This window comes from Protopterus annectens, chromosome 2.part1, assembly GCF_019279795.1.
Source record: "Protopterus annectens isolate FY-2018-M chromosome 2.part1, PAN1.0, whole genome shotgun sequence".
Classification (NCBI taxonomy): Eukaryota; Metazoa; Chordata; order Ceratodontiformes; family Protopteridae; genus Protopterus; species Protopterus annectens.
In genome coordinates this window covers 286,098,828-286,170,916 of record NC_056729.1, presented here as the reverse complement: position 1 = coordinate 286,170,916, position 72,089 = coordinate 286,098,828, and positions in this window count along the sequence as shown.

The following is a 72,089-nucleotide window of genomic DNA, read 5'->3' as shown; positions in this document are numbered from 1 at the left end:
CACTATCTGGTTAAGTGACTTGCTCAATGTCAGACAGCAGATAAATAATGGCGGAGATATTCAAACCCTGCACCCTTGCCACGAGAAGTAGCTAAATCACAAGTCAGAGCTTTAGTCTTCTGCGCTAACTGCCAGAGCAGCAGTTTTAAACTACCTGCTGACATCCTTTACAGTCCGATCTTGTAGTAAAGAATGTCTATGACTACATAACGGATGCCAAAAAAAAGACAGTTCTGATCATCACTCTAAATAATGCAAGCTGTATGACCTGTCAAATGTCAATCCTTTTGCAGTAGCTGGAGAGTGTAAAGAAGATAAAATAAAATATATATTTTAAAATGCAACATGCTTAAACTGTATTACACAATCCAGGCCTACTAATGAATTAATTCATTTTTTAGTGTAATAAATAAAACAAAACAATCAAACACAATATAAATTGTGCAGCAGCATTTGTTAAACAACCCACAAGTCATACGAAAATCAGAAATATTACTGCAAACAGCATACTATTTTTTGGGGGAGGGGTTAAAGGCTTGCAATGTACCTACATCTAATTTTTGATATCACTATATCTTCTCTGTCATCAAGACTATCTATCTCATCTGATATCACTCAATGCAGGTCTGACCTACTGGAATGGCTAATAATGTTGTACTGTTGTAGCATACAACTCGAGTGAATACAGCTGGATCATGGACAAATGGGGCCCTATACAGAGTAATGAATCATGCCCCTGCCAGCTATACCAATATCCCATTACTATTCTTTCTCTCCCAATTTACCATAAACACTGTTCAAACCTGTCAGTGTACATATTATTTTATTCCTTACTTTGACAATTATCACAGACATTTGGAATTCATTTAAAACTTTTATTTCAAATTTTAAAGAAAAAACACAGTTATTTTCTAAACCAAACAAAAACACTTTCCCACTGAAACATGCTTAGCATGAAGAACAGTAAATCTCTCTTCCCATGAAACACACATTAAACATATTCCTGTCATACCATTGCTACCTGCTAACTGAGACCTCAGTCAACATTTTTGGAAGGCGTTTTTGCAAAAGCTTCAACACCCATACTAAGGATGTCAGCAAAAAGGAGGCTTTGGTGAGTCTGACAAAGAACTGAACAGAGGAGGGACCACCCAGATGCTCACTGTCTATGCTGGACATGAGCAGAGAATAGCAGCATGGCACAGGAATTTTGCAATGAGTGACATCTGCAACCAAATTGTAATGTAGCAACACAGATGGACTCTGATTTAAAGGACTGGCATTCAGATCCACCACCACTATGATGACTTGCATTAGAGATATGCAGAGAATCTTTATGGAGAGTCATAGAGGTCTGACACTAGCCAGCAGATGCCTACAGTAAGTCACATAATCTAAACTTTAACATTTAGATTATCATGTTTGTATGTACTAAGCATATGTGTTTCTGTGTGTCTGTGTATTAAGTGTATCCCATGGGGTATCTGTATTTATAAGAGTAATTTACATGGAGGAAATTTAGTTTTACTCAATAAATTTAACATTTGTGTGTTGACACAATCTGAGCTTATCCTCAACTCTACTAGGCTAGTGTACACATTACGCATGATTGTTGATTATGTCTGTATAGTAATATGGATGTTACACATATTTGACATTTCACCTGGGGGTTTCTGTTTGCATTATAATCTGTGTTGGTCACATTTCTGTGAATCATTTCTGCTCATCATCTCAGCTGTTGGCTACTGAGATTTGCCTGGAAAAATCAACTGGATACAGAAGCTGATTTAAGTATACTGTCTCCACACTTTGCTTATTTAAGAGTAGATATTTGTAGATATTTGTTTCATTGAATATTGTGTGGTCTGTCTCTCTGCAGTTAGTCTCCCCCTCCCTGTTCCTGTTGAGGTGTTAATCTTGATGGCTTTGGAATTGCCTGCCCCTGCTGTAAATCTGTTTTTGGACACTCCTCCTGGGTCCATCTCATTTCCTCACCCAGCTGAGTACAGTGAGATCATATTTTGATATCAGACACTCCTACCAGTCCCATCTCCTCTGCTGTGTACAGAGAGAGCACTTGGGAAGGGCATCCCCTATAGTATCTTAATCTGCTCTGTTCTGCTCTGTTCCCTCCCTCTCCACTAAAAAAATATATATATATTTATACTTTCTTGAGCTGCTCTTACTTAACTGACTTCTACCTTATTATCTTAATGTGCTGTTCTGTGTGCATTAAAGTGTTCAGGTGCTCTTATTCTGCACTTGGTACCACAATTTTGATTTTTCATAACTTACTGCTCTCTGCACTTGTTTTTGTTGTTATTAACTTATCTGCATTTATTTAAACTGTATTTGCCTTAATATTGCTACACACTCAAGTGAGCTAACTTGTATTACATTTAAAGTGTTTTTGCTACTGTTTTAACTGCTTTTCTGCAAAAAAAAAAAAAAAATAATAAAAGTTCTAAGCTTGTTTCCTGCCTTTCCTGTAACTAGTCCAGTCCAGATACAAATTTGTTGTATCCAAGACTGTTTTGTAAGTTTCTGAGCCCCCCCCAGACCTTTCTATGTTGGAGGGAAGCCTTCTAGCTTATCAGTGGGAGTGGTAAGCATTAGGTTGCCTTTCTACTACAACAGGGGTAGTTTCTGGCCCAGAAATTGTAGCCTATTGGCTGTTTGGGCAGTTTTTCTATCACTTTCAACTTTCTGGTTTAAAAGCCCAGGTTTGCATTTGTTTAAGCTCCACAGATCTAGCTTTGGCATCCTGCAGACTACAAGAGATACTCTAAGAGCCTCCATTTTTATTTTTTTTTTCATAATTTACTGCTCTCTGTCTTGTTTTTGTATTTTTTAATTTATCTGCATTTATTTAAACTGTATTTGTTTTAATATTGTTACACACTCAAGTCTGCTAGCTTGTACTGCATTAAAAGTGTTTTTTTCTACTGTTTTAACTGCTTTTCTGCAAAATGAACAAAAGTTCTAAGCTTGTTTCCCACCTTTCCGGTAAGTAGTCTAGTCCAGATATAGACTTGTTGTATTCAAGAATGTTTTGTAAGTTTCTGAGCCCCCCAGACCTTTCTGTGTTGGAGGCAAGCCCTTTTGCTTATCAGTGGGAGTGGTAAGTACTATGTAGCCTATCAACCACAAGATGAGTGGTTTCTGGCCCAGAAATTATAGTTTACTGGTCATTTGGGCAGTTTTTCTGCCTCTTTCAACTTTCTGGTTTAAAAGACCGTGTTTATGTGGATTTGCACTTGTTTAAGCTCCGTGGATCTAGTTTTGGCATCCTGCAGACTACAAGAGCAACAAAAAGGAGAAAAGAGATACTCTAAGTGACTCCATTTTGATTTTTCATGCTTTACTGTTCTCTGCACTTGTTTTTTGTCTTTTTTTAATTTATCTGCATTTATTTAAACTGTAATTGCCTTAATATTGCTACACGCTCAAGTGTGCTAGCTTGTACTGCATTTAAAGTGTTTTTCTACTGTTCTAATGGCTTTTCTGCAAAAAAAAAATAAAAGTACTAAGCTTGTTTCCCACCTTTTCTGTAACTAGTCTAGTCCAGATGCAGATTTGCTGTATCCAGGACTGTTTTGTAAGTTTCTGAGCCCTCAGACCTTTCTGTGTTGGAGGGAAGCCTTCTAGCTTATCAGTGGGAGTGGTACTAGGTAGTCTGTCTACGACAAGAGGAGTGGTTTCTGGTCCAGAAATTGTAGTTTACTGGAATTCTTTTCCATGCCTTTCAGCTTTCTGGATTAAAAGCCTGTGTTTGTGCACTGTGCAGCAATGCTCAGCTGAGGTAAACTACTACCAGTGCCAGAAAGTTTGCTCTTCAATTTTCCCCTAAGAACGAGCTTGTTCTTTTACTTCTTGCACTTCAGTTAGCATAATTGGCTAGCACTTTAACAGGTTTTTGTAGCATTTATTGTAGCACACTTAGGTGCTATCAGCACTAGCTGTTCCTACACAGTAACAGCACCAGTACTATTAGTTAGGACCACCCCTCCTGGTATGATTGTAGGGCAATTTCCTGTGCTTTCTCCTGCTAACCTGGTGTACTTGGGCATTCTGAGACAGTGTGGCAACTGTCTAATGTACACAGATAACCCCCCTCCTCTTACCTCCCAACACTCATACCTGTGAGAGATGCACTTATATCACCAAAATGGAAGCAGTGCATGCTCCAACCAAGACCGGACTAGCTGGTCAAGAGGAGAAGGTCAAAACCTGCAGCTCACTACATAGAACACACAGCCCTCCAAAACACCAACCATCACAACTCACACATAGAAACACAAACCATCCATCCACCTTTGCAGAGACTCTCAATAAAAATTTACCCAAACAACAGAGACCCCTGAGACAGAAACGCACTCGACCACCACAACAAAACACCAACCCCAGAACACATAGCTCACCACCACAGTGTGCCCCTCAACTCAAGCCCTTAAGGCAAAACATTTTGCCCAATCTACTAATCACAGGGGACTTAATTGTGTGGCACACTGATGTCCCACTCACTAGGCTGAACAAGGAGAAGATGACAGTCAGTTGTCTACCAGGTGCCAGGATCCACCACATAACACATGCACTCAGGTCACTCCACAACAAATACAAATATGACTCAGTCATTGTCTATGTGGGTGTGAATTGACCTGAGACATACCTCCCTGGACTATATGAAAAGAGATGTGATGGAACTCTTGGATTATGTGGCCCAGGCAGGTATGACCCTAGCCCTGGACAGTATTCTACTGTCGCCCAGAATTATACCACAGTACGAGCAGAAAATTATTGACTTTAACAATTCGCTAAGTTTCTGGTGTCATTCTAAAGGGATCCAGTATCTGTCTGCCTGGGGTGACATGATTGACAGACCTCGATGCTTTGCCAGAAACAGCCTGCCTGCATCTGTCACCCCTGGGATTCCGGGTACTGGGTAAGGCTCTTGCTACCCCTATAGTGCCTTTTTTAGGCAGTGTTCCAAAGACCAAAATTCCACCATAACAGCTACAAACAGATGCAATCTGAGGGTTATGCTACTCAATGCTAGAAGTCTAAATCTCAAGATGCACTCACTCAAAGCTCTCCTCAAAATGGAGAATGTCAACATCTGTGCTGTAATGGAGACCTGGTTTAAAGAGGCAGAAAGCACCCCTGCTCTCCCAGGCTATAACTCATTCAATACCTTTTGGCCCCAGAATGCAACCAGAAGCTCCAAAGGTGGTCGTGTCTCCATATTCTTAAAGGATATGTACACCTCTAGACTGGTAGCCCAGCATAATGCATCCGAGATACTTCAAGTACAACTAACACCGGGTAAGATGGCGATACATGTCTTAGCCTGCTACAGAATCCCAAACATGTCCCTGGACTCACATGCCAACTTCCTAAGCACTCTGGAATCTATCAAGGTCCAACCCAATACTCTCATACTGGGTGATTTCAATTACCCTTCCATCAACTGAGAAAACTATTTAAGTACCAATATACAGGCTCAACGCTTTCTGGAATTTATCAGTTCCAATGTCCTGGACCAGCTCATTCTGACCCCCACTACAGGAAGCAACATCCTCGACCTGGTTATCACCAACATGGGAGACCATTGCTTCAAACCTATAGTCAGCTCCTCCCCGGATAAATCTGACCACAAACTGATTACCATGGAAATCTCCATCTCACCTACACCCCCCCGCTAAGGTGACCACCCTAAAAAACTTCTCCAAAGCCGACTTTGGGCTCCTAAAAGCAGAGTTGGCTAACTTCTTGGCAACCATGCCAATGGAAAATGGCTGTATGATTGTCAAATCATAGAATTGTACAAGCATGTACACAAATGTATGGACCTTGCCATACCAACTAGAACTAAGACACACGCCTCCAAAAAAAGGAAGCCAATCTGGTGGACCCCAGCCATCAATAAACTCTACAACAGAAGGAAGAAACTGTTTCAGAAAAAAATGAAGTCACAAGACTGGAAAACCTCCCTTATCGGTCTCAGCAAAAAGCTGAGATCCCTTATCAAATCGTCTAAATCAGCTATGAAGGCAGAATTGTGGCTGACACCAAAAACAACCACAAACCTTCTAGAGCTATATCAAAAACCTCAAAGGCAATACCCATATTTGCTCTGAGTTATTGCACAATGGCACCTGCTATACTGAGCCAACAGATATAGCCAACATACTGGCCAACAGATTCAGTGCCAACTTTACCCCGCTCTCCCCCACAGGGCCCTATCACAATACCAGATGAAAGCCTGGTACCCACCATTTCTGCGGCACCAGTAAAAGTTGCATTGTCCAAAGCCAAGAATACAGCATCCATGGGACCTGATAATATCCCTGGATGTGTCCTACATGAGCTACAAAATGAACTGGCACCTCATCTGTGTGCCCTGTTCAATCATAGCCTTACCTCAGGCTATGTCCCTAATGAATGGCGCACTGCTACATTCATCCCGCTCCATAAAGGGGGAGTAACTACAGAGTGTGGGAACTATCGCCCCATTAACCTGACAAGCCTGGCATGCAAAGCTATGAAGCGCATCATCATGGACCTGCTTAAAGATATAGGCAATCTCCAAACTCTTGACCCCACACAGTTTGGCTTTCTCAAGGGGAGATCCTGCCTGCTGAACCTGGTTGACTTCTTTGAGGCAGTCACCAAGGCTGTGGATGAGGGTAAAGTAGTGCATACAGCCTACCTCGAGCTGGCCAAGGCCTTTGAAACCATTCCCCACTCAGGTATCATCGGTAAACTCACAAAACTAGGCATCAATCCTTACATCACTAGGTGGGTTGCAAATTGGCTCACAGACAGGACCCACAGAGTGAAAATTGCAGATTCCAAGTCAGACTGTCGATCAGTCATGAGTGGATTCCCACAGGGCTTGGTCCTGGGCCCTCTGATGCTTGGCATCTACTTCTCAGAAGTCCAGGCCAACACAGAAGGACTCTGGCTGACCAAGTTCATTGACGACTGCAAGCTAGGAGTCATTATCAACTCCCCAAGTGATGCAGACATCCTACAAAAGGGCCTCTCTGAGACCAATGACTGGTGTCGGAACCATGGCCTGAAGCTTAATGCCAAAAAATGCGTTATCATTCCCTTTGGAAAAAACTCAGTTCCCAAGAATTACCACATTGATGGGAGCCCATTGAACACTGAAGGGGCCATAAGAGATCTGGGCACCCAGGTTGACAGCCACCTCACCTTCAGCCACTACATTGCCACTGTGGTCAGAAAGTCCTTCTACGTGGCACATCTTATAACCAAAGGTTTTGCATCCAGGAAGAAAGAGGTCATCATCCCTCTCTACTCATCCCTCATTAGACCAATCATTGAATATAATGCCCTGTTTGGCATGTACCTGACCAGACACCTACAACAGCTGGAAAGGCCACAAAAGTACCTCACAAAAAGAATGAATGGTGCACAGCAACGTTATCCCACTCTACAAGGGGTGAGCCACCACGGACCCTGGGAACTACAGCCCCATTAGCCTGATGAGCCTAGTTTGCAAGGCCATGGAATGTATCATCATGGAACTTATAAACAAAGACATTGGTAATCTCCAAACTCTGGACACCACCCAGTTCGGGTTTGTAAAAGGCACATCATGTCTCCTAAACCTGACAGACTTCTTTGAAGCAGTCACCAAAGCCGTAGACAAGGGTAAGGTGGTTCACACAGCCTATCTAGATCTTGCCAAGGCTTTCGACACCACCCCCCACTCTGGAATTACAGATAAACTCACTAAACTAGGTATAAATCCCTATGTCACAAGATGGGTTGCCAAATGGCTCACTGACAGAACCCACACTGTGAAAGTAGCAGACTCCAAATCCGACTTCAGACCAGTGACAAGTGGAGTACCACAGGGTTCAGTCCTGGGTCCTCTCCTGTTTGGTATCTACTTCTCTGAAGTATAGGCTAACACAGAAGGTCTTTGGCTAATGAAGTTCACAGATGACTGCAAACTAGGAGCCATAATCGAAACTCCTAACGATGTGGACCTCTTACAAAAGTGCCTCACTGAAATAGATGCCTGGTGTCAAAGCCATGGCCTCAAGCTCAATGCCAAAAAGTGCATTGTCATCCCCTTTGGTAAAAACTCTATACCCATGAACTACAACATAGGCGGTAGTATACTTAACGCCGAATGTGTGATAAGAGACCTTGGGACTTGGTGGACAGTAGTCTCTCCTTTGATAATCACATCACCACAGTAGTCAGGAAATCCTTCTATGTGGCACACCTCATCAAAAAAGGTTTCTCATCCAGAAAAAAAGAGGTCATTGTTCCCCTCTACTCATCACTCATTAGGCCCATTATAGAGTACAACGCCCCTTTTGGTATGTACCTCACAAGACATCTACAACAACTGGAAAGGCCGCAGAAATACCTCACAAAGAGGATTACCGGCCTCAAACAGATGCCCTATGCAGACCGACTCAAAAAACTCCAGCTTTACCATCCATCGCATATCGCCTACTCAGAGGTGATCTCTGCCTAACATACAAAGCTATGTCAAACTCAGAGCTGTTGGACATGCTCCACTTAAAGAAATCCCAATCCCTCAGAGCTATACGCTCTAGGGACCTAAACCTTGTCACCACAATAAACAGAACATGCCGGAGGGATAGATTCCTGTCCCAGAGACTTCCCATACTCTGGAATAAACTACCTATCTATATCAAATAAAGGTCCTCATTAGCACTCTTCAAGACAAATCTTGATGACTGGATGGGAAATAGGAAATTCTCCCCGGGGATCACCTCTGTGGCTCTGCCCGACAGTGGCACAGGAAAATAATTTTCTTGGGTGGCAAAAGCCGGGGTACCTTTTTGGCTGGGCTTGTATAGACCCCAGGGCCGATAGCCTAGTACCTACCTATGAACCTATGAACACATGTCCTACATGGACAGACTCAAGAAACATCAACTGTTCTCAATCTCTTGTCATGTATTTAGAGGTGATCTCTGCTTGACTTACAAAGCCATGTACGACCCATCCCTACTTGAAATGATACACCTAAAAAAATCCCAATCCCCCCATGCCACATGCTCCAGAGATCACAGCCTCATTACCACAATTAACAGAACATGCTGGGGAGACAGGTTCATCTCACAAAGACTGACCATACTCTGGAATAAGCTTCCCATTCATCTCAAGCAGAGCACCTCACTGGCCCTGTTTAAGAGAAATCTTGATAAGTGGATGGGTAACAGAAATTTCACTCCAGGGATCATTCCAGTTGCACTACTGGATAAGGGCACTGTGAACTAACATCTGGTGGCACAGGGACTGGGCAATTTTTTGGGGGCTAGGCTTGTAAATGCTCCAGGGCCATTAGCCTAGTACACACGTATGAACCTGTGAACCTATATAAGTACTACTGCTATTCCATAAAGTCTGCTTTTAGAACATTCTATAAGCTGTTATATCCCTTAGCTTAAGTGGTTAAGCAATATGGTCAAGTAACTGTTGTCCCTCTATGTGTGGGTTCAAATCCCCTGTGAGTTCTGTTTTTGTAAAAATATTGGCAGTGATTCATGTAATATTGCACATCACATATGGACGATCTGTACTTGTTTGGTAACTTATACAGTGCAGATTTTTATACATATAGCATGGCCATGGCGCATTGATGCCTATAGCACTTAAGCCGTGGATGACTACACATTCATCCGTCATCCATAAATATTCTAGCAACATCATACAGTATAGCTCTGTATGTGTGAATGCTGAGTAACATATACATTAGTAAGCTCTAAATTATAAAATTCACAGCAGTCTTTTCTAATCCATTTCTTCTTTCATCAGCTTAATGACTGTAAGAAAAATGCACTTCATCATGGCTGAAGTATGTGTGAGTCTTGTAAATGCAATGCAAGTATAAGTGCAGATCTGTAATCATTATACTGTCTTATGGATGTAGGGTTAGCACTCTTTTGCACTAATTCCTTTAATGGCTATTTATAAAAGTACATTGTAATATTTGTTTTGCAAACTGTGACAGTTAAACTCAGTGTACTGACACATGATAGTTTTATAAAGCATATAAATGCGTATTCCACTGATATTCCATAGACAGTTACAACACTAAATAAAGTGTGATATCCATTAGCTCAAATGGTTAAGCAATAGGCCAATGTAATTATTTTTTTGCCTGTGCATGGATTGAAATCTCAATGTAGCCTATTTTGGATTGTGTTTTGGCAGTTATAAACTTCCTATAGAACAACACATACTGGGAATCTCTGCTTGTTTGGTAAGTCATACATTAGAGATTTTATATATCTAGCATGGCTGTGATGTTAAAGCCTATAGCAGTTAGGTTAAGGATGACTACACATAACTCCATTATCTGCAGAGTTTCTAGAAATATCATACTTCTGTTAATAATGATGCATGTATAAATGCTGGGTAACACATACATATAGACCTTTACTTCTTTTTAATGACTGTCCTTCTACCTAAATTACATGTGCAGGTTTAAATCCCAAACCTGAACAGTAATTCCTTTAATGGCTATTTATGTTTTACGTGCAGACAAATGTTTTCTTGCAAACTATGAAAGTTGGAAATCTGAGCTGTTATAGCTGTGGATTATTGCTATGAGAAATGAGATGACATGACGTGTGGTCACAGTTGCATAGTTTTATTGTTGAAATCCCACCAAAGACATTACATACATCATTGACCAGATTAAATACTTTTACACATGCATGCCTGACTAACATGACATGTGCTATGAACAGTGGTGCGTTTGTTCCATTGAGGTACCGTACATCATATATATGTGTACACAATGTTATTGATTATGACCTTACACCACAATAAGTTCAACATTTATAGGTCTTTGTTCGCACAATGTTATCTTAGACTGGCACAGCTGTTAGTGTGTATAACACTTCCCTGCACTTATTGATGTAAGTTGTTTAACTTCCATAATTTCATGTAATCATAGCCAAAACTGATCAACTAGGCAGGTAGGGATCTGATATGAAGTATGAATATAGGTGATAGCTGTTGGTTTGAATCTAGTGCCTCCTGGTTGTCTACAATAATCCTTATGTATACACAGTAGTGAGAGTGACACATCAATTACTGAATATGCAAAATGGAATAACATATGTCAGTGCTTGCTAACATATAATCACTATTTTTCACTGTTCTGTATTGTACATAGTAGTCATTATGTACTGAACTTAAGCAATCCTTTTGTTGTGTAATACATCATCTTTTCCTGTTTGTAGCTGATAAAAATTGTGCATGGGCATACAGCATATGCACAGGTCTGAGGAACAGCTGAGTAAAGAAAGGTGTGTTATCTCTTTCCACCTTTATTTTTCCCAAAATAGTTTTAACATTTTTAAATCTTCAGGTTTAGACATGTAGTCTTATGACATTCAAGCATGCTAATGTTTATGTCAGACTTTCCAAAATGCATTTACAAGATAATGTAGTACCAAAGCTGTGTACATTTATAAGTCTTTGTCCACATGGATAGGGATATCTGTATGATATACCACATGAATAACATTAATCTGTGCATAATTTTAAGTTGAACGTTTTTCTTAGGAGTTATCGACAGGAGTATTTTTTTAATTAAATTCAGGTTATGTGATGTTTGTTGACACAACTTAAATGAAATTGGTATATTGAGTTTGATGTGAATATTTTGCATATACGTTGCTTTTACTGTTAGTGCTGTTTGATTAGCAGGATGTAGCAAACTTGTAAGTCTGGTAGTGGAGCTCAGTGAATTACATCTCTTGTACAGTCTGCCTGATATGTTACTAAATGGATGCTATCTCAACAGTCGTAATGCTGTTGGCAGGCCTTCACTGGCATGTACTTCTTGAGTTCCACTTCCCTTGCGATGACTGCACAATGATGGTTTGTTAAATGCAAAATTACATACCATTTCCTGTCATTGGTGTGCCACATTCCAGTCACAGTTTTGCTGTATATCTGTGGTGTTGCACAGTATAGTCATGGTCATCATGTGTTTTTTAACTGGGCAGATACAAATGTAAATATAATACAGACATAGGCAGTGACAGTGATACATTTGCTGGGGAACAGTTATGCATGTCTATGTTTCATACACATAATTTCAAGTTATTACATGCTGTTACAATGTTTCTGATTGTGCAGTTGTTCAAAAGATTTCAAATTCCATTCCAGTTATATGATGTTGTGATGTCACCCATTAACCATGTTGCATTGCTCATATCGTTTGCTTATACATTTTAAGTGTCCCATTGCTTGCTAATCATGCAATATATTTTAAACACATATATTTTAATTGTGTGATGTAAATATGACACATCATTTGTACATAATAATGTTATAGTAGAAAATTAAATGTCATATTGACCCCTTAACATAATGTGTGCAACGCACACTGAGTAATAAATAGAAGGCAATACTCACAAAGATGTGCTCTAAGAGTCTATGAGTGACCTTGGTGTAAGGCCTATCTGGCAACATGATTAAACCAGGGGCCATATACCCAAAGTTTTAGAATCCCATGTTAGTGTTGTATGTCAGACTGGCATAGCATAGTTGTCTTGAGATTTACAAATATATATATATATATATATATATATATATATATATATATATATATATATATATATGTGTATATATATATATATATATATATATATATATATATATATATATATATATATATATATATATATATATATATATATATATATATATATATATATATATATATATATATATATATATATATATATATACAATGGATATAAAAAGTACACACCCCTGTTAGAATGCCAGGTTTTTGTGATAATAAAAAAGTGAGACCACAATAAAATAATTTCAAAACTTTTCCCCCCTTTAATGTGACCTATAACCTGTACAATTCAATTGAAATACAAACAAATCTGTTAGGAGAAAAAATATAAAAAATAAAAAAACATACAATACACTGGTTGCATAAGTGTGCACACCCTTAAGCTAATACTTTCTTGTGTGCACACCCTTAAACTAATACTTTGTTGAAGCACTTTTTGATTTAATTACTGCATTCAGTCTTCTTGGGTACACACCTGCCATCAATTAAAGAGACTCTGATTAACTCCAAATAAAGTTCAGCTGTCCAAGTAGGATTTTCCTGACATTTACTCAGTTGCCTGCTACAGCAAAAGCCATGGTTCGCAGAGATCTTACAAAGTATCAATGAGATCTTATTGTTGAAAGGTATCAGTCAGGAGAAGGGTACAAACAAAATTCCACAGAATTGGATATACCATAGAACACAGTGAAGACAGCCATCAAAAAATGGAGAAAATATGGGGCAACAATGACATTGCACAGAACTGGATGTCCCTCCAAAATTGATGAAAAGACAAGATGAAAACTGGTCAGGGAGACTGCCAAGAGACCTACAGCAACACTGAAGGAGCTGCAGGAATTTCTGGCAAGTACTGGTTGTGTACTACATGTGACAACAATCTCCCATATTTTCCATATGTCTGGACTATGAGGTAGGGTTGCAAGATGGAAGTCTTTTCTTACACAGAAAAAACATCCAGGCCTGGCTAAAATTTGCAAAGCAATACATCAAATCACCCTAAAGCATGTGGAAAAATGTGTTATGGTCTGATGAGACCAAGGCTGAACTTTTTGGCCACAATTCCAAAAGGTACGTTTAGCGCAAAAACAACACTTTGTATCACCAAAAGAACACCATCCCCACTGTGAAGCATGATGGCGGCAGTATCATGCTTTGGAGTGTCTTTTCTTCAGCTGGAACTGGGGCTTTAGTCAAGGTGGAGGGAATTATGAACAGTTCCAAATACCAGTCACTTTTTCACCAAAACCTTCAGGCGTCTACTAGAAAGCTGAAGATGAAGAGGAATTTCACCTTTCAGCATGACAATGTCCCCAAGCATACATCCAAATCAACAAAAGAATGGCTTCACTAGAAGAAAATTAAAGTTTTGGAATGGCCCAGCCAGAGCCCAGAACTAAATCTAATAGAAAATATGTGGGGTGACGTGAAGAGGGCTGGGCACAAGAGATGCCCTCGCAATCTGACAGATTTGGAGCACTTTTGAAAGGAAGAGTGGGCAAATATTATTAAGTCAAGATGTGCCATGCTGATATACTCCTACCCAAGAAGACTGAATGCTGTAATTAAATCAAAAGGTGCTTCAACACAGTATTAGTTTAAGAGTGTGCACACACACAGCAAAGCATTAGTTTAAGGGTGTGCACATTTAGGCAACCAGCTTGTTGTACGTTTTTTATTTTTTATATCTTTTCCCCTAACAGATTTGTTTGTTTTTCAATTGAATTGTACGGGTTATAGGTCACATTAAAGGTGGGAAAAGTTTTGAAATTATTTATTGTGGTCTTGTTTTTTTATATCACAAAAACCTGACATTTTAACAGGGGTGTGTAAACTTTTTATATCCGCTATATTTATACATGTATATGTGCTCTTTGTTTTGCATGCATACTGAAAGCTGATATGTTAGTAAATACAGAAATAATAACAGAAGCATGTCTGATAACCTGGGTACTGCATGCCATCTATGTAGTGGAGTAACATAATGACAGCATATGATGGGCACACTGACCCATTCATGGCCTGTTATTTATATTATCAATATATGACTATTATGACATTTAGAATCCTCCATAATCATGACAGTGCACTTGCTATTGTTACACCTCTGTGTCTTTTGTTATATAACATAGAAATAAACTTTATAGGCCAGCTATTTTGACTACTATGGTGTCACAACAAATGCACTGTGCTGTGATATAACTTGAGCAAACATTTCACATGTCCTGTCTCAAATATTTTGATGTTGTTTATTGCATATTATATACTCACTTTACAGTTATGTCGGTGTACATCGGATTGTGATTTATCATTGCTTGACATATGACTGAGATGTACATTACACACCATTCTGTAAATTAGTATGATCTTGATTTATGCCTTACATCACATATGGTGTTAGAGTTGGATAAGAACATACAATAATGTAATCATATACATAATAGTTGCAACATGTAGAGTGTTGTATACCATTTTATTTATTCATAGATTTTAGGTTAATTACTATTATGTATATATATATATATATATATATATAGATATATATATATATATATATATATATAGATATAGATATATATATATAAAATGTTTTTTTCCTATGTTGAACTTTGACAGAGCATGAGACCCATGCTGGCTCACCAAATTGACAAAGATAACAACATTCCAGACCACTGCCAACTGAGTTGAACTCTGAGGACCAGGATGAGGACCACATTGGGGATAACAATGATGATGACACACCAGGACCTGCACATGTCATTGTTCCTTCAGCTCAGTGTAAAAGACGTCCACCACCACACCAGGCAGACAATTTTCAGGATCAGTTCTGGGATATAGTGACAAACATATTCCAGCTGCAGATGGGTAACTTATTTCAGGACATGGCATGGGCCATGTTCACCTTCTTCTGGTAGATCACTAAAGAGCTCTTTTGGGATGTTCGATCCCATCAGGGTGGTCTCATAGGACTGTAAATATTCTTTGTGTGATCCACTTTTGTAATGCTGCCACCACTGTGTTGTCCATATTCAAATATGTACAGTCTAGGCACAATTGTACAGACATCCCATATTGCTGTCATGCTTTTCTGACATACGTCATAATGTACACTGCCCATATCATGTCATATGTGGCTTTATTTTGCTACTGTAGTATGACACACATTACCAAATGACACATGTTGACCATTAGTATTGATATTATCATGTGTCATCACTACATACATTGCTCCATATGGCCAGGGGTTCAGTCCTGAAATCTGTGTATGCATGTACTCATATGCATGTAGTGCAGCATAATATTGTTATGTTCAATAGACTCTGGCCCTGCATGTGACAAATATGGCCATTGCAGTTGGCATAATGTGAGTGGGACTTGATTGTTCAGCTTGTGTTGTTTCTGTATATACTTAGTATGGATGACAGCAACTCAAATACTACATTATCCCTATTCTTCTCACATAACAGCTGAGGTTCATCAAGTGTGTTTATTTGCACATGTTATCCATGTGTACGCATTGCACCCATTTGTGTATTGATGCTGCTGTCTTATGTCTGTTAAACAACATGACACATCTTTGATCTTCTAACTTCTGTACCATTCTTGGGTTATGTTGTCCCACTAGTACAGTCACCTTGTGTGCAGCATGTACTGGCACATATTGTGCCATGTTGTTTAAGAGTACTGTGACTGGTACATATGAGCATGTATTCTTTTTTTTTTTTTCAAAATATTTTATTAAGTTTTCCATGAAAAGTAAAAGACAACAAACTGAGCATGTATTCTTGACATACTGCATTGGCATTCACTGGTCACTTAATAAATACACAAAGGTGAAGCTTCGTTTAGTGTCATCCATGATGGCCTTGTTTGTCCATATCTTGCTTATGTCACTAGCTGGTCTTTCTGATAATATCTTGTATTAGAAAGTGTATACACAGATCTGCATACATGTCTATTTGTATGCATTTGTAGTGCATATGCACTGATTTACATGGATGTACATGTGTATGGCCATAATATGATTGACACACAACTGCACTTGTAATATTTGACTGGTTACATGCACTTATTACACTTTTCTGTACTGTACTGTACTTATGTACATAAGACTGTCCTTTGATCAGTCTTTCACATGCACAGTAACATTTATATTATTAACGGTAATTGTGCCACCTGTTGTATTATGTTTGCATTGCAGTATATATGTGTATGTGACACTGAAACCTACTTTTGTGTACCTATGCCATTTGCTGTTAAACTGTTGCAAATTACTGTGTTGTGTTGTTTGTGTCAGTTTACAGCCATTCCCAATGCATTGTGCCCATGTGTCAGACATTCCCCTGGATTCAGCAAGCTCTGCAAGGAGTGCAGGAATAGTGCAAGAGCTGCTGCACGCAATATGGCGGGCGAGCGATCCAGTAACAAGCTCCCAGGATGTGCACGAGCGCTCCTACACTATTCCTGCATGGACATTACTGCTATATGCTAATTACCTCATTTGCTGCTGAAAACCATGCAAATGAGGTGAATTAGCAATCCAGGAAGTAGGCAGGCATCTGTGCAGGAATAGTGTAACCTGCAGAAATGTATTTGGTTACTAACCCAATACATTTCTGCAAATTACAAAACTGAGGCATGACAGCTCCAAATAAAGCATGTATTCAATGTAGTAGGCATTCCAATGGCCAAATATATGGCCATTGGCACAATAAATAGTTGCAAAATTATAAAAAATAACTTTTTTTTGGCCGATTTCAGCCGTTTAAGCATAGGGCAGAGTTGCTCAAACGGGATCGGCCTGAAAATAAGAAAAAAAGTTGGAAATAAGCTTTTAAACCCAAATCAGCATTTTGCCATAATAGTCAATGGCATGCATAAAACAACAATACCAGGGAATAGTGGTTGCTAAGGGGGAAGGCTGAGTGTGAGTGTGGTAACTATGAATTACCATTCTGTTTTATGCAAATGAGGGGACTGATACTGAATCACAGATTTCCTCTCAGTGTTAGCTTTCACCCAACAGTTTAGGTGCAGCAACACCATTGTATAAGTATAAGAGGTAGATGACCTCATAAGGGGGACTGTCATGCATGCTGTAAGCTTATTGGAGCTCTGTGGCCCATGTTTGCCCTTAGCTAAGCACAGCTAAGGAAGGGGGTATGTCTGAGGCTGCCTAGCAGTGTTTACATTGCCTAAATGGGTGTGCGCACCGCACACCAGATTTTAAACAAAAAAAAAAACAGGAAATAGCAGCTCTGTTCACATCTGAGCACTGGGTATGTGCGCCACACCTCGGGGCTTAAATGGGAAGGCAATGGGAAAGGAAAACAGCAGTAGGAAGGCAATCAAGGAGAACTAGCATAGCTAGCAGGTGAAATGTCTCAGAATCAGCCAATTACACATGGAACAGCATAGCGCACTGCTATAAACTATGCAAACACCTTCCAGTCTGGGTTTTTCCACAAACTTTACACCACCGGTGTACACAGATGGGGAAATTTTAGCTGACAAAACTAACAAAATGTTAGGGGCTGCTGTTGCTCTCATACATCAATATGTGCAAGAGGCTGAGGGTGGTGAGGATGTGAATGCTGACGACCAACCGACAGTGGGGAGAAGGGGAAGAGTGAACAGATCCAGGGTAACCTACCAGGGGTTACATGAGCTGGAGATAGTGTAGTGCTATAGGGTGGACAGAGACATTTTACAGCAAATTGTACTGGCCACACCTCACACACAGAAACAACAGAGGAGAACCTATCCCAGTGGATACCAAGGTATGTGTAGGCTTGAGAATACTAGCCACAGGTACCTTCCGAAGGCCAACTAGGGATATCATGGGGATCTCACAGGCATCCGCATCCAGGGTACTCCACCAGTTCTTGGATGCCATGTCACCACATGCCGGTGAGCACATATATTTCCTCAACACCCATGCGGCATTGACCAGCAATATGCATCTCTTCCACCAAATAGCAGAATACCCTGAAGTAGTGGGTGCTATAGACTGCATGCACATACACATCAAAACACCACCCGGTGAGCGGAGTAGGTTCTACATAAACCACAAGGGCTTCCCCTCCATCAACTACCAGGTCATGTGTGATACCCAGGGCATTATTTTGAATGTGTGTGCTGGCTGCCCTGGAAGCTATCACAACTCCCACATCTGGCATATGACGCAGCTGTACCAGTCATTTGCCCGTGGGGATATCCCATATAGCCACCTATTGGGGATGCTGGTTACCCACTGGAGCTGTGGCTGATGACACCCATCAGAAATGCACATGAACCCGAACAAGAACTCCATAATGAGGCACAAGCACAAACTAGCATCATAATAGAGTGTGTGTTTGGGATGCTCAAGTCACGGTTCCGCTGCCTGGACATATCCGGTGGAGCCTGGCAGTACTCCCCAGCTACATGTACACAAATGTTCATCGTATGTGCCATGCTACACAATATGATACTGTAGAAACAGCTGCAGCAGGAACAGCATGGGGCAAGGCCACAAAGCCCCCTACCATTGCTAAGGCCATCAGAGGCAAAGAGGGACTTGGAGGAGGAACAAGCTGAGCCTGCCCATGTAGGTAAAAGGAGGCATGCCCAGTATGCCCAGGCTTTAGCAAAGAGGTGACGTATAGCACATACACTGACATGGTAGGGACTCAGGGAATGACAACTCTCTCTGACTCACACATACAGTAGAACGGATGCCAAACATGACACTACCTGTGCTTTACCATGTATAGGGAGTGTACTATGTGCATCCAACATAGTCATCCCTCCAGCACCATCCTCAATACTGGCACAGCCACAAGGTAAATCACTCTTCCTATCAATTGCTGAATGGAGTAATATGGTCTGATAACTGTATCTATGGTATGGACATGAGCATGCAAGGTAATCTGGTGGCTGAATGGGATGACAGCAGATAGTGGACACCTATATGGGCAGCTTGAAATCCCTAATAAATACTGGTGTCAACAAAGTAGGCAGTACTAGACAAGGTGACAAATTCCATGTGGTGGTCCAAATGTGTGTCCACAGGACACACACATGCATGTCAGGGAGGCACACATACCCACCACCAGCCTCAGCCAGCAGGACAAGAGTAGATGACCATAAAGAAAGGCTGGCCTAAGGCCTCAAATTGATGGCAGTGGTTAACATCCCCCCTCCAGATCTACACAGAAAGATTACAACAGGTCTGGCAGTTGTATGTTATTTCTGAAGGGTAAGAAGTCTGAAACTGAAATGTAGGTCAATAAAACCTAAGATCTGTACCCTACTGATATGCCTCCAGTCTGCATGATAGGTCAGAATACAAAATGAAATAGAAGCTAACAGAGTACCTGAAATACCAGTACAGTCATAGCAAATGTTTAAAGTCATCAGGTGTGCCCCTCCACAATCCTATACAGAAATGCAGTAACATGTACGTGTGGGTTTAATAACAGTGGAGCACAGATTACCTGAGCTGGCCCAATCTACAGGATAGATTCTTGCATGTGTACAATATTCAGGGGTTCGTGTGTTAGGTTGTTGTGTGTTCAATATTGTCTGGAAGTGGTCAGCATGTAGGCATGGAGGGTTGTGTCTTGGTGGCCTATGTCCAGCACTGTTGATGACAGGGCCATGTTCCGACAACTGCAGTGGCAACCACAATGCTTCTCAGCAATACCCATGTCAGCAGTCATCCATACTCACTGTCCAGATGTCAATATCTGTCACTGTCTGAAAGATGAACATGCCATGAATCTGAGCCCAGACATACACACTGTACACAGGTGGAAGTACCCTATACAGAGTACATAAAATGTAACTGTCAACTGCAAACACCTTTGGAATTGTACATACAGGGTAGCACATTAGTTGTCTGTGTAGTACGGAATACTGATGTAGTCTGCCCAATCAGTGGCAGACCACAAAAGGCACAGTTATGAGGTAATGAGAGACTGCCTATGTCCCTGTACAAGGCAGCATAAGAGTAATGTCCCATGTATATCTGTGAGTCAGCTGCAAGAAGCTTCCATATCACACATACACTCAGCTCACCTTACTATCGGCCACAGGTTTATCACATGTCATATCCTTGCTGTTGGGAATGAGTACAGTATGACCCCCACTTCTGTATGGGAATACCCACAGAATGCAGCATGCTGAAGAGGTGTCCCATGCAGGTGTGTCCCTAACTGTAACCAGCACCCTGTCAGCATCCAGACAAATGGATTAATATGGGCAGGAACCATTGCCGTTAACACCTCGCACACTTACCCTGTCACCCCAGAGGAACCCAGTGGCTCACTGCCTGGGAATGTAGGAGTGACAGAATGCACTGGCCTGCTACAGATGGCATCACTACCAAATGGCCTAGAGTCCTCTGTCAAAGGCCTGTGCCTCACCTGTACTGCCAATGTATGTTATCTCATGGGGACCCAACTAACAACATAACACAGTCAACAGAACACAAATGTAAGGCCATGTTTACAAATCCCAGTAGCATGCCTACCATGTCCTACTGCATGAACTGTGGACTAACTCCTATATACCACTGGAATGAAGGGACAACTATAGGGATACTTCTCAGATATTGCTCGCATAATGTTAGGAAGAGGATAGAATAACAGAGTGGGGGTGTAGAAGCATGGACATCATGGAGTGTGTGAAGTCTGAAACTCTGATGTGTGTCCATACTACCCCTGTCTGCAAACCCAGTAATGGGTGGCTACAAACCTGCATGTAAACCACAATGTGAAGGGGAACTGACCAGATATATGAGCCCTGCCTCTAGGTAACCTGGGTGAATCTGTACAGCTGAGAGGTACGGCCAGAGCAGGATATGGCCATTCTGTTACATCGATATATGTACAAGAAGGGGATCCTCATCCACCATAGTACCAAGTTGCTGGACCATTTACACAGACCCATCAGCAAGTGTCTGCAGCTACCCCTCCAGAATGGCATGAGTGCAAGAATATGTAGGCTGCAGACCACAATACTGGACACAGCTTCATTCATCTTGTATTTCCCAGGAAATAACTGTGAGCAAATAAGTATATCTGTCAGTAGTTGATTACATAATACATCACAGTATAAAACAGTACATATGTCTGAATATCTCTGATAACACCAACCATGTAACACAAGCAGCACAGACACAATAGTTACAGTATCCCACTATCTGTCGCCTGTTGTGACTCCATATTGCCAACCTATCTACTGATATCCTGCAGAAACAGGTTGCTAGCTGTAGGTGTAGAACACCAAACCCTGGACTGGAGTAAAACCTACCTGGAATGTATTCACACACTCAGTACAGAAAGTCATACTGGGTATGCTCCTACACTTAGAAAAATGAAGCACATGTCTGACAACACAGTGGGCTATACATATCTGTCAGTCACAGACATCTGTGCGCACACACCACATTGTACACCATTCATGTCTTGCACACATTGGATAGGAATATTCACACATATCCCAGGCCAACACACTATAATATGTCAAACATGTGCACACAAAGATGTGGGGAAGAGAGAGAGACAGACAGTGACAGAGAGATTTCCATTATGAGACCTGTCCCACCCACAACAAATCCAATTGACTGATATCACATGATGTGCTGATGTCAATCACTGTAGACATTCCTTGTGGTAGCCTTCAGCCCTATAGTGTCTGTGGTGATTGTGTTAACTGTATAACATGATAGTACAAATCAGTATTCATCTAGCATTTGTACACCTAGTCCTGTCAAATGTAAAGTTGTGTGTGACTGAGTGTGTGTATGTGTGTGTGTTTCCAGAGGAATGGTTTATGGCCCATTCACACACACTGCACTTCACATTGCCCATGTTAGCACTCCTGCTGATGTCAGTCACCTTGAAATAACCCTTTGGCCAAATCTCAGCCCTATAAGCTGCATGCCACTTATGATACTTGTGTAATACTGTAATGTAGAAAACTGGTTAGGTAGGAGTTCTCATCCCAGACATGCCAACTGTGGAACTCTCTGTGTGTGTGTGTGTGTGTGTGTGTGTGTGTGTGTGTGTGTGTGTGTGTGTGTGTGTGTGTGTGTGTGTGTGTGTGTGTGTGTAGATTAATGATTTTGAGGCCATTCACACTCACTACACCTCCCATTGCCCTACTTTAGCATGACTGCTGATGTCAGTCACCTTGAAATAATCCTTTGGATAAATACCAGCCCTATAAGCTCTGTAGTACTTGTGATAACTGTGTAATTCTGTAGTGTAGCATACTATTTAGGTAGGAGCTCTAATCCCAGACATGGCAACTGTGAAACTGTGTGGGTATGTGTGAGGTAGTGTGTGTGCCTTGGATGATATCTGATATTATGGACATTGACACATGCTACTTTCCTCTTACCCCTCCTTTAGCACCGCTGCTGATGTTAGTCACCTTCAAAGATACCTTTGGACAGCGCTCAAGCATATAAGCTCCAAGGAACTTGTGATAACTGCATTATATTATGGTGTAGCATACTAGTTAGGTAGGAATTCTAATCCCAGACATGGCAACTGTGAAACTCTGTGTGTTTGTGTGAGAGAATGTGTGTGTCTTTGATGATACCTGGTTTTATGGATATTGACACTTACTACTCTCCCCTTACCCCTCCTTTAGCACTGCTGCTGATGTTAGTTACCTTCAAAGATACCTCTGGACAGCTTTCCAACATATAAGCTCTGTGGCACTTGGGATAGCTGTGTAATACTATAGTGTAGCATAATAGTTAGGTATGAGTTTTAATGCACACGTAGCAACTGTGAAACTGTGTGTGTTTGTGTGAGTGTGTGTGTCTTTGACGATATCTGATTTTATGGACATTGACACATACTACTCACCCCTTACTCCTCTTTTAGCACTGCTGCTGCTGCTGTTAGTCACCTTCAAAGATATCTTTGAACAGCTCTTTTTCATATAAGCTCCATGGCGCTTGTGATAACTGCATAACACTATAGTGTAGCATACTAGTTAAGTAGGAGTTCTAATCCCAGACATGACAATTGTAAAACTGTGTGTGTTTGTATGAGAGAGTGTGTGTGTCTTTGATGATATCTGATTTTATGGAAATTGACACTTACTACTCTCCCCTTACCCCTCCTTTAGCACTGCTGCTGATGTTAGTCATATTCAAAGATACCTTGGCACAGCTCTCCACCATGTAAGCTCCATGGTGCGTGCTATAAATGTAGAACAATGTAGTAGCAGTAACTACATAGATATAGGTTTGAATCTCATCCGTGACAAGTGTTTGCGTGTGTACATATGTATGTCTGTACCTCAAAGATGTTGGCACCATTTACACCCAGTACACATCTCAGTGCCTGACTTTAGCAGTTCTGCAGATATCATCCACCTTAGAAGTACCTGTTGCCAACCCTAAACCATGTAAGGTCAGTGATGCATGTGGTAAATGCGTAACCATAATGGTCTGTAAAGATTGTTTGATAGAGGTTTAAGCCTCACCCCTGGCAAATGTAAATGGGTTTGTAGGAAGTTATTTTTGGGATCTGTCACCCACTGCATCATCCAATGCCAGTATTTACAAAGGCTGGTGATGTTCCTCACCTTAGAAGTACCTTGGGACAACATCTATCCTATAAGCTCCATGGAGCATGTGATAAATGTGGTACTCTATAGTAACAATACATAGCTAGATAGGCATCAGAATCTCAGTACTGGCAAGTGTGTGTGTGTCTGTCAACAGTATTCTGCATGGGAGATGTTGTGATTGTGTAATAACATGATCCATTATGTGGTGGGTTTTGCTAAATTATTATGTTGAGGACCTACTATATGTCACAATGTCCACCTTACAAGGCCAACAGATGTCAAACACAGGAGAGGTTGGTGTAGACAATCCATAGTCCTACATGTGACAGTTTGGATTGGTGAACAATATAGGCAACCCTTCTATTACTCAGAGAACACTCTCCACCCACATCTCATAGACAAACACACTTGACTAGGCAACAACCACTATACTGGTAGTTCCCTGCATATTGCCTCACAGATAGTAACCACGGTGTGATTGCAGTGGAAAACATGCCTGTTGACTATAACAGTGCCACTGACATCAGAAAGTACTTTGATGTGTGACATCTCCTGACTGTGCTTTATCCAGCAAGTAAAAGGACATGGCACCCTGTTCAATCCTCTCAGTAGCCAAATAAATGTGTACAGTGGCTCTTTTGCCATGTTCTCCACTGGACACCTGCAACAACTGTAGAGTCTGAAAACATACACCACAAAGGGAATACCATGCCTTATACACATGCCCTGTATGAACAGATGCCAGTAACTCCACTGAATACTCATATCATGCTTTCAATGTAGGTGCAAGCATGACCGCAGTTACATAGCCAGGTCTCACCAAATGAGGCAGGAATGTTACATCAGAAGATAACAATCTGTCCACACAACATGCCCCAGAGACCTCAAGTACACTTCCACATGTCAAAGAACATGCATGTCGGGCATGTCCACAACCCAGACACTGTCCATGTTAGGGAATATAGATCACATACATGGGAAGCAGTGCACATCACTGGCCACCCACAGTAGTAGCCCAGATGAGTGGATGGTGAATAAAATACCCACCTGTGGGACCACTCCAGGGACTACACCCCTGAGCCACACTGGGGACTATTGTCATGTGGCCCTGATGCCAAGGTATTCCCTTGGCATAGCCTTGTAGAGCCTTGTAGAGCCTTCAGGCCTATTCACCTACTACACACCTGTAAAGCAATGAACCTATTGATCTCAGTACTGGCAAGTGTGTGTGTGTGTGTGGGGGGGGGATGAAAAATTTTGAGGCCGTTCACACTCACTACACCTCCCATTACCCTACTTTAACATGCCTGCTGTCAGTCACCTTGAAATAACCCTTTGGCCACATTTCAACCCTTTAAGCTGTGTGGTGCTTACGATAACTGCATAATACTGTAATGTAGCAAGTTAGGTAGGAGTTCTAATTCTTGTCCTGCCAACGGTAATAATGTGTATGTTTGTGTGAGAGAATGTGTGTGTGTGTCTTTGTTGATACCTGATTTTGTGGACATTCACACTTACTACACTCCCCTTACCCCTCATTTAGCACTGGTGCTGATGTCACTCACCTTCAAAGATACTTTTGGACAGCTTTCCAACATATAAGCTCCTTTGCACGTGCAATAACTGCATAACACTGTAATAGCAATACATAGCCAAGTAGGGGTTTGAAAGTCAGTACTGGTAAGTGTGTGTGTGTGTGTGTGTGTGTGTGTGTGTGTGTGTGTGTGTGTGTGTGTGTGTGTGTGTGTGTGTGTGTGTGTGTGTGTGTGTGTGTGTTGGGGTGATTATGTAATGACAGGATCCATTGCAGTGTGGATTTTGCTACATTATTATATTGAGGACCTATATGTCCCAATGTCCACATTACAAGGCCAACAGTTTTTAAACACTGTAAAGGTTGTTGTAGACAATCCATGGTCATAAATGTGTACTGCCATGTGCAATTACTGTGTGACAGTATAGATTAGTAAACACTATAGGTAACGGTTATAATACCCAGATACCACTCTCCATCCATGGATCATACACAAACATGCTTGGCTCTTTCTCCCTTCCTTTCTTACTTTCTCTCTGTCTCTCTCCCTCTCTTGTAGATGTGGAAAAATACATCTGTTTTTGCATAGATAGCAGCTTGACTTTGTAGGTAAAGCTCATGATCAGCTAATGGCCTGTGCATGAATTGGAGTCTCCCACTTGCTAATTGCATGTGGAACAGCTGTGGTATCATTCCTATAGCCAATTGCATGGAAACACACTCCTATAACTAAGCACTTCATGTGGGTGTTTTCCCTTTTCCTTTACTGTGAGCAGGACTTCATGTGGGTGTCTGACAAACATCATCACAGAGGGTAGTTGGAAATAACTCTTACAACATACTCTGTGGAGAAAGGCCAGCAAACAGGAGGGGATATTCCAGACATAGGGACAAAATGTAAGTATTGCTGTTCTACATTTGCAGTAATGGTTTAACAGGGTTTGTGTGGCTATGGCTGTTCTGCATGATTTAAAAAGTCTGGCATCACAGTGTTATGTGGTTGAGGAAACTCTCACCTTTAGGGCTATCTGCAGACTGGCCAGAGTTTGGAGTCTTAGATGTGGTGTGTTACTCACATATTTCCTGTCTTCAGAAATGCACTGGCATACTCTGATGATTACAGTTAGTAAATGGTGATCCATGTGTGTTACTGACTTCATATCCCTCAGAAGAGATATGTCACACCAAACCCTGTTACACCAGCAATTTTCTCAGTTTATCACAGTAATATGTCAATATTGGCCCTGTGTTTGTACCTCTGTCTCCCAGGTCTGTCACCCTTTGTCCATATGTCATGCAGTAAGAGGTGCATATGTACAGTATATCATTATTTACTGACATCATTCCTGATAACAAGCCAATGATATATGTATAGTAGGCCTTATATTTGAGGACAAAACCTGGACATTCTGTTGTAGTCTGTACAGTAGTGAGGTCTGTGTACTTATGCTGATTGTTGACAGAGTGTCAGTATTGTGTAGCGGTGTACTGTGAATATGTTACTTGGCCTGTGTACAGACTATAGTAGATGTCAGTGTTCTTGGTCCTGTTCTATCTGACGTTGCATGCTGCTCCAGTTTCTGGTACCCTATCAGCGTATATGTTTGTAGGGCAGGCATCAGACTATACTGTGAATTGGGCCAGTATATGTAGGGTTAGTGTGTGAATGGCAAATATGAGGATGGTTTTGTTCACACAGTCCATATAATGTACTATTAATTAGGCTTACCATAATGTGACTGTGACTGTGTTGTGGGTATACACTTTGACACTGGTGTCTGTTACTCCTTGCTGTTACATATCTTTACTGCCTGCTATATTTGCAGTTAAATGTGTGTTCCCCCATAGGAAACTTGGGTCAGTGCTGTGACAGTGTGCCTGTAGTTTACACAGTGCTTGGTGACATGCCTAGCAGCTCAGTGTATTTACCTAGTGTGATGTTATGTCCAAATATTTGTCAGATGTACTGTTGCCTGGCCACCATACATGTGTATTTTCTGAAAAAAGCAGTGGGATGCTGTGAAGATGTATGTCACTAACTAATGGGAAGTATGTGGGCTTGGGACCTCTGCTCCTCCAGTTAATATGTGTTAGGACAGACAGGAGGGTGTGAATGCATCAACTGTGTGAGCTTATCTACTCCAGTATTTGTGTTATACCCCCATTTTCATGGCTGTAAACATCCCCATTTGTCAGGCTTTGTCCACACGTCTTGCACTAAGGAGTTTTGTGTATACTTCTGGACTGACCAGATTGTTTCAGACTGTCCACATTTTTGGTCATATTTCTGCTGTATTCCACATGATCATTACTGGGATTTGTGTGGTACTTCACTATGATGAGTTTATGATGTCTGTTAGTAACTGATGGCATATATGTCAGTATCAGAAGAGCCTTCCTACACAACATATCGGTTGACACAACCTCTGTTACTGTAGCAACATTCTACATTTATAACTGCAATACTTACATTATATTCCCTTGTACTAAGAGGTCGTGAGTTATGGTGCTGAGGTATGACTCCCCTACATGTTACAGGCATATGTTATATATACATACACACACACACACACACACACACATATATATATATATATATATATATATATATATATATATGTATGTACATGTATACATATATCTACATATGTATTTTATATATATATATATATATATATATATATATATATATATATATGCTTATGTGTAAACATGAGTATTGTATATACCTTCTCAGATGTATTCCACCATATTTATCTGATATGTGTATATTTAGATATAAAATCATGACTGATTCAACACTATTTTCACTAACAAGTAGTAAACAATTGTAGTAGTCAAAGCAGTTGTTCACTACTAATCAGTACGTGTACTGAATGATATATTTGAACAAGCAACAGGCATTAGTATAGCTTAGATGGATTAGTGGTTAAATGCAGTGACTATAGTCTGCAGGGTCCTGGGTTCAAGACCAGCAATGGCTGTTTATTTTGTTGCTAGGCAGAGCAAGGACTGTTGGCTAGAGAGTGGTTAAGGCAGTTTTGAGCAGTTTTAAGTGGGTTTGCACAGGTTTGTGTGAAGCTAAGTGATGCTAATGTGTGGTTAAACAAAAAGGCACCTATACCGTGTAGGCTTCACTTACCACTGCGCTAATCTGCTTAGCATTTACATTTATGCAATGCTTACACCTGATAAGCATAGCTCAGCCCTGGTAACCAGTGATCACATTCCAATCTGATAAAATAGCAGGGTAATGACATCTTTAATAAGAGTATTTAATTCCATGTACATAACATGCTTCTATAGTTTCATAGTTTAGTGCTAGGCTATCTGCCCTGGGCATTTGTAAGCCTAGCCATAGTGATGTGGCTTTCGCAACCCCCTGAAATGGTACAAAAATGTACAGAATAGATTTAGAATACTGTGCCTCTGTCTAGTAGTGACACAGTGAAGGTCCCCTTATATAATAGAATTAGTTTACTGTGCCCCTGTCTAGTAGTGACACAGAGGTGACCCCTGGGGTAAACGTACGATCTCCCATCCACTCATCAAGATTTCTCTTGAAGAGAGTCAGTGAGGGCCTCTGCCTAACATGAACTGGGATTTTGTTCCAGAGCATGGGAAGCCTCTGGGTTATGAATCTATCCCTCCAGCATGTCCTATTCATACTTGTGCTGAGGTTTAAGTCTTTAGCTCTCGTGGTTCTGATGGATTTGGATTTTTTGAGGTGGAGCATGTCCATCAGTTCCTGATTGGACATGGCCTTGTACGTCAGGCACAGATCACCTCTGAGCAGGCAGTATGCTACTGAATAGAGCTGGAGTTTCTTTAGTCTGGCAGAATGAGACATATGTTGGAGACCCTTGATCCTCTTGGTGAGGTACTTTTGTGGTCTCTCCAGCTGCTGCAAGTGCCGGGTGAGGTACATACCAAATGGGGCATTGTACTCAATCATGGGTCTGATGAGGGAGGAGTATAGAGGTACAATGACATCCTTGGATCTGGATGTGAATCCCTTCATGATAAGGTGTGCAAGGTAGAATGTCTTTCTAATCACTTTGGCAATGTGGGTGTCAAATGAGAGGTCGCTGTCGACTTGGGTCCCTAGGTCTCTGATTACTTTTTCCATACTCAGTGTTTTACTGTCTATGGGATAATTTGTGGGTACTTTGTTTTTCCCAAAGGGGATGACTATACATTTTTTGGCATTTAGTTTAAGGCCATGACTCCGGCACCAGTTGTCCATTTCTGTGAGACCTTTCTGTAGGATGTATTTGTCAGCTGGTGTATCGACAATGGCGCCTAGTTTGCAGTCATCTGCGAACTTTGTCAGCCACAACCCGCCCATGTTTGCTTTAACATCTGAGAAATAAATGCCGAATAAGAGGGGTCCCAGGACGGATCCCTGTGGGACACCACTTGTGACTGTTTTTGAGTCTGACATGGCTCCAGCGATTTTGACTTTATGGGTTTTGTCCTTTAGCCAGTGACATAAGGGTTTACATTTAAGCTGTTGAGCTTATCTATGATGTCTGAGTGGGGTATTGTGTTGAAGGCCTTAGCCAAGTCCAGGTAGGCTGTATGGACTGCTTTGCCTTCATCAATGGCTCTGGTGACTGTTTCGAAAAAGTCAACCAGGTTCAAAAGGCAGGATCTGCCCTTTACAAAGCCGAACTGGGTGGGATCAAGTGTCTGTAGGTCCCCAATGTCTCTGTTTATGAGTTTCATAATGATTTTTTCCATAGCTTTGCAGACCAGGCTGGTTAAGCTTATGGGGCGGTAGTTCCCAGGGTCTATAGAGGTACCTCCTTTGTGGAGTGGGACCACCGTTGCTGTACACCAGTGTTCAGGTACATATCCTGTAGTAAGGCTAAAGTTAAATAGCATTTTTATGTGCGGGTTTAGCTCCTCTTGGAGTTCACGTAGCACGCAACCCGGGATACTGTCAGGTCCCATTGATGCTGTGTTTTTGGCTTTGCTGAGGGCGGCTCTCACCTAGACATCTGAGATGACTGGGAGATTACATTCAGCTGGGATAAGTATTTCTTCTTTTGGGTGTGAGGGAGGGGAGAAATTTGCACTGAACCTGTCAGCCAGAATGTTGGCAATATCTGTGGGTTCAGTGTATTTTTTGTCATTGTGAACTAACTCCGAGCATATCTGAGGGTTTCTGCCCAGGTTTCTAACATAGCTGAAGAAGGCTTTGTGGTTATCTTTAGTGTCCTTAGCGATTTTTCTCTCAAAGTTGGCCTTGGATGTTTTTATGAGAGAACGTAGCTTTCTGCTACTGTTGATCAGAGATGTCTTCCCTTTATGGGATTTTGCTCTGTCGTGCAGAAGCTTCCTTCTTTTGTTATACAATTTGTTAATGGCTGAGGTCCACCAGACAGGACGGTTGCCTTTGGTGGAGAGGGTCTTGGATTTATTTGGGATTGCATGATCTATGCATTCTTGGAGATGTCCATAGAAAGCATTTGTGAAGGATTCAGCATTGTGGGATGTGGTTTCCACTGGCCCAATGGGCTTAAAGGATACCATCTCAGTCTTAAGAAGAGTGAAGTTGGCTTTTGTGAAGTTTTTCACTGTGGTCTTTTGTGCTGGGGGTGGAGGTGGGATATGTATATCCAGGGTGATTAGTTTGTGGTCAGATCTCACTAGTGAGGGGTATACTTCTGGTGTGGAGCATTTTGTCCCCATGTTTGTGATGATCAGGTCTAGTATATTATCTCCCCTAATGGGAGAGGTGACTAGCTGTTCCAGTGTATTTGAATTTATGAATTCCAGGAACCTTTGGGCTAGGGTGTTGGGGATAGAATAATGTACCCAATCTATGTTAGGGTAGTTGAAGTCTCCCAGTATGATGGTATTTGGTGATACATTCATATCCTCCAATGTCTTCAGGAAGGCTGAGTGGGTTTCCTGAGATTGGGAGGGTGGTCTGTAACATGCTACCAGTTGTATAGCAGTTTTGCCTATGGTTAGTTGCACCTGTATGGTCTCCGATGCTTCATGTGTTGCTACTAACCTGGAGGTGTGAGTGTCCTTGATAAATATGGACACTCCCCCTCCCTTTGTGGTTTGGCCTGGGTTTTGGGGCCGAAAAATATGATACGAGGTATAGCCTGGTAGCGCTGGGGTGCTCTCAGGAGCCTTGAACCAGGTTTCAGTTACTGCACAGACGTCGATGTTCTCCATACTGAGGAGTGCCTCGAGTGCCTGCATCTTGAGATTTAGACTTCTGGCGTTGAGCAGCATTACCCTTACTTTTTTTCCATTTTTGTTTTCTAAGGAGGTGGGTTTGTCTTTTGAGCCTTGCCTAAAAAAGGCACTATGGGGGTGGCAAGAGCCTTAGCCAATATCCGTTAGCCCAGTGGTGACAGGTGCAAGCCGTCCCTTTGCGAAGCAGCATGGCTTGTCCAACATGTCATCCCAGGCAGACAGATATTGGATCCCCTTAGAATGACACCAGTACTTTAGCCAATTATTAAAGCTGATCATCTTGTCTTTGTATTGTGACATCATTCTTGGTGAGGGCAAGGTGCTGCTCAGGGTCAGGGTCATACCAGCCTGGGCTACATAATCAGAGAGCTCATCTATGTCTCTTTTCATGTAGTCCAGGGAGGTACGTCTCAGGTCATTCACACCAGCATGGACAATGACGGAGTCATATTTGTACTTCCTTTGGAGTGACCTGAATGCGTGTTATGTGGCAGATCCTAGCTCCTGATAGGCAGCTCACAGTCACCCTCTCCTTGTTCAGCCTGGTAAGCAGGACATCAGTGTGTCTGACTATAGAGTCACCTATTACTAGTGTATCAGGCATGGTGTTTGGCCTTAAGGGCTGTGATTGTTTGACACACTGATTTACTGAAGTATGTGTTGCATGTGTTTTGTTTTGAGGTGGTGGATTTTTGGATGTCTGCTTTGGGAGCCTCTATTGTTTTGGTAAGTTTTTTATTAGAGCCTCCGAGTATGGCTTTGTGTTATTATGTGTTTGGTTTGCAGTTGTGGTGGGTCTATGTGGGACTGGGTTTGTTGTGTGTGTGGTTACCATCTCCTCCTGTCTGGTCATGCCAGCCCTGAGTTGAGAGAGTTCAGCCTCCAGTTTGGCTATATAGTTGCATCTCTCACATGTATTTGTGTTTGTTGGGAGGAGGAGAGGGTTGTCTGTGTACATGAGACAATTGTAGCATTGTCTCAAGATTCCCAGATTAACCAGCTGAACTGGACAGGATGCCAGTAATCTACCACTCGACATGCTAGAATAGTATAAGGGAGTGATGTGCCTTTAAGGGAAGTGGATATTCACAGGGGTGGTAGGTGGATGTAGTGCTTACTTTAGTATGAGAGTGCTTACTTAGAAGAGAGGTTTTGAGAACAAGTGCTAGGCTTATAATATAGCGAGTAGTCTGATTATACTAAGAGTAGAGCTTCCTTAAGGGAAAACTTGAAGAGCAGACTTGGCGGAGCCAGAAGAAGTTTAACCTTGTTTAACCACTATGCGCACAATCGCGCAAAGCTGCGCAAATGCGAAAACACACAGAAAATGCAGAAACAGCAATAAATCAGTTACACAGGCTAGCACACTTTAGTGGGCAGCCTCAACAGTTAAATTAAACAAACAAACAAACAAACTTTCGACCAATTTTCGACTAAATGTAACTTTAAGTGCAGATATTATATAATGCAACAAACAGCTAAAAAAACAGTTTAAGCTTGTTTAAGGTAAGCTAGAGAAGGTATTTCAAGTAAAAAAAACAGCAAAGATACTTAAATCAAGAAAGTAGTCACTTTTCTGAGTTTTCTGTAGCTAGGACCACTCTGCAGGACCACGAGGAGCTTGTCTGAGTAGTATAGCCAGAAAAAAAACGCCCAGAGGTGGATTTTAAACAGAGAACTTCAAAAGAGCTAGAAATGATCCAAAACAACCAATTACTACAGCTCTTGTGCTGAGATCACTCCTTCAGGGACAGGTAGGCTGCTCAAGGCTCCCCACTCCCACTGGTGAGCAAAGAAACTTCCTTCTATCCAAGTAAGGTAATGGACAACACAGGAACTACACCACAGCCCAGAATACAGCACAGCCTGTAAACTGGTCTAAACTAGTGGAGGAGAGGCGGAAAAACAAGCATTATTTTTTTTTTGTTTTTTGTTTTTAGATAGAAAACACACAGAGAATGCAGATACAGCAATAAATCAGTTACACAGGCTAGCACACTTTAGTGGGCAGCCTCAACAGTTAAATTAAACAAACAAACAAACAAACTTTCAATCAATTTTCGATTAAATGTAACTTTAAGTGCAGATATTATATAATGCAACAAACAGCTAAAAAACAGTTTAAGCTTGTTTAAGATAAGCTAGAGAAGGTATTTCAAGTAAAAAAACACCAAAGATACTTAAATCAAGAAAGTAGTCGCTTTTCTGAGTTCTCTGTAGCTAGGACCACTCTGCAGGACCACGAGGAGCTTGTCTGAGTAGTATAGCCAGAAATAAAATGCCCAGAGGTGGATTTTAAACAGGGAACTTCAAAAGAGCTAGAAATGGTCCAAAACAACCAATTACTACAGCTCTTGTGCTGAGGTCACTCCTTCAGGGACAGGTAGGCTGCTCAAGGCTCCCCACTCCCACTGGTGAGCAAAGAAACTTCCTTCTATCCAAGTAAGGTAATGGACAACACAGGAACTACACCACAGCCCAGAATACAGCACAGCCTGTAAACTGTTCTAAACTAGTCGAGGAGAGGTGGGAAAACAAGGATTATTTTTTTTGTTTTTTTTTTGTTTTTTGATAGAAAACACACAGAAAATGCAGAAACAACAATAAATCAGTTACACAGGCTAACACACTTTAGTGGGCAGCCTCAACAGTTAAATTAAACAAACAAACAAACTTTCGACCAATTTTCGACTAAATGGATGTAGTGCTTACTTTAGTATGAGAGTGCTTACTTAGAAGAGAGGTTTTAAGAACAAGTGCTAGGCTTATAATATAGCGAGTAGTCTGATTATACTAAGAGTAGAGCTTCCTTAAGGGAAAACTTGAAGAGCAGACTTGGCAGAGCCAGAAGAAGTTTAACCTTGTTTAACCGCTATGCGCACAATCGCGCAAAGCCGCGCAAATGTGAAAACACACAGAAAATGCAGAAACAGCAATAAATCAGTTACACAGGCTAGCACACTTTAGTGGGCAGCCTCAACAGTTAAATTAAACAAACAAACAAACAAACTTTCGACCAATTTTCGACTAAATGTAACTTTAAGTGCAGATATTATATAATGCAACAAACAGCTAAAAAAACAGTTTAAGCTTGTTTAAGGTAAGCTAGAGAAGGTATTTCAAGTAAAAAACAGCAAAGATACTTAAATCAAGAAAGTAGTCACTTTTCTGAGTTCTCTGTAGCTAGGACCACTCTGCAGGACCACGAGGAGCTTGTCTGAGTAGTATAGCCAGAAAAAAATGCCCAGAGGCGGATTTTAAACAGGGAACTTCAAAAGAGCTAGAAATAGTCCAAAACAACCAATTACTACAGCTCTTGTGCTGAGGTCACTCCTTCAGGGACAGGTAGGCTGCTCAAGGCACTCCACTCCCACTGGTGAGTAAAGAAACTTCCTTCTATCCAAGTAAGATAACGGACAACACAGGAACTACACCACAGCCCAGAATACAGCACAGCCTGTAAACTGGTCTAAACTAGTCGAGGAGAGGCAGGAAAACAAGGATTATTTTTTTGTTTTTTTTTTGTTTTTAGATAGAAAACACACAGAAAATGCAGAAACAGCAATAAATCAGTTACACAGGCTAGCACACTTTAGTGGGCAGCCTCAACAGTTAAATTAAACAAACAAACAAACAAACTTTCGACCAATTTTCGACTAAATGTAACTTTAAGTGCAGATATTATATAATGCAACAAACAGCTAGAAAAACAGTTTAAGCTTGTTTAAGGTAAGCTAGAGAAGGTATTTCAAGTAAAAAACAGCAAAGATACTTAAATCAAGAAAGTAGTCACTTTTCTGAGTTCTCTGTAGCTAGGACCACTCTGCAGGACCACGAGGAGCTTGTCTGAGTAGTATGTGCTGTCATTACAGTAGCAAGGGGTGTGAGTATACTGTATGGGACACCTGAGTATACATGGCTAGTACTACAATCTTTTCTCTTTGAATGTGTTTCATACTTGGGTAGTATCCCAGATTATATGCAGTCACTCTTGCATGTATTGTATCATTACGTTACTACTTTTAACAGTGCTTTTCTAAGCAAGAGTAGATTGCAGATTGTAGTACTGGAACCATACACGCCTGCATGCAAAGGTGGACTCTTGACTATCGTGTTCTTGGTGTGTGAGCTGTATGTTATTAAGTATCTCCTGTTGGATATTGATCTGATATGTGGATATTAACTGTAGAATACTATGTGTTTAGGACATGTCATTGAAGGCTGCTGTCATGTAGTAATGGCATACCTATCAGTGTCAGATGTCTGTCAAAACATTCATCCTAATGCATAACCTGTTGGATAGCTGATTTCTGTCTGTCCTCCATACAAATGTGCAGATGTCAGGTATCCATCTTGGCTGCTTAGCGGAAATCTCTGATTGACTGACACTGACATGTCTGCCCAGCTGTGTTATGAATTCCACAGCTAGGAAACCCCACCCTATATGTACCACATGCAATGGATACCTCAACCAGACTACCACAGTCAACAGAACATGCTTGGGTACAGGTCTCTAACCCAGACACTGGCCATGTTATGTTATATATGTTGCATGCATGTCAGTTGGAACACCTCACTGGTCCTCTGCAAAAGAAAACCAGATGATTGGATGTTGAATTTAACTGTCACCCTGGGGATCACTTAAGTGGCATTGGTTGATAGATGGCCTGCTGAAAAATGACAGGTGACATAATACCAGTGTATCCACATGCCCTACTCTTCTCATCTCCCCATGGGCCTGGTATACACCTAGGAACACCTGCACCTATGGACCTCAATACTGATAAATGTGTCAGTATGCATTACTGAGAATAACAGTGTCTGCGTGTTTGTAAATGTATAGTTGAAAATATCCTGAGGGCCTTCTCACCCACTACACCCCCCACTGCTATACTTAGAAATGGCTGCTGCTGTAAGTGACATCAAATGTACCTTGTTACACTCTTCGCCCTATGGGCTACCTGGAGCTTGCAGTACCAGCATAACACTGTTCTACAAATGGATAGATAGACGTTGGTTACCCTCTGAGTCCTGGCAAGTGTGTGTATGTGTGTGCAATTGTGTGTGAGTGTGCATATTTGTAGGAGACAGCATTCTGAGGCCACATTTTCCAAATACAATAAACCTTGCCATACGTTATAAGAGATAGTGATGTTGCTGACATTAGGAGAGCCATGGCAAACCCTCACCCTACTATCCCTGTAGCATGTGCAATAAATGCATATCCCTGTAGTAGCACTGATTAGATAGACAAGGGTTTGTATTGCAGCCCTGGTCAATGTGTGATTGTGGGTATGTCAGAGCATTATCATGGGTTTCAGTGAACACAATATCCAATGTGGGATGCGAGTGCTGGGTATACTGTTTTTACACCATGGTACCCCCAGTACATGTCCCAAGGTCCACTGTATGAGGACCACTGTCACCATCAACTATACAAGTAACTGATTACACCATCCAGCCCAATTATGCATGTGCTGTGTGCAAAAACTCTGTAACAGAATTGACTCAATGACAAGGTAGTTAGCACTGCTAAACCCAGGTCTGTCAAATGTGTCTATGACTGTATGTGTTTTTTTTCAATGTGTATATGACAGTATGTCATACTATGTAGTGTTCATTAACACCCACTACATCCCCCATTACCATACTGTACAAGGCCTGATGATGCTCTTCACTTAACAGGAAACGCAGGACTCATCTCACCCTAAAAGCTCTGTAGTGTATGCAATTAAGGCCAAACACACTAGTAGCAATAAGTACCTAGTTAGGGGGTTCTACTCTCAGTGTTGCCAAGTAAGTCTGTGTGTATGTGAAGGGATCTACTTCAGTTTGCAAAAAATATATGTCCTAGGAGATTGTGTGTCCAAGAACTAACTGGTGAAGGGTAACATTTCAAAGCAATCATTTTGTGGAAAAATATTCAATCAAAACTAGTAGTGGATGTGTAAATGCCCTCTTCCCCAATGTACAGCAATACTGGAGTTGGTATATATACATGGGTGTGGTTGTTGTGGGCACAGCCACCCACAATGGGGTTATTGTTGTGCATATCCCCCTGCTTAATGTACCATTATACTGTACAATTTATGTTAACAAGTTAAGTAGTTGTTAATCATACTATGTGTATTTCTACATCACCCCACACCCTCCAAAGTGGAGGTCTGTGTCACCCACACCAGCACACCTATGTTTACCAACTCCAAGATTACACTACATTGGGGAAGAGGGCATATACCAAGCCAGTACCATTGTCAATGGCATTAAAGTGGTGAACTGATTATTTACTGATGTGATGTTTTGGCAACTTTGTCTTGGTGGAATTACATAGGCCAAAATGAATTCACTGCAAAATGAAGTACATCCATGTGAACAGTATTCTGTCTGTGTTGCATCAACACCAGAGCCTCTGTGTGTGTGTTATTCAACAACACTTGGTGTGTGCCAGCCAGTACACTTCCCATTGTCCACTGTAGAAGAGCTGCTTACATCAGCCACCATGCACTCACCTGCATACAACCTTCAGATCTATCAGCCATGTGGCACATGCAGTAACTGTTATACAGACCTGTTACCTGTGTTCAGCTGTACCCGGGATATAACACAGTCAATGTGTCACCACAGTGCCACACCCCTTGTAGGAAAGGACAGCAGGCCAACATCCTGCTGACACATAGACACCTACAACACAAACAGAATACATTATGGAGACTACAATCAGTCAGTGTTAATAACAACTATAATGCATCATGGCTGGACAGCTACACAGGCTGATGTGTAAACATTAATCATTCCAGCTGAAAACATGTTAAACAACATTACATTGCTAAACCTTAGTACATTCACCCTGTGCATCAGAACCATATTAGCATGTCCCTGCATTGATGGTATGGATGACAGGGATGTGACACAGGTATTATCATATGCACAGGGTATGTTGTGGGTTTGCCAGAAGCCTAAGCTGAGTCATTTGGTTGACATCATGTGTGTGGGTTGGGGTTCTTTATTACATGGACTGTGCAGATGTGGTGTGTGTAGGTATGGAGGTGCCCTAGCTGTGTTGGTGATGTGTGTATATATATCTGTGTATGCACACATTTCTGCCATGTGGCTGCCCACATTTCTGCCATGTGGCTGCCCTATACAGGAGTTTGTTGGACAGCTGCAGACCATACGTGGTAGGGTGTACCATTCACCGTGTCCAGCCATATACATGGGAACTGTGCCTGCCAGGGGTTCCACGGACACTAACAGGCAGAAGCCCAGAGATATGGTACTCTCCCCTGATGATGACACTTGTCTGCTGGATCTGTGTCCCTCTTGGGACTGGCCAAGACCACATGCATGTGGCATGCTGTGTTGTGGACAGCTCCCCCCTGCAGTGCTGGTGCTGGTACTGGTACTGCCACTGCAGGAGAAGCTGCGAGTTGTTGCACATCAACAGAGATGTCCACCTGTTGGTGTTGCAGACCTACGTCCATGTGGCCAATGCCCTACTCCCACTACATGCTCTACCACAGACACCACACGGTTGAGGATTCCGACCATCTCAACTAACCATCTATCCATGACCTCTGCAAAATAATGGTGGTCACCTGCAAGATCATTGATGCTGTCACATACAGCAGGAAGAGTAGCCCTCTGGAGCCTCAGACTATCTCTGGTGTAACGTTCCATACATGCCTGTGCCTCCATGATGACACAAAACATGCATCTGGTGCACCTGCTCTGGCACTTCTGCCAGGGGTATGATGGCCAGCAGCCCTCCTATGAGCACCCCTGTACATCTGCCTGTGTGGTACTTCACCAGTCATCCGGCTATGGCTGCTGTGTACAGATACATTTGCCATAGTCACCACACTTTCCTGTCCCATGCCACCACCCGCCAACTGCCCCTCATCTATGGCCACTGGTGATGGGGTATGTATGGACATTGTGACTGTGTGCGGTGATGGGGTGGACAAAAGTTGGATGCCAACTAATGGCACAGATTCAGCCCCTGACAACCCTGCTTGTGCCTCACTATGCCTATCATCATTGTTAGAGTCCGTATGGACACTGACATCAGTTTGTCTGCAGGAGAGACCCTGACTCACCTCACCACCCGTGAGGGGCAGACAAGAAATGTAAATTAAGACCTGTACATTATGGTGAGGTGGCACAAAGATATTACACAGACCTCTCATTACCCAACAGTCAACATTCATAAAATATGGCACTCAACAGCATGCACTGCAGCCATACTCAATCCTTGTTACCAACATTATACATCTCTGTGATGCATGAGTTGTGTTAGAAGGTAATGCCCCTTCTCCTGGAACACACTGCACCCATGTACACAGTATTGCTGTGCACCTGTACAGCACACGGGCATTTACTGTGCACCATACCTCACAAGTGTACACACCATTGCTGAATGTGTATATTTGTGGCAGTTATGTTTGCTCTGTTGCTCACAGCCCGTAAGTGATTGTCTGACACATACCTGGGATAATATGAGGACTGGTGTCAGTAATTAATGCCTGTCCTTTGATTTGCAGATCTCATCATCAGTAGTATATGTATGTGCAATAAAATCCAGTTACACTGACAACCTTCAAAGCTTAATGTGGATATGAGGAGTATACACATCCTTGTTGACATGCCAGCCTCTTCTGTGTTATGCAGTGGGGCAACAATACTGCATTTGTTAACATTATACACACTTGATATGTGACATATGACCTGTGCAATCCAATGTAGTATCAAACAAATGTGTTAGTTATGCAGATGCTGAATGAGATGCATACAATATGTGGTTTGCAAAAGTGTGCACCTCCTTAATATAATGGTTTGTTGAAGCACCTGTTAAGTGAACTACAGCAGTCACTATTCCTGGAAGCTGTATACTAGCATGGCTCATCTTCAATTGCCATTATTTGGTCACTCTGCCTTACAAATGTCCCCCAACTCTGCCAGATTGCAAGGTCAGCTCATGTGCACAGCCCTTGGAGGTCACACAGTGGCTTCACTATTGCTGTAGAGTCAGGGTTATGTCTGGCACAATTCATAACCTTCACTGTATTCAGATACAGCCATTCTCAGCAAGCTTTGGATGTATGCTTCAGTTCAATGTTGTGTTTCAAGCTGACACCCCACCCCATCCTCTTCCTTATTTCAGATGCTTGACAACTATGAGCCACACATAAGTGTTACTTTGCAGTGTTCCAAATTCCAAACACTATGTGTACCGGCCTAGTTCCAGCTAATAAACAGCAAACCTAAAGGTGTACACTGGCACCAGCAAGCTAAATAGTGGGGATGGTGGCCCTGAGGTGGGGGTGAGGTGCTGCTTGTGCACCACACATCTTTATGAATATTGGCTGTAGGTTTTCGCTTCATAACACCATTACACATTGCAACACATGCCTTTGGGAGACTTGATGTTATGCTTATGCTACCTGTAGAGAGCCCTGAATGATGCATCATGTGGGACAACTCTTCCATCTGATTACCCTAACCCACAGGCCACACTTATGCAGAATCCAGGCAATTGTCGACACAGGTACTGCACAGGCAGTACTTTCTAGACATTCCTGCAAGTCCCTCAGTGTTGCTGCATGTTTCTGGGCAGCCTCCATGACCAGTTTGCAACATGTTTTGTCATCTGTTTTGGATGGGCATCTGTTTATTTTCTACATCAGTGTTGTCCCATACTTCATACACACATACATGACTGTCTGCACTGTTTCCCATGGTATATGCAATGGTGAGGTAAAGCTACTTTTCCCACTCCTGAGTGCTGCCTTTTGGATAAGGGATCCATTTCATGGTTTGTAAGATGTGTGCAAGCCATGGCTGCCTCTCTTGCAGGTGAGTGGGCAAATGTCATCGACATACTTCTTGGACAGCAGACCATGACTTGGTGTGACACTGAGTCCCTGTACTTGATGGAAGGTATGTACCTGAGAAGAGTGAATGCTGTCAGTACATCACAAGCTGCTTCCACAATATCTTATTTGGAGTGTGTGCACACATATGCTTCCAGTGTTTGTTAAGGTATGTATTCCCCATATTTGTTGTCCTAACATAGGCTTCCATATTACACATTCATTTCTCATGTTAGAATCACATTACAGGTTGTAAAAGGTGTGGAATGTGGTATTGTGATTTGCCGTTGTTTATATCAGGAACAGTTGCCATTGTAATACTGGTGTATACACTGTTGTAGCCACTGTACAAGGGTAATGTTTCAGACATGTCCCTACTAGAATCACATTACAGGTTGTAAAAGGTGTGGAATGTGGTATTGTGATTTGCCGTTGTTTATATCAGGAACAGTTGCCATTGTAATACTGGTGTATACACTGTTGTAGCCACTGTACAAGGGTAATGTTTCAGACGGCCCTACTATAGGCCATTTGTCCCACCATTATGTTCATCTCTGTCCACACACCTTGCATTGACAGGTTGTTAGGTATACTGCAGGACTCTTACACACCCTTCTGATATGCCACAATGGTGACCACTGTGATGCAGTGCAGTTAATACCAACAATAAGTGAACATGTACAGCATGAATTATGGGTAGGTGTGTTAAATGTGGGCATGGCAAATAGCATGGCCATAACATGGCTGGTGTATTGGCAAACCTGAACAAAACAACTAAATACTCACCACCTACAGGCTGCTGCCCCAGTTGTATACCAGAGGGACTTAAATAGTTGTGAGACAGAAGAAATGTCAGTAGCCACACCTAGGGCATTGGTACAGGGTGGGAGCAGCATTTCAGCACATCAACAGTACAAGCAACCACAATACTAGAGATTATGCAAATCTGTTCATTACTACACTGCAGCAACAGACTATCTTATCTGATATTTGTATGTAGATACTTTACAGATGAAAATGGATAAGCAACAGTTGTCTAGTAATGTTCCCTGGGGTCTTACCTGCATGCTCCTCAGCAACTGTAGGAATAATGGCTGTATGATATTCTATGCAACCTCTATATATACTCTATTTATAAATATATATATATATATATATATATATATATATATATATATATATATATATATATATATATATATATATAAATCTTAATATATTTATATATGTAATGTAGATATATATATATATATATATATATATATATATATATATATATATATATATATATATATATATATATATATATATATATATCTGTGTGTGTATGTATCATTAGAATGTTTAGTGCTTCCACATTGTACATTCCCTATGGCAGACAGACTGTCCTGCATGACATGTTAGTGAAATCATCCCAACATCTTACAGCTGAGATGACTTAGTGGTAACTTGTTGTGGCTATGTTCTGCAGGGTCCTAGGTTCAAGACTTGCAAGTGTTGGTTATCTTGTTGCAAGGCTGAACAGTTCAGCTCTGGAGGAAGGGATAATGGCAATAATAACAAGAGGTCCATATTTTGGTCCCCTTCACCCCCATTTACAGTGTCTTTGGTCAGATGTTTTCCAGTGAGAGGTTCAGAGCATGGATCCAATGTCCGAATTCACTACATACACACACACACACACACACACACACACACACACACACACATATATATATATATATATATAGATATAGATATATATACATACACACATATCTATATGTATATATATATATATATATATATATATATATATATATATATATATATATATATAAATATATATAAAAATAAATTTTCCCTACTGTTGAATGACTGTGCTGCACGATATGTTTAAGAAAACATGTGACATACCTACAGCCCGGATAGCTTACTTGCTGTGGCTATGGTGTGCAGCGTCCTGGGTTTGAGACTTGCAAGGGCTGCTTATTTTGTTGCTGGGCAGAACAAGGGCTGTTGGATACAGAGTAATTAAGGCACTTTTAAGCAGTTGTAAGTAGGTTTGCGTGGGTTTGTGTGGCAGTAAGCAATGCTAATTTCCAGTTAAATATGCTTACGGACAGTTAGACTGAAAAGTGTTAAATCTGTGTAGGCATTGCTTCATGCCACACAAACAGGCTTAATCCCACTTACTACAGCCTAAAAGTGCTTACTCCTGCTTACCCCTGCTCTAATTCCTTTAAAAGGAAAGAAAAAAGGGGTGATAGGAAAGTGGTGAAAAAGGGGGCATGCAGAGGGAAAGACAATAGGGAAAGTAGCTATGAATATGCAGGACAGGTGTAGGGAAGGTCCATCACTGTCCATTTCTTCTACGGCAACAGCTGTGCATATATACTGAATTTGGAGGTATATTTGGACACAAACCCCTGAGAGAGGGGGGGTGAGGACAACAATAATGTGTTGTGAAGCCTATTAGACCAGATTACATATATACAGTGGACACGTGTGTGAAATGGACAGCTATATATGGGGTGAAATTTTGGGGGGGGAACAGATTGCCTTTTTTCTTTTAAGATGAGAGTGGGATGTTGGGGAAGGATAGTTGGTATATTTGGGGAGGTAGGTTTGGTAGAAAGACAGACAAGACAGAGAAGATAGCATATAGGGACACTATATGACATGTGGTGGGTAAACACCTTGGGCAGGGAAGGATGTTTGAAATCGGAAGCCCATGAGCCCACAAATGGAAACAGTGGGACTGAGGTCCTCACCCATGGGCAGTCACCACTGCACCTTCACGACCCCAAAGGTGGCTGTGCTGGGGGCTGAGCAGGAGAGGCAGGCTGACCCTCTACTTGCACCACCTGGCCCTCATGCTGGAGTAGCAGATCTTCAAACTCCTTTTGCAGCTCACTATGTACCAAACCCCAGACCTGGCTTTGGGTGACAGGATCCTGTAAATGCCCATTCCGGGGGGGGACAAACCCCATCCCCTGATGTGGTTCCACCCAAAGGTGGTGCAGGACCAGCGGATGAGGAAGTCCCGGGGTGGGTCCCTTACGTGCTGGGGCCTGGTGCCATGGCCAGATGAGGTGGGAGAGGTGGGTCTACCGGGACCGGCCTTCCCAAATGTGCTATGGTGTTATAGTTTTAGAACATATGTGGGTTAGTAATAGTTAACATAATCCAGGATTAGTTATAACTGCATGCATAGATATTCCCATTAACCCAAAACAACAGATTTAGAACAGTTGCATAGCAAACAGAACACATGCATATATGGAACCACAGTGGCCATTACAACAGCATGCAGATTACATTGATAGCAACAGGCCACCAATGATAGTATTTTAACATGGAACATTAATATAAATGTATTTCAATATTTGTTGAACAATAGGACATAGGTCCCAACAGTAGGTTTGGTGCAAAACATACCCATTGATTTGTGTGTTTAGATTATTGTTGCAGATATGGTGGGGGGGGGAGAGATGTCAATTAACAACTTGTATATCCTTGCAGTACTCACAACTTTAATGATCATTGCTCTAATCATTACTCTACACATACTATTACAATACCCTATGGCCTTGGTTTGGGCAGTGGTATGTTTGTACACAGTGTATACTTCAACTGTCTTATAGCTAAATTCTACTTCTCTTACCTGGTAGACCTGTAGAGGGAATGTTTGTTAACACTACCTGACTGTTTCTACACATATTCCCAAATTCCTAGTTAAAAGTATACACATACCTCTCAACCTCTTAATGCCCAACATCTGGACAATGCTTGACAAAATGGGGGGGGGGGGGTACAAATAGGAACATATTTTAAATATTGCTCTTATAAACTTTTAGACAGTTGCTAGAGTAACAGGATTTGTTTTAATATACATTTTCTGAAGGATTTGAGGTCTGACACTCAAATGTATGTCATTATTTGGTGACTACAATCCTGAGATCATCCCAGTGATTTGCCAGAAAAAAAAGAGGAACAGGCCAAAAATATGAGCCAATTATCTGAACATTCTGAGAAAATCTGTACAGTTGAGAGATATGTGCATACACCTTACTACCACTCCCAGGATTCGAACCATGGCTGTGTCTGCTAAAAATACAACAATTTCTGTTTCATCAGAGTGAGCTATTTAGAAGCCACTGTCTGTTTTTTCAATGTTTTCTGTCTAAGTCTCTCTTGGTTGTACAATCTGACCTTGTAATTACAACAGTCTTATACAGGCATTCATATACATATTTTTATGTAGCACAGTGTGAGAAACACTGGTTGACACTACAGTACTAGTCTGATATCAGATCTTGGTGACTGCTACACATCAGGCCATACAATACCAGAGTAAACACAACCATTCCAGGATTTAAAACTTTATTGCCAGGCAGTTAGTTTTCTTATCTGAAAGACCTGTGGGGGGAATGTTTGTCAGCACTACCTGACTGTTTCTACACATATTCCCAGATTCTTAGTTAAAATTATGCACATACCTCTCAGTCTCTTAATGCACATCTGGACAAAGCTTGATGCCATGGGGGTACAAATAGGGACACATTTTGAATATTGCTCTTATAAACTTACAGAGTTACTAGAGTAACAGGATTTGTTTTAATATACATTTTCTGAAGGACTTGAAGTCTGAAGGTCAAATGTATGCCATTATTTAGTGACTACAGTTCTGAGATCATCACAGTGAATTGCCAGGGAAAAAGAGGAACAGGCCAAAAATATGAGCCAATTATCTGGACATTCTGAGAAAATATGTACAGTTGAGAGGTATGATTATGCATACAGCTTACTACCACTCCCAGGATTCGAGCCATGGCTGTGTGTGCTAAAATACAATTTGGGTTTTTTCAGAGTGAGCTATTTAGAAACTGCTGTCTGTTCCTTTAGTGTTTTTTGTCTAAGTCTCTCTTGGTCGTACGACCTTGTACTTACAATAGTCTTATACAGACATTCCTAGACATGTATTTTTTTATGTAGCAGTGTGGGTAATAGTGGTTAACACATTACTATTCAGAGAATGCAACACTAAATGCCATGCAATATCAGAGTAAACACAACCAGTCCAGGATTTAGAACTTTATTGCCAGGCAGTCCCGGTCAACAAATGTTAAATTAATAAATAAATAAAATAAAATTGAAATATCATCTATATGGGACTATTACTGTCATATTGTCTGATTTATTCAGTACAACCCATACACAGTTTTTATACTGCCAGGTGACTTTTTACTACTTTATATTTATTTGGTATGACTACTACAAGCAGGATTGTTACTCACCAGCCTCATAACACAGCATTTTCACCCTACTGGCATGGGCTTCCTGAGTCACAGCCCACTCAGCTGCAGCTGTAAAGGGAATAGAGGAATATTTAGGCATACCTATCCATCACATACATAGGCTGGACTTTGGTAAACAGTTATTGATATAAATACTTACACAGTGCTGGGACATCACCCCTCTGCCTTGCTTCTTGGACCCACTCATCCAAAAGCTCCATCTTCCTCCGCTTCAAGTTGGCATAATGGTGCCAGACCTGCTCACCAGTCTGAGGGATACCAGTGGCACTGGTGAGATCATGAGTGAGACAGTCCCAGGCTTCCGCTTTATATTGGGAGCCCTGGTACTGGCCCTGCAGCAGTCTCTCATCATGGTTATTTACCAGGAGTCCTACCATGACCTTGGACTCCAGTATGCCCCAGCACTGCACCCGGAAGCACATGCCCTCACCAACACCTGCCATACTGCCTACAGTGGGAAGCTGCATTCAGTTATGAGCTGTATTCCCACCTGCGGGGTTTAAATACAGCTGATTTCCTGCCCTTTGCTGTCATTGGATGGTTTTGAATATGCTGAGCTAAGCTAAGCTACAGGCAAATCTGCTTAGCTAAGGTTGGCAGTGCTTAAAGGGGCAGGCTCAGCACTGCTTACCAATGGGTAAATCCACTTAGCTGGGCTACTCATTGCTTAACAGTCATATTTACACAATGCTTACACCTGGTAAGCAGAGCTGTGCAATGCTTAGCATTGCTTATTTTTTATTTTATAGAATTTCTGCTGTATGGGATTGATTCATCATTCATTACATATTATAAATGTTGTTTACTGTACCTGACATCCCCCAATGTGTTTTCATTATGTTTATTCATGTGTGACTATACTGTATGGGGCACTTGTGTTTATAAGGGGGTTTCACAACTTTATTAAACTGACACCTCACATCTGGACCTACTACAGTACTCTGGTTAACAAATTTATGTTATTTAGTATCTAATTATAAAAAAAATGTTGATGCACTGCTTTCAGATGTAATATACAAACTGGTTATAGGGGGGATCAAACCAGGAATGGCTGCTTGCAAAGCGTACGTTCTAACGACTACACTATTGCAGTACTGCTTAAGTTGGATGTCTCTTGCTATTTACCTTCTTGTGCTGTTTAAGCTGTACTAAGTGTAGCTAAGCAACAGACACACCCACGCAGCTACGCTTAAACTTTATGGCATGTTTAAAAAAAAATTATTTGTTGTGTTTTTTTATTTGTACCCTTCAGAATATCCCTGCTAATGCTGAACCTGTTATTCTATCAACTTTCTGCTTTTGGCTTTGTCCACATTCCTTACTCTGATGGGTTAGGAGGTGTGCACTATGTGCTTATGCTACATCAGTTATTCTATCAACTTTGGGCTTGGTAGAGATGATTGTCCCTTATGGCTTTGACCAGATTTCTTACCCGAACGGGTTGGGGGTGCTTTGAGCATTCTCAGTCATTTTAAATTGCCGAAAGGCAATTCTGGAGTGTAGGGGGATGTGTATATTGTGATAGCTCTGCTGTCTGACACCCCCCCCCATGCTCGTACATGGAACTGTGTCTGTTTTAGAGCATTGCAGCATGCCTTCATACATATGCATGGCGCACTGCCATGCTGAACAGGAACGGTCTCTGCCATGCAGGGATAACTTACTCCTGCATGGCTGCTTGCTGAATTCGGGGGACTGACTATTTACTTTGATGTACCTTCAAGGACTTGCAGTCCATCTTATGTTGTGGATACTTACATGTGCACCGTATTTCCTTAGCCAGGGTTGTTCTTATTTATTCTGTATCTACTTTCTCTTGCTGGCAGTTCCTCACTGATGTGGGCCAGTGTTGTCCATCTCCCTCCCCCCTTATAGCTTTGTCCTACATGTTTCACATATACATGACATCTGTTATGTGTATGTTTATCTTCCTGTATGGTATCATCATTTTCATGTAGGTGTGCAGTTAGAATATTATCTTGTGCCACCATGTTTGGTATCATATACACATAAGGCACATGCACACAAGATGGTAATAATTGAGTAGATTCCATCAGAGTGTATGTTGTACTTGTGTACTGTGCATTACCCACTGATTTATATGCTTCCTGCCTATACACAGGCTTGCATTCCTTAACTGTCATTCTCATATATGTATCACCATTTACTTCTTATTCCATATCATTGGTATAGGTATCTGTGATGAGCCTTCTTTCTGTTTGAATCATGTTATACCATTGCATGTCACACATATGTATGCTGTATATCTGACAACCTATCTGTGTTGCCTCTGGCTTGGCGCATGTCTTTGACATATGGATCCCATTTCTCCTATGTTTGTGGTATGTATATTTATCTGTTTATTACACAACCACATTAATGTTTTGCTGCTGAACTGTTGTTTGGCACTGTGCTTGGTTGTTTGGCATTCCCATGCAGAGTTGGTGGTTCTTGTCTGCTCCTGTATTTTCTCATCTGTATTTGCTCATCCTTGCTGTTGCTTGACTTGCACTGCTGACAGCCTAGTCAATTCTTGTATTCGATATGCATTATGTACTGCAATGATGACACTCCCAATTTAGTGTTCTCCAGCACACACCTACCATCCATCATATTCATTCTGGTGAGGCTGTCACACAGTCTGCAACACCTCAGAAATAATTTAAGCATTGGTACATATGCATTTTTGCACTGCACCATGGCTGTTATGTATCCCTACCCTGTTTGTTAATTTTCCTTCACCCACGTTATATAGTTTGTATGTGGGCTGTGTCTGTACCTTACTTCTCCTTTATATGTATTTCTAGCTTTTGTCTGTCATGTCTTGTAATATTTGTTATATGTTTATACGTGCTCTTTTGCCTTCCTTCTCTTTCTGTGTTGCTTCCATTCCTTTTATTCTCAAAAAAAAATGTGGCCAATTCCCACAAAAAAAACTTGCCCATGGCTCTCTGCCTGTCCCTCTGACCTTCCTGTTTCATTATACCTCTTGTGTGTCCCTCTTCGTCACCCATACCCCAACACTTGCTTTTCTATCATGCTATTTCCTTGGGTGTCTGCATTACTTGTATTCTCCACACATCCCACACCCACTTTTAACTACTGTTAGTCCTGGCAAAGTGGCTATGATTGCCCTTCGCCTTTTCTTATTTTTTTTTATTAGAAACTTTGTGGATTACTTCAAATTCTGCAAATTGTGATGGATATTTATATAAGTCGTCTGCATATTATTAGAATATCTGTAAGTGTTTGCAGATATTTGTTACTTTTCACACACAGTGACTGATGCACATCTGTCTTCATTTAGTAATTTCCACATATTAATGAAATTAATTAACTGGGCTTGTACATCTGTAGATGTGCATTGGTAATGCACATACATATCAATTTCTGAACAAGTCTTCCTAGAATACATATATGATATGCCTGATTGTGTTTGTACTGATGTCATATGTCTGCTTTGCACTGAGGTATTCTCCATAGACTGGGGCACATTTGCATATTACTTGGTTAGCCACAATTCTTGCATGGAACTAAGCACAATCCATTGAATTCCATGAACTTTGTGGTCTGCAAACCATTGTAACTGGAGAAAGAACTTTTTCTTAAAGACAGAAAAATGTTCAACACCACCTCTAAGCAGTCATAAATTAAGTTGATGTTATACCATGAAACCATGTATTATTTGTCAAATAGCTGAAAAAAAATCACCACAAAAGCAAAACCTAAAATAATAAATGTAACCCACATACAACAAATAAATAACAATGGCAGTAAGGACTTTCATTATGTCTCTATAGACATTGACTTCATCGGACTGTTAAACCATTTAAACACAGAACCATTACATAGCAAACTAAAGATCATATAACTAAAATAATCACATGATGTTTTACTAACACACCACAAATATTCCTTGACCCATAGAATCTCCAAGTCAAGAGTGAGAGACAAATATAATTTTTTTATTTAAATTTTTTTATTGAATTATTTAAACTGAATATATTTTCAATAACTTTGTAATATAATACATAGTTAAAACAGGTTAACAACAGTATAAAATTAACAGCCATAAAAACATCAAATCAAACTATATACAAGGGTGTCTAGGTTTATACAGATGATTTATATTTTGGCATTCAGACTTCATTACATGTAGTGTTTAAGTCATCTCTCTCCAGTATTTTTACTGTCTTTAGTCATGAATTATAGTAAGTTGTTTTTATTTCCATTCTCTATACCTTCAATACAATGTTTCTGTATTCCTTGCATGAGGGTGAAGTCTCACTTTTCCAATCTGTAGTTATGGTTTTGCATGCAGTTGCTAATAATGTCCAACACACTGGGGTATGGGTTCGTTAAATAAAATCAAAGATTTAGACAAGCAAAAATTATCATTAAAAACAATTTGTAAGAAATTATTAATTTTGTCCTAAAATGGCTTAAGTTGATGACAATCATAGAACATATCCTGTCAGTCTGCTCTTAAATTCTCTTTATATCTCCAGCAGCCCATGTTTTGTTTAAACATAAGTTTCATTTTATATGGTGTAATACAGGACCTATGAATAAACTTCTATGTGAAAAGCTTCCATTGCAATGATAGAGATGTTTGCTTTGTGGAGAGAAGTATTAATTTTTATCATTATCAGTTGGAAATTGATTGTTGATTGTTTATAATAGTTTTGTTGTGATATAGTTTTGTTTTTTGTTAAAGGGATTTCTTCAAAAAAATTTTTTTTCAAAAGATGTTCAGAGTTCCTGTCCACCAGACAGTGGCGGGATAGCAGCGCTCTTAGCACTGAGCCATTTCAGAGTATGAGTGTGAAAGTGACTTGGACACCTAGAACCAGTCCTCTTAGCAGAGTTTGACAGTGCTGTTAAATGGGATCCCCAACATATGTATTACTGGTCTCTGATATTGGCTCGTAACTTCCTTTGTCTCTGAAATTTTTAATTTCTGGTAAATCACCAGGAATTAAAGTCAGTAAATAATGCCAAATGTACACTTAACATTTAATTGTTGCCACTGACCAGCAGTTTGCATGATATCTTAGAATCTTGAATGATCAGCATTAAATAATATGTGGACATTTCTGTGGTTTTTGCATACATTCTTGTATCACTTTGTCTACAGCCTTTTCAGTGTTAAAAGGTTCTGCTGAGCAACGTATCCCAGTATGCATATGCACTGCACTTGTTGAATGCCATTATATATTACACAAGGAAAACTAGGAGAAAACAACTGCAAGAAATATTAAAATTGCTAATCCATATTAACTTAATGCAAATACATTGCATTTATTTTTGAAGTCATTGAAAGCAGCTTCTGCATTAATAGAACTACTAGTTTAATATAAATAGATAAATACTTGCTAGTCAGAATAAGCAACGTACAATTTAATACCTGTTCTTCATCCAGCAATCTTGAATGAATATTCATGTGAAGAACGCAAATCTAACGATGTTTATTCACACATATAAAAAAACATCATATGCAGGGTGTTGGGTGGGCATTGGGTGGTCCTTACTACTGTGCATCTGGTGGGGTAGTGTTCTAATACAAAGTCAGATATTAGTTATAAGCAGATTTGTTCATTACCAAGCTGTTACGTTAGCAACCTAGAAAGCTAATAAATAAAAATAAAATGTTTTTACCTTTTTTCCTTTTGGGATTGTAGTCATTTAGTTGAAAGGCATTAGTTTTGTTGTACATTTTAGGGAACTTCATAGATTTGCCATCTGAATAAAGTGTGGTTCCCTTTAGGTAATTTGTGTGTGATATAAAAGGAAAAACTATGTAAAATAATTATTTAAAAGCTACTTGTCATTTAGTCTCTTCTTCTTTTTGTCTGCTTTTTTCCATTCACTCCTCTCTGCTTGGCATTTTAAGGAAAAGCCAGTCCAGTCAATTTCTTCTGTTTGATTTAAAGTTTTGTTAGATGCTAAAAAAGACATAGCTACATCCAAGGCATCAAAAGTCTTTGCTTAATCCAGTAAAAAGATAAGTCTTGCACGAAACTGTAAATGGACATTGAATTGTCTCTATTTCAATTATTTTATTAAAGGTAAACATTCCTTTCTTTTAAAGTTTACCTCCAATGAGTAATCATTGTCAAATCTTATTATAATATCTTGGTATTTGACAAGAGTTTGACTATGCCAGTTTTAGCACAAATTCCTTCTCTTGAGAATATATCGATCTTACTGTTATAGATCTTGGACTTTTATTTGCTTTGCTAGAAGATGAAGGAACTGCCAGTGACCTATGGGCTCTTTCAATTCCATAAGAAAAAGAGTCATGTAAATTCAGAATATTTGGAAGCCAGTATGTGAGAAAATTTGCCATATTGTCTACTTCAGTCTTTTCTGGTAGTACAGAAATATGCAAGTTGTTTTTCCTTGACCTATTTTCTAGGTCATCTAGATTGTTTGTTAGAAAAGTTTTGACAAAGACTCAGTCTGATGTTCTTGTTCCATGAGGCTGCCTTCCATGTCATTTGTATTTCTTCTGTGTCAGCAAACTGAGTCTTATGTTGCATTATTAATTCTTGTAACTGCTCTATTTGTTTTGTGCATTTTTCTTTAAAAGGGTCAAGTTTTTTTGTCCATTTTGTCAAACTTCAAAGATAAATTCAGCATGGTAGATAATAAAGTTTGTAATTCCTTCTTCATTGTCTGGACCTGTGAAGTGTTCTTTAGATAAATCATTCTTTGATGAAATGTGAGCCCTTTATGGTTGAGTTTTGACAAAAAAATCATAAAATTTAAACAAAATAATCTAATATAGACTTCCAAAGACTGCAGTAGAAGTTAATGGTTACATTTAAGAAGTGTAGGAGTCTCTTTTTTTTTTAATTTCTGTCAGAAATATAACTTAGATAAGAGAGCTAAGAAAAAGTGCTGTCAACCTGTCAGCATCCTGGCCACACCCCCATATATAAATTTTTGACATCCACCTTGATTAATAAATTTCCTGTACCAATTTTCATGTCTCATATTTTGTCCATCAAATCATTAGAATTTATCAAAAAGAATGGAATACACCACATCACAGTTTTAAGCCTATATTCTATTAAAATGACTACAGTAAGATGGAAAGGCAGATTGATTACATAGTTATGAACTGTAATCCCAAATAATGCATGCTACATGGAAGGGCTATTTTAAACAATCCCACTATGTCATTTTAACAATACCTCTGACTGCTCAAAAGCTAATAAAAGCTTTTGCCTCAGTGTTATCAACTTATCTAAAAGCACTCACACCTGATAATAGTTTAAAGATTTTAAATTCATATTCTGCAGGTCCATTAGCACTAAACCATTATCTTTAACTGAAATATTTTCTTTTCATTCTACAGCTCCATAAACCATTGCCTTTTCTAATGTTATAACATGTAAATGACCATTTCTATGAAGACTGAATAAAGCTGCTCTTTTATCATTGGTTAACGTGTGAAATTTCTTCCTTTGTGTTTAACTAACGCATCTCTGTTGTCTCTTTATTAATCATTTTCAAAAATATCTATGGCATTCAATAAAGTAGAATTAAAGCAACTTTCTGTAAATATACTTTTTGTCCATGTCTGCCAACCACCAAGCCTTCTCCGACCCCAGGGGTGCTACCACCCAGGTATTCAGAGGGGTTGCTTTTGCTCTCTCTGGCATCCCAGCAATGGGGATATTTTTCTTTTTAAGTCCATGGACCATCCCCTTATGTGAAGATGTCCAAACTTTGTCACTGTGGTGGCCACTAGGACTCTTCATTTAAGTGCATTCTTCTGTGTATCTGCAGAAGAAGGCTACTGCATTCACAGCTTGATGAGCTAAACCCATAACCAAGGACCATCCCAAGCATCACTACCCCTCTACCAAGGGATCTTGGCATAAGATGACTGCTTTCCACCCCTCCCCCGAGACTAGGCATGCTCTTCCTCCTCATTTCAGCTCTAGCTGGTATCCATGACACTAATCAAACATTGTTCACCTGGATCATAGTCAGGGCTTTAGCCTTCTATGCCAATAGAGATGGCTGAATTAAACAAACTTACTTTTCTTAATAGAAAAGCAGCAAACTCATCTCTTTTAAATATGCTGACTAGACACAATTTCCTCATGCATAATTTCAAGGAAGGAATTGTATTCACAGGTGACGTCTTTCTGCTTAGTACAACCCCCAGTCCTTTCATGAGAACATTTTTTTTTCAGATTTACTGAGCTCATGGGAAGACAAACTAAAAATCTTGAACAAAGTTTCAAAATCTGTAACAGTAGTAAATCTGGCCACAGAAATAATTAATTTCATGTTCAAACACTGGAATCAACTGTTCTTTATAGTGGTGTTGATAAGAAAGATACCAATAATTGTATTTGCTAGTAAACACTTGCTATCCTTCCTTATCTGATGGGTCATGTGCTCTCCATAATCTGTGTATACTGTTTAGTTCTCCAGTGCGGCTGAAATTGATAAGTTCATTAAAAACACTTTTTGAGATTCATCCTGTTTGATCCTGTCTAAGGTCTTCTTTTTTCTAGTTCTAAATGTTGAAAAGGCATGTGATGAACAATCCTTAGAAATTATTCTAATTGGATGGAACAACCTCTGCTTCACCTGACTGAAAAGCAATATTGTTAAACTGTTTATTCTTATTTCTAAGGATTTTCTCATAATTATTCTTACCACTAAAGAATGTTTTATGATTTCTTTTTAAGAAGCATTTTTGCTCTTTGCTGAATTAATTCAAGTCTCGCAGACTCATGACTGCCATCTCAGGTAACCAGACTGTTGATAACAATGCCCAGCAGGGAAGAAAATCTGAAGCCATCTGAGAAAAACAAGGTGAGTTAAGGATTGTATACAAGAAATAAGACTTACAGAGACAGAAGTGATGGAATAATATCATCAGATTTTTATACTCTGTTTAGTCTCAGCACTCCTGCACCAGTATTCTCAAAGAGTTTCATGTTGTTTTATGTTCTGTTATTCAGTCTGGTGTTGAGTACCAATCTACAGTAAATTAAATTGCTATCAACTGAATTAGGTTAATTTTCTTTTCCTTTTTTTTCCATTCCTGCAGTTGACCACCAGCTGACACAAACTCCTCTCCTCATTCAGTGGGTCTACCAGACTTGCTCAAGCCTTCCCTGGTGTTAACACAACACACACCCAAGGTAACTGAGGAGATCAATTACATTAATACAGCATTACCCTGCTGTTAGGTAGTGTATCCTAACTCCCCAGGAACATTAGTACAGCATTATCCTGCTGGTAGGTAGTGTATCCCAACTTTCGAAGACCATGCAGCAGCCTTGCAAGCTTCACAACCATGTCCTCAGGAGGTGCATGTATGCATCTGGGCATGCATAACATTCCAAGTAAGTGATACAACATTCATAGAGTACAGAGCTCAGCAGGCTTGTAAAGCTGCTTTATTGCAGAGAGAGCCTAGGCTGCCTCCCTCCCCCATGATGGGCAAGCTGACATAATCTGCTGAAATCTCACACCCACATGGCCCCTCAAGCCTCCATTATTAAGTCTTCATTAATCTAACTGTAGCATTCCATCTTATAAATCAATTAAAACATAACAGCTCCAGGAACCTGTAACATAGGTCATCTTGGTGTGACAACTACCTTAAAAGAAAACTCCACTCTCTCATACAGCTTAACTCAGTTGTTAGGTTTCTTTTCTCCCTACAATATGGTTTCAGCATTGTGTATGTACCAGAAATCTGCTTATAGTTTTTAAAACTTTTATTTTCTTGTAATGCAGTCAAAGGAAGGGAAAGCTCACCTACTTTTTTAAACTCAACTTCTCGCATACTTTGCAGAGAAATTCACCCCCTCCAGCATGACATATCATAGATATAGTTAAATCTGTCAGGTACTGCTGTCAGTCTTAGATGGGTAATTAATCCTGCTAATGTCAGGAACACAGCAATTGATATAAAAAAGACAGAAAGCTGTGGAATTGTTTTCCACTGTTTTTATTGCAGAGGGGAGGAGAACATAACACTCCACTTTCATAGCAAAACAAACAATTAAGTTAGTCAGGGGGTTTAAAGACACTTGTCATCTCTTCTGATAAATTTACATAAGCAGCAACAGAGTATTGAAACTCTGTTTTATAATAGTTTGTTTTAAGATAACTTAAGAGTAGTAGCAAAGATTTCTGTGACATTTAGAGAAAATTAAGCAAATATTTTTTCTTGTAAAGTATAAATGCATTTACCATTTCAAGCCACCCCCCTACACACACAGGCCAGAACTACAGAAAGAGAGAGATTCAGGTGGCAACCCTATCAATTAGGTGCACTGATACTGTTCATAAAAAAAGGTCTTTTATGCTTTGTGTGACATCCTTCCAGAGGGGATGCATATCTGGTACATGCAGATCCACTGTAAGAGATCCCCACTGACTCTGAGTCAGTTCTTGCATTGTCATAGAGCAACTATAATGTACAGCTGAATTTACTTTAACATACATTTGCTATGTGCCCCTGCATTAAGAACACTAAGAAAAGGAAATCAGAAGTACTTAACTGTGAAAGCAGTCAGTCTAACCTTTGACCTAGGTATCACACTGACACATCACAGATTCAGGAAGAACACTTTACCAGGAAGTAAATCTGATGCAAATGTGACTATGTGAAGGAAAATGAACTCTTTAACATCTAAATGTGAGTTATTTTATATAATTACTTAAATATCTATGTTATAATTCATAAAATATGTCAGTTATAATGAGTTTAAATGATGCAGTTTCTTGTAGTAAGTAAATGTCTTATTTTAGAAGGCATAGAAAATGAAACATTTATTCAAGTGTTTTTGAAAATCTATTTAACGGCAGCATAATAATCTGTGTTAAAAACTTATGTTCCAAACATATACATTACTATAACTCATTTAATTCATCTGATTGACAAGCATAAATAATTTTATAACTCTATTCTGGAAGAAATTGTCATGTGATATATTTTAAAGCAGTAGTATAGCATGGTTGTAAAATCTGGTTACTAAAATGTGTTTGCTGTGCATTATTTTGTATAAAGCAGACAGATTTATTGTAGGGACAGCAAGTAGGATAGTGGTCAGCAAGGACACAACTCAGTGAGATCAGATATATATGTGTGTGTGTGTGTGTGTGTGTGTGTGTGTGTGTGTGTGTGTGTGTGTGTGTGTGTGTGTGTGTGTATGTTTGTGTGTATGTTTGTGTGTGTGTGTGTGTGTGTGTGTGTGTGTGTGTGTGTGTGTGTGTGTGTGTGTGTATATATATGTATGTGTGTGTGTGTGTGTGTGTGTGTGTGTGTGTGTGTGTATATATATATATATATATATATATATATATGTGTGTGTGTGTGTGTGTGTGTGTGTGTGTATATATATATATATATATATATATGTGTGTGTGTGTGTGTGTGTGTGTGTGTGTGTGTGTGTGTGTGTGTGTGTGTGTGTGTGTGTGTGTGTGTGTGTGTGTGTGTGTGTGTGTGTGTATATATATATATGTATATATATGTGTGTGTGTGTGTGTGTGTGTGTGTGTGTGTGTGTGTGTGTGTGTGTGTGTGTGTGTGTGTGTATATATATATATATATATATATATATATATGTGTGTGTGTGTATATATGTATATGTATATATATATATATATATATATATATATATATATATATATATATATGTATATATGTGTGGCTTCTTTTTTTTTTTTTTTTTTTTTTTTACAATAATGCAAGTGTTTCTGAGAATCTGCATAACTATGCAGTATGATTTATAACAATTTCTATTAATACAATATTTTATTCTATTAACAATAATGAGTATGAGTAAATGCTCATATACAAGCAATTCAAGGTTTTTTTGGAAGCTGTTGACTGCATTTACATAACAGAAAATAGATGCATCTTAATATATGTAATGTCTGAATCATATTAGCCAAAGTTTTTGATTTAAATGAATGTTAGAACTTATTTTTCTCTCCTCTTGATTTCTAACATCAAGATTATTTGAATGCTATTTGAATACAAGTGTTTTATATTACATGGATGTATATAGTAGTATGAACAGTTTTTAAAAAAAAAAGTTTATTTTAGTTTATATGATGCTGTTTTACCAAATGTGTAGTCTTGTCTTGCTAGATAATTGAATTGAAAACTGTTAACCTCAGTTAAATATAACTAGTATTAAATTGATAAGGTGGCAGCTGAGGTACTGCTGCTTAGGGTAGGGGGTTAACTTGAGTGGTAAATACTACTCTAAGTTGGAGTTTATAACTCCAGGCTGGATGCAAGGTTTAATCCTTACATTATTTTCACTTGTTCATTGTTATATGTATATAGTTTTGACATCCACAATATATTTTGTACACTCATTGTCACTACAAACAAAATTGAATCCTATACAAAATCCCATAAGAGATTCAATAAATACAGCTATATTTAAAGGTACACCTAAAGGAGGAGATGTAACATTACTTATCTTGTTATTTGTTATTTTGAGCATAAGATTCTTAAGTTTTAAAAATGCCAAATGACATCTTTAAAAGGAATTTCTTTAAACATTAATGGATTGAATAATCCGTGTAAAAGGGTAAGCCTAATAAGATACATTAATTTACATAAGGCCAACTTAGTCTTCCTGCAAGAAACCCATCTCTTGAAAAAGATATTGATAAACTAGCCACAAACAAATATACAGTATTGGTTAGTTCAGAGCACACTCAGAAAAAAGAGGAGTGGCTATTTTATGGAATAAAAGTATGCCCATTCCTAAAACCATTAAGTCTTATCAGGATGACAAAGGAATGTTTTGTATGGTTACAATACAAATTAATGGGAAGACTTACACTTTAATGTATATTGGATACCTGGAATTGGTATTAATACAGTGAAACATCATCTTGATAAGATCATATCATTCTCTATAGGAGATATTATTTTAGCTGGTGACTTTAATTGTATACTACATGAAAGTGATACTACCACTATAGGAAAAAGAAGAATTACATCTAATGCAAAACATTTAAATGATTTTGCTAATTCTTATCATTTGAATGATATTAATAATCAGATAGATTCAAAATCATTACCATACACCTTTTTTTCTAACAGATACAAAACTTATTCAATAGATAGGGTCTTTATTTCTAACCAGATGGTAACAGATTTAATTAATTCCAAAATCATTTCATGTCCTATATCTGATCATAATTCAATTGTTTTTGAATTCATGATAAAAAATACTCATAATGTTCAGATCAAAAGGATACCAGCATACTTAACTCAACTAAAAGACTATACAGAATATATACTTTCAGAAGTAAAACATTTTTTAGACATAAATAATATTCCTGAAGTCTCCATTGTTTATGTTTGGGATGCCTTAAAATCATATCTATATGGACAAAGTATCAGATGGTATAATAATAAAAGGAAATCTTGGGATAAGGAATTGTTAGATATTCAAAGTAAATTAGACTCTTATAAACATAATAATAAAGAAAATATTATGGACAAGAAAGTTATTGAAGAAATAAACAAACTAAATGAGAAATACAAAGAAATTTTAACTCATAAAGTTAAAATAACTTTAGAAAAATACAAGTTTTTGTCTTATTCAATAAGCCCCAAATACTTACATAGACTTAAAAATAAAACAAAAAGGTTGAATAAACAAAACTATATCAAAGAAATCTTTTCTCTAAGGAAAAAGAAGAATGTTTCTAGTATACCAGAAATACTAGATGAATTTAGAAATCACTTTCACAAAATTAACCATAATAACATTAACATGGAACCTAAAGATAAAATAAAGGAGTTTATAACCACAAACATGAATAAAAAGCTTAATAAACAACGGATTAAACTATTGGACAAGAGTATTTCATATACAGAGGTTATTACACAAATAAATAAGCTTAAATCAAACAAAGCACCGGGTAATGATGGTATTATACCAGAGATATATAAAATCCTTTCTAAAAGTACATATTCATTAATACATAAGATTTTTATTTTGGCCCAAACTGAGTTAATAACCCCCCCCCATCTTGGCAATATCCATTTATTTCGCCAATTTTAAAACCTAATAAAGATCCAACTAGATGTACTTTATATCGGCCCATCTCATTACTTAATGTTGATTATAAAATGTTTATGAGTATTTTTGCTGATAGATTGAAGACAATCATCCCTGGCATTATAGATATAGATCAGACAGGCTTCATTGTAAATAGAAACACTTTTGATAATATAAGAAGAACTTTAACATTAATTGATTTTGCAAATAGGAAAAAGAAAGATTTAACACTTATTAGTCTTGATATAAGTTCAGCATTTGATTCAGTAAGTTGGGACTATCTGCTTACCTTACTGAAGTGCACAAACTTCTCAGATGCATTTGTAAATCTAATTGAGCATTTATACAAAGGAACTTTGGCTTATATTAAGGTAGGAACATATGTTTCACAAAAAATACCCATTTTTAAAGGTACAAAACAAGGATGTCCACTTTCTTCACTATTATTCACTTTAGTAATGGAGCCTTGGGCTAATTTGATCAGAAACAGTACTGACATAGATGGTTTTGAAATAGATGAAAATATAACATCCAAAATTCAACTTTTTGCAGATGATGTTCTAATTACATCAGCATGATCTAATTCTTCTATGCAGTCTCTATTTGATAAAATGATGAATTTTAAAAGTATTTCTGGTTTAATATTCAATGAAGAAAAAACTAAAATACTACCTATATATATATACACGAAAAAATATTCTCATTAGTGATTTTACTAAATATGTACCCAATTCAGGTCAGATAACTTATTTAGGTATAATACTATCTAAAGATATTAAATCTATTATATATAATAATTATAATACCTGTTTTCTTAATATACAAAACCTTTTTAATACCTGGAATAATATGTTTTTTACTATGGAGGAGAGACTTACAATTATTAAAATGATAATATTCCCCAAGATTTTATACTTAATACAATCAATAATACTTCCACCTACAAAAATAATTATCAAGAAACTGAATACACTAATGTTAAATTTCCTATGGGCACCTAATAGACCTAGGATTGCATTAAAGAAACATACTAATAGCTGGTCTCAACGGGGTATTTCTTTTCCAGACTTTAATTTATATACTATCTCTTCTATTGTAAAAGTTATTACTTTATTAATAGATCAGTCATATGTTGCAAAATGGAAAGATTATTGGAAGCTAATTAGTATGCACTTCATGAAAATCTCCTTAACACATAAAAATATGATTGTAAATAACTCCATGTTTTGGTTACTAAAGGAATTTTGTACTTCACCTATTACACCTAAACATATTGTTTGTTACCCATTAAACATTATTATTAGCTATCGTAACTTTATATTCATGCACCCTAAGTATAGGGAATGGAATTTTATTATATTCCCTATAATGTATACTCAGGGTATGCTTTTGTCATCTACTTCTGAAGGAACTCATTTAGCTATAGATAATGATCTAAAGTACTGGTATCAGTTGATATCTGATAATAAAGTTAAAAATCTAGATTTCTTAAAACAAGAATTTGATCTAAGAGAAACTTGCTGGTTAGAGGTTCAGACCTTTAGACAACATCTCATTAATAAAATAGATCTAATGTCTATAACAGTTAAAGAATCTATTCCAACACTGATTGATTACTTGATATTAAATTTACAACATAAAGTTTCTGATAAAGGTAAACTTTCATACATACATAAAATTATCAGACAAGAAACTTTTTACAGTGTAGATTCATACTGGAATTATTTCACTTCTATTAATGGGGACCCACCAAATCAACAAGATAAACAATATATATTGGAATCTGCTTATAGAACTATGTCTTCCATTGTCTGGAGACTTTATACATGGAAATTTTTACATAGATCTTTTTATACACCTTTGATGATGAATAAAATAAATAATAAAGATAATTTATGTAAGAGATGTAATGTAGAAATTAATGCTGACTGGGCTCACATGTTTTATGACTGTATAAAATTGAAAGAATACTGGAAGTCAATTAATGAATTTTTGCAGGCTCTTTTTGCAGATAATTTCATTATTTCTAAATCTCTTATATTATTCAACATACCTGTACCTCAAAGTGTTAAAAAGGTTAAGCTTCCCTTGTTATGGTCTATTCTAGCAGTGGCTAGGAAAATAATAACCAGAAATTGGATTTCAGATACACCTCCTTCATTCAATGAATTTAAAAATGTTATGAATATAGTGTGCCATATGGAAATAAACACAATTAGGACAAGAACAACTAAAAAAACATCTTATTATATTGTATGGGATAATTTACAAAATTTGTTAAAAAAAATCTAATTTCAATAGCATGGTGTTTTAGTTTAATTAATTGATCTGATTGTAGTGGATGTCTTTGTAAATACTTTAGTTGTTTTGTTGAATATTATAATAATATCTATTTTTAATTACTTGTATAAAATTGTTATGATATTTCTCTTATATGTTAAAACAATAAACCTGTTTTGAAAAAAAAAAGAAGTACTTAACTGTGTTTAAATGCATATGCATACACACACACACACACACACACACACACACACACACACACACACACACACACATTTTTGCACACAAACACAGTGTGTGTGTGTGTGTGTGTGTGTGTGTGTGTGTGTGTGTGTGTGCATACAATGAATTATGTATAATAAACAACGTAGTGTAGTTAAGCATTATTAATGTATACATTCTAGTAAATGTTGCTCAATGATTTACTTGGTCACTGTCGCACATTGGCTGTGTGTTCCACATGCAATCTCGGTCAATGTCTTTCTGTCAGTATTTTTTTCTTTGTATTGATAAGTGCATTTAATAATCGTTATCTTTGCCAGTATAGCTTATGTTGTGGCTAAAAAGGGTCCTGGGACCAGTTCACTTTCCTGGTTACCAAAGTATAAATAAATATGAAACAGAAAAAAGGAGGGGGAACGTGACAGAAATAATTGAGGAACTAGTAAAGCACATTTTAAGTCTGCATCATTCCTAAGAGAGAAAAATCCTCCCTCTGAAGGCATTGGGAAGTAGAAAAGTTTAGAGTCCTACTACTTGTCACTTGTAAATGTACAGCAAAGATTATTTGCTGCAGTGAGAGTTTTCACACCTCGGCATGAGTATGGGGGAGGATTTATCAAGTTTCTTCGGACTATAAAAGATTCCTCTTACAAAAAACATTTTTTATCTGCTTTCTTTTGCTGCAAATAGCTAATAGCTATTTATAGGATAGAACAAGCTCTGGCAGACAGATAAATGAGGCTCAGTCAAGTAAACAGTGAAGCAGCACTTTTACAAAAGGTGTATTTAGATGACAGTGCTTCACAGTCCTGCCATTTCATTTTAATGGCATAAGAAAACAGCACCACTTCCTTTTGTCTAGCATGGGTCATATAAAGAGGACCTGAAATGTATTCTGGGAAGAAGGAAGGAAAGCAAGAGAGTAAGATCACGTTACCAAGGCCGGCCCCATCATCCGCTATTCTAAGAGAAACACATTCAAATTGTAAAATAAGCACTTGGAATGATTTTGAGGTATTAAAAAATAGCTCAAAAACAAAGATATGATAAAAAATATGTTTTTGTGTTCTAAGGTGGAGTTTTCACCACTTTAGGAAAGTAAAATCAAATGTCTTCTCCCCCAATCCTACATTGTATAACATCAGTCTCTTTGAGGTTTGCACTGGAGTTCACATCTCTTTCTCTTTTCATAAATGGTATGTTAACTATTTCAAGTCTTGAAGTAGTTTTCTTATTATTGTAGCACACCCACAGGTGTAGCTGAAGAGATATGGGTTCCTTCCTACCTGACTCTGGTGGCACCCCTATTAGGCCCAATACACCAAGGTGGCGAGAATGACAGATTTTCTAGGTAACACATCTAGATTAAAAAAGCAGTAACACATCTACAAACAAATTATTTTGACAGTGCACCAGTTAGCAATAAGGCAAGGTGAGATATGCATGCAACGAAACCATACATCCACCCTCTTCCCCAGAACTCAACAGAAAAGGTATTGACATTCAAACTTGCACAAAGAAGGCAATATCACTGAGCGGTAAAGCTTTATAATGTAGCAATACAAACACAGGAGAAAAAAATGCAATGTCATTAGGCAATAACAGAGTTATAATACAGCAATACAGATATGAGAAAATGCAATGTCATTGAGCAGCAAAGTTCTTGAAGGCAACAGTACTAACATGAGCAAAATACAATGTCATTGAACAATGAAGATTTATAATACAATACAAATATGAGAAAATGCAATGTCATTGAGCAGTACTAACACCCTCAACCCCCTTGATCAATTCTAAAAAGACCAACTATGAAACACTCTATTATACCCTGTTCACTGGCCAGTGGCTACTTACAGTCTTGCTGCCGGCATGATGGGGCCCAGGTTGTAGCTCATATGAATCTCAGTTATTTGTAATCCACAAAGCATTTAGGGGGGAAATCCACAATCTTACAAAAATATAAAATGATGGCCAAAGCCTCTCACCATTCCATCTAGAATATCCTAGTGACCAGGCACCGTGGTTCCTCTGATGAGAAAAGTAGAAAAATCACCTGCCAGAACTCTGGTAATCATCTATGGCTTCTCTGTACAAGGCCCAAAGGAACTCCTTTCTTGCTGAATCATATGCAGGTGAGGAACTACTGGTTTCAGACTTCTCTCCTGATTCCACAAAATATCATCATCCAAGATTTCAGCAAAATACAGACACAATCTGCCACTTCACTTCCCTGTCCCCAAAGCACTAGAAAGAAATTCCAGTCATGCTGCAATGCCCTTTTCCCTTCAGCTCCCTGTTTCAGTCTTCCCTCTTTCAGCAAGTGTTCCAGTCTCTTCTTTCACTTTTGAAACTGTCTTTTATATTCTTGAAAAGTGCTCCACCTTGTGGTGCAATGAAAAACTACAGTCTATTACCTCTACAATGAAATACACTGGGAGCTTAATTATAGTCTAGGTTTTGTGTCCCTCCTCTGCTGATTTGAAATCCTGCTTGTTCTTCTATTGTTCATCACTTTATGTCTTCCCACAGGGGAAATAGGATTTTTCTACTGCAAAACTGTCTAAGCTTGAATATTTTTGTTGCGCCCTTCTCACAGTTCCTTTCTCTTGTGACAGACATGCTGTGACATCCCTCTGGGAAACTTTGCTTTTCCATCAGCTGTCTGTCTGCTCTGTAAAGCCCCTCTGTCCTTCCCTTGTCTTTCCACTTAGAGGCTACCATGTACACAAAACCTGTATGCAACCCCTGAAAGATGAGAATATGCAGCAACCTCATAAACCTTCTGTTACTAGCCATGCTGCCAATTAAACCCAGGTTACTGACATCACATACCTTTACATATCTTCTGATACCCATGCTAATATGGTATATTCTACTCTTATTAAAGAGAGGTTCCCTGTCAGCTTGTGGAATTCTAGGATACCTTCTCATATGAGATGCTAACTTTGTCTTCTTTGTTCTGGGCATTATTTTATAACTGCTTCTGCAGCATTTAAGCAAATTAGACTATGTAAGACCATAATTATGTTTTACTACTTGTTAAAGATATAGACACTGTTCAAGTTAACCTAGTTTTCTAGATGTATCACCATGTAAGTTTATATTTTTGTTGTCAACATCATGTGTTTTTTCTAACTCAGCTGATCTTTCTTGTGTTTTTTAGCTTTTATCTGTAATTCATTATCTCACATTTCCTTTAAGCTTGGGATCCTCATGACTGTTCATAAACTTCTTGGCCAAGCATTACAACATCGTGTAAATCTGTATGACATAACCTGTATTATACATTTGCTTGATGTGAATACTAATTGTTGTATCTGCCTAGTGGCTTGTTTTATGACTGAAAAGGGTCCTTGCACCAGTTCACTTACCTGGTTAACAAATTCAATCAAGAAAGAAAGAAAAACATGTAAATCAATAGATAAATGATTGTTCTACATTTTTCGAGTATTAACTGGTATTTACTGATTCTTACACCTTGTTAATTTACTTCTCACCTATAATATAGCAATAACCCACGTCTGGGTGTGGGTAATGCTGGATTTACCCACGGTTGGGTAAATACAGCATTACCCACACCCAGAAGTGGGTTATTGCTATTATACCATGACATTATTTAAGAAAATAAACTATTACTTTTCTTAAATAATGGCATAGTATAATGCCTGTTTGCTGCCCTTCCGCAGATGTCTGGCATCCACGGCAGTTCTGATGTACTGCGCGCCTGCACAGTACATCAGAGCTGTGGCAAAACAGCGGAGAAAGCAAGATCTCCGTTGCTTTTTTTTAGTGTTTCGCTATGTTAAATGGGTTTAACATAGCGAGACAGTTTTAAAATAAGCAACGGAGATGTCCGTTGCTTATTTTAAAACTGTCTCACTATGTTAAACTCATTTAACATAGCGAAACACTAAAAAAAAGCAACGGAGATCTTGCTTTCTCCGTTGCTTATTTTTTAAAACCTGTCTCGCTATGTTAAATGGATTTAGCATAGCGAGATGGCTTTAAAATAAGCAACGGAGATTTCCGTTGCTTATTTTAAAGCTGTCTCGCTATGTTAAACCCATTTAACATAGCGAGACAGTGTTTTAAAAAGAGAGTTATACTAATGGAAAAAAGTCCGGGCGACCGGACCTTTTTCCTTTAGTATAACTCGATTTACAATGGGCACCCTGGCCAATCAGTGTGCACGTTTTGGAATAATAATAGGGGGTCATGATATAATAAATGATAATCCCTGGGATTCAGCAAGCAGCCATGCAGGAATAAGTTATTCCTGCACAGCAGGGACCGTTTCTGTTCAGCATGGCAGTGCGTCATGCATATGTATAAAAGTGCGCTGCCATGCTCTAAAATGGACATGGTTCCATGTACAAGTGCAGGGGGTGTGTGTGAGAGCAGAGCTCTCACAATATACACACCCCCTGCACTCCGAAATTGCCTTTCAGCAATTTAAAATGAACGAGAATGCTCGTAACATCCCCAACCTGTCAGGATAACAAATCTGGTCAACAATCGTCCCTACCAAGACAAATGTTGTCAGAATAACAGAGGTAGCATAACCACATAGCGCACACCTCCCAACCTGTCAAAGTAAGGAATGTGGACAAAGTCAAAAGGGACAATCATCCCACAAAGCAGAAAAGTGATAGAATAACAGGTTCAGCATTAGCAGGGATACTCTGAAGGGTACAAATAAAATAACACAGCAACAATTTTTTTTTTATAAATGCAATAATGTTTAAGCATAGCTGCATGGTTGTACTCGTTTATTAGCTATGCTTAGTCCACCTTAAACAGCACAAGAAGTTAAATAGCAAGATACATCCAGCAAAAGCAGTATTTCAATAGTGTAGTGGTTAGAGCATACACTTTGCAAGCATCCATTCCCGATTCGATCCCCACTATAAACAATTTGCATTTTACATGTGAAAGCAGTGCATAAACATTTATTTTTATAATTAGCTACTAAATAATATATATTTGTTAACTAGAGTACTGTATTAGGTCCAGATGTGAGGTGCCAGTTTAATAAAGTTGTGAAACCCCCATATAAACACAATTGCCCCATACAGTATAGTCACACATGAATAAATGTAATGAAAGCACACTGGGGGACGTCAGGGACAGTAAACAAATTTATAATATGTAATGAATGATGAATCAATGCCATACAGCAGATAGTCTATAAAATGAAAAATAAGCAATGCTAAGCATTGCATAGCTCTGCTTACCAGTATTGTGTAAATATGACTGCTAAGCAATGAGTAGCCTAGCTAAGTGGATTTGCCCATCGGTAAGCAGTGCTGAACCTGTCCCTTTAAGCACTGCCAACCTTAGCAAAGCAGGTTTGCCCATAGCTTAGCTTAGCTCAGCATATTCAAAACCATCCAATCACGGCAAAGGGCAGGAAATCAACCGTATTTAAATCCCACAGACAGGAATACAGCTCATAAATGGTTGCAGCTTCCCACTGTAGGCAGTATGGCAGGAGTTGATGAGGTCATGTGCTGCCCTGCACAGAGCTGGGGCATACATGAGTCCAAGGTCATGGTAGGACTCCTGGTACAAAACCATGATGAGAGACTGTTGCAGGGCCAGTACCAAGGCTCCCAATATAAAGCAGAAGCCTAGGACCATCTCACCCATGATCTCACCAGTGCCACTCGTGTCCCTGGGACTGGTGAGCAGGTCCGGCACAACTATGCTGACTTGAAGCAGAAAAAGAGGGAGCTCTTGGATGAGTGGGTCCAAGAAGCAAGGCAGAGGGGTGATGTCCCAGCAGTGTGTAAGTACTCATACCAATAACTGTTTACTAATGTACAGCCTGTGTATATGATGGATAGGTGTGCCTAAATATTTCTCTATTTCTCTTACAGCTACAGCTGAGTGGGCTGTGAATCAGGAAGCCCATGCTAATAGGCTACAAATGCTGCATTGCGAGGCTGGTGAGTAACAATCCTGCTTGTAGTAGTCATACCAAATAAATATAAAGTAGTAGAAAGTCACCTGGCAGTATAAAAACTATGTATGGATTGTACTGAATAAATCAGACAATATGACAGTAATAGTCCCATATAGGTGATATTTAAATTTTATTTTATTTATTTATTTATTTAACATTTGTTGACCGGGACTGCCTGGTCATATTTAAATAAAACTGTAACTGCCTGGCAATAAAGCTCTAAATCCTGGACTGGTTGTGTTTACTCTGGTATTGTATGGCATTTATTGTTGCATTCTCTGAATAGTAATGTTGTGTTAACCACTGTTACCCACACTGTGCTACATAAAAAAAATGTCTAGGAATGTCTGTATAAGACTGTTGTAAGTACAAGATCAGATTGTACAACCAAGAGAGACTTAGATAGAAAACACTGAAGAGATAGAGAGCAATGTCCAAATAGCACACTCTGCTGAAACTTAAAATTGTTGTATTTTAGCAAACACAGCCATTGTTCAAATCCTGGGAGTGGTAGTAAGCTATATGCATAATCATACCTTCCAACTGTACAGATTTTTTCAGAATGTCCAGATAATTGTCTCATATTTTCTGCCTGTTCCTCTGTCCCCCTGGCAAATCAGTGGGGTGATCTCAGAAGTTTAGTCACTAAATAATGACATACATTTGATTTTCAGACCTCAAAACCTTCATAAAATATATATTAAAACAAATCTTGTCACTCTAGCAATTCTCCAAGTTTATGAGAGCAATATTGAAAATATGTCGCTATTTGTACCCCCATGTTGTCAAGCTTTGTCCAGAGTGTGTGCATTAAGAGATTGAGAGGTATGTGCATAATATTAACTCTGGATCTGGGAATATGTGTAGAAACTGTCAGGTAGTGTTAACAAACATTCCCTCCACAGGTCTGTCAGATAAGAAAACTGTGCCTGCCAATAAATATTTAAATCCTAGACTGGTAGTGTTTACTCTGGAATTGTATGGCCTGACATGTAGCATTCAGTAACATCTGATATCAGAATAGTACTGTTGTGTCAAACACTGTTTCTCATACTGTGATACATAAAAATATGTCTAGGAATGTCTGTATAAGACTGTTGTAATTACAAGGTCAGATTGTACAACCAAGAGAGACTTAGACAGAAAACACCGAAGGAATAGACAGCAATATCCAAACAGCACACTCTGCTGAAACTTAAATTGTTGTACTTTTTATCAGACTCAGCCATGGTTCAAATCCTGGGAGTGGTAGTAAGCTGTATGCATAATCATACCTCTCAACTGTACAGATTTTTTCAGAATGTCCAGATAATTGGCTCATATTTTCTGCCTGTTCCTCTGTCCCACTGGCAAATCAGTGGGATGATCTCAGAATTGTAGTCATAAAATAATGACATACATTTGAGTGTCAGTCCTCAAAACCTTCAGAAAATGTATATTAAAACAAATCCTGTCACTCTAGCAACTTTCCAAGTTTATGAGAGCAATATTCAAAATATGTCCCTATTTGTACCCCCATGTTGTCAAGCTTTGTCCAGAGTGTGTGCGTTAAGAGATTGAGAGGTATATGCATAATATTAAATTCAGAATCTGGGAATATGTGTAGAAACAGTCAGGTACTGTTAACAAACATTCCCTCCACAGGTCTACCAGGTAAGAGATGTAGAATTTAGTTACAAGACAGTTGTACACTGTGTACAAACATACCACTGCCCAAACCAAGGCCATAGGGTGTTGTAATAATATCTGTACCTTAACAATTAGAGCAATGATCATTAAAGTTGTGAGTACTGCAAGGATATATAAGTTGTTAATTGACATCTCTCCCCCCCCACACCATATCTGCAACAATAATCTAAATACACAAATCAATGGGTATGTTTGCACCAAATCTACTGTTGGGACATATGTCCTATTGTTGAATAAATATTGAAATGTGTTTCTATTAATGTTCCATGGTGACATACTATCATTGGTGGCCTGTTGCTATCAATGTAACCTGCATGCCATTGTAATGGCCACTGTGGTTCCATATATGCATGTGTTCTGTTTGCTATGCAACTGTTCCAAATCTGGTGTTTTGGGTTAATGGGAATATCTATGCATGCTGCTATAACTAATCCTGGATTGTGTTGACTATTACTAACCCACATATGTTTTAAAACTGCAACAGCATAGCACGTTTGGGAAGGCTGGTCCCAGCAGACTCACCTCTCCCACCTCATCTGGCCATGGCACCAGGCCCCAGCACATCTGGGACCCACCCTGGGACCTCCTCATCTGCTGGTCCTACACCACCTTCAGGTGGAACTGCCTCAGAGGATGGGGCTCATTCCCCTCCCTGGGAGTGGGCGTGGACAGGATCCTGTCACCCAAAGTCAGGTCAGGGACTGCTGCATAGCAAGCTCTGAAGAGAGTTT